Here is a 71,472-nt window from a genome sequence, read left to right as displayed (position 1 = left end):
AAAAAATATGTACAAGGGGCCTTTTACAGGAAATGTTTGCGAACCCCTGATCTACATAATACTTCATATATTAATATAATCTCAGTCTGTTTTATATATAATTACAAATAACTCCAAATATTATGGTATTGACAAGGTCTATAGGTAGATAGGCTAAAAATGAAATACCAGCATGTTAGATGCTTTTTCTGGTACTAGGTTGGGGATCTAAAGACAAGGGTCGTAGGCAGAACGGGGACATTATCGCGTGACTTTGGCTGAATCTTTCTACCTCCCTTAGCTTGATAGTGTCTCCGTCGTTTGGTTAGCTGCACGGCTAGTATTCAGCTGTCTGCACAGGTGAAGGCAAACCAGTTGTTAAAAACTGAAAGGCCAGTTGGTGAATAACTGAGACCCTAGGGGGTTCCCTGGCAGCCTGGCCCTTCTCCATAATCTTCTTCTCCCACTTCCCCCACCATCTCCCCAAAACTCAGCAACCAAAGGGTTAACATCTGGTGCTGCTGAGCTCTCCAAGATCCTGTGCCCTCACTGTGGGGGCCTGTGCCTTATTGATTATTAAGTATTTTAAATATCCTTTTCAGGTGCCCCATTCAGTAGTCCACAGTCAGATGTAGTCATTTTCTCCTAAAACACATTTTCAATCCTTCGGCTTAAAATGTGTCCTCTAAAATAGGCATCATCTTAAAGTTCTGATATTTTGCCAGACCTCAGTCCCCAGGTAAGCAATTAAAATGGAAAACAACAACAACAACAACAACTTCCCAAAGTGAGTTAGAAGGAAAGCAAGAGTGTGAATATTTATTGACTCTGGCCCATTGGATTTTGTGCCACGCTGGTCACCAAGGCTAAGAGGAAAGAGCTGACTAACCTGGTTGTCTGGTGAATAGGATTGACTCTGACAAAGCCTGCTCCCCAGATTCCTCTCAGCTCCTCCAGACAACTCCAGGCTAATGAATCTTCTAGAATGTGCTTGCCTCTACCGTAAAGATGCCTACAGAAACAGGAGTGAAAGGGAGGAAGGTGGTCTCACCAGCGCAGGGCATGGCCAGCTTCTGCTTGCCAGACCTGGGCACATCCCCAGTGAGAAGAACTGGTCACATCCCCACCTTGATCACCACCTTCCACTAAGGAGAACTGGCTATAACCAGCAGACTCTCCTGCAATTCAAACCTGCTCAGTGAAGGCGACCTCGACTTAGTTGCTTCTCCCAGGGACCCAATTCCCATTTGTTTGCATGCAAATAACCCCCTTTCCTCTGACAGAAGTCCTAGCAACTCCATGTTTTCAGGAACTGAGATGAACCACTCCCACTGCTATTGTAACTCTCCTGGATGGATGGGGCCACAGGAAGCCAGGACACCTGGGTTCAAATCCAGGTTCTGACACTCCAGCCATGTAATTCACCCATCTGTAGAACAGGGTTAATGTTTATCCTGCAACCACAAGGGTCTGTCTTAAGGCTTAAATGAGATAAAATGGATAAAAGATCCTGCAAACAACAGAGCCTTTGTGTTGTTGTCTTTCACATCCTCTCTTAGGTGGTTCATTTGGCTTCTTGGGAAGCAAGTGAGAGATGGTTAAACATTTCACTGGAAAAGACAGGGAAGGAAGGGGCTACCCATCTCCCACTCCCTTTTAAATGACGCAGACTCAGAGCTCTGGATTAAGGTCCAGCGGAAGACAGGGAGGAAACTAATAGCTCAGAGGAACCGCCGCTAATCTTGCCTAATATTTTAATCTTGTTTGTTTTTTTTTAATTTGGAAAAAGTTTAAAGATTAAAGTTTAACTTTAATCATATTCAAAGGAATACAACTTAAAACTATAGTAAAATACAATCTTCCTCCTTTGCGTATTCCTTCTGATGTCCTTCCTTTCTTTATGTAGATCCAAGTTTCTTATCTATATCAATTTCCTTCTCTGAAGAAATTCTTTTAACATTTCTTGCAATACAGGTCTAATGGCAACAAATTCCCTGTTTTTGTTGGTCCAAGAAAGTCTATTTCTCCCTCACTTTTGAAGGATAATTGCACAGAGTACAGAATTCTAGGTTGGTGGTTTATTTCTCTCAATACTTTATTGTCTTCTTACTGTGTGGTTTCTAAGGGAAAGTCAGTGGGATGTAATTCTTACCTTTGTTCTTCTGTAAGTAAGGTGTTTTATCCTGTGGCTTTTTTTAGGATTTTTATCTTTGATTTTCTGTAGTTTGAAAATGATATGCCAAGGTGTGGTTTTTGGGTCATTTGTCCTGCTGTGCATTCGCTGAGCTTCCTGTATTTGTGGTTTGGTATCTGACATTAATTTGGGGAAATTCTCAGTCATTATTGTTTCAAATATTGCTTCTGTTTCTTTCTTCTCCTTCTGGTATTCCCATTACGCATGTTACACCTTTTATAGTTGTCCCACAGACTCTGGCTATTCTGTCCTGCTTTTGTCAGTCTGTTTTCTCTTTGCTTTTTCGGTCTTGGAGGTTTCTATAGAGATATCCTCAAGCTTGGGGAGTCTTTCCTCAGCTGTGTCCAGTCTATTAATTAGCCCATCAAAGGAGCTAATTAATAGTCATTAATTTTCTGGCTATTAATAGTCATTAATTTCTTCCCGTCTTTATCATTTTCTGGGTCCCCACCTCTCACCTCAGCCCCTCCAAGCCATTGGGAACCTTGCTCTGATTATGTCACTAATTTGTGCAAAGAACTTCACTTCCCCATAGCTCTAGGAATATGATGGAATTCTTTACAGATAAACAAATGGGGACGTCAAAGACCCCCACAGTCTGGCCTCCGCCTGCATTTCCAAACTGATTTTCGTCAGCCTCCTCACCATGTCCCAGCCAGAAACTGCTGGCACTTCTTTTGCTGCCCCTGACACATTTCAAGGGCTTTGGGGCGGGGGGTATTAATCTGAGTTTAGTGCACTTATCTCATGGGTATAGTTGCTGCCAAACCCTGCCATCTACCCTCTCTCCTCCTCCATTGGGCATGAACTGTTGAGTATAAATCTGTTTGACAACTATTGTGAGGTAAACTAGGAGCCCCTAGTGCAGTGGGGTGCTTTTGGAGGCGGGGTATTTCAGTACAACAATTAGAGTCTGTCACCCTTTTGCCCTCACATCTCCTGCTCCTCCCTCTTATCTGCCAGATCCATCCTGAGGGGGGAATTAGGAAGTGACACTCCCAGGCTGTGTGTGTGTGTGTGTGTGTTATTTTCTGCCACCATTTTCCATGCAGCCTGCCCTGGCCCCTTTCTGTCTGGAAGCTGTCAGTACAGATAATGGAGAGAACCCTGGGTGAAAAGTGAGCAGTTTTGGCTGCTGGGAAGCAGAGGGGTGGTGATGGAGGCTGACTACCACCAACTAGCCCTCAGGACTGTGGGAACCCAGCTTCTGCAAACTCCTGTCTTAGGCTATTCCTGAGGCCTCCCGGAAAGATGTCTTCCTCATGCTGCTATTATTGGAGTCAAGCCAGACTGCAAGGGCTGCTTCTCCCTGCCCCACTGTCCCCGGGGCTTGTGTTCCAGGCTCCACAGCAGAAACTCTGGGGGACCCCCAGCTCCACCACAGTCCACACCTCAGCATCATTTTCGGTGCCTGAAAACAGCAGTCGAGGCATCCCCCCCAACCCCCACGCCTAGGGCCAGGCTCTGTGCAGACGGCCTAATCTGGCCTCACAGAGGTGGAAATGGAGCCACAGAGTTTAGTGATTTGGGTGCCAAGACCCAGAACATGTCTCACGTGGTGGTTTTGAAACAGGACCTTCTCTTTCTAGTAGATAAGTTTGACAAACCGAGTCCAGACTCATAAGAAGGAGAGTGTTCCTGTAAACACGGTCCCTCCCAGATGCCCAGTGAGGGGGGAAAAGTGTCCTAAGGTCAAATTTGGAAATCATTGAACACGAATGTAATTTATATTAAAGGCTCTGAGATGTTCTGAAGCCAAGAAAATGGTCTACCCCAGTGTTCTGTTGCGAGGGCAGTAGTAACAAAGTACGACAAACCCGGTGGCTTAAGCTACAGAAATGTATTTATTGCCTCACAGTTTTGGAGGCCGGAAGTCAGAGATCAAAACGTCAGCAATGTTGGCTCCTTCTGAGGGCTGTGAGGGAAGGATCTATTCCAGGCCTCTCTCCTAGCAATTGGTGTTTGCTGGCAATCTTTGACGTTCCTCGGTTTGTAGAAAAATCACTCCCATCTCTGCCTTCATCTTCACATCTTCCCCCTGTGTGTGTGAATTTCCCCTTTTTATAAGGACACCAGTCCTGTTGGATTAGGGGCCCACCCTACTCCAGTGTGACCTCCTCTTAAATAATTCCCTCTGCCACAACCCTGTAAGGTCACGCCCGGAGGTACTGAAGGTTAGGACTTCAACATAGGCATTTGGTTGTTGGGGTACAATTCAACCCATAACACCAGGTTTTCCCACATTCACGCTGGACTTGTTTGTTCTAGAAAGAAGTTGATGACATAGCTTGGGGAACCAGAACACATACTCCCAGGGAAAATCAGCCCCTACCTTTGAACCTCCCCCAAACTCAGTGTCTCTGGAGAATCTGCCACCACCCAACCCCTTGGATGCCACTCTAAGCATCTGGCGGCAACCCCTGATGGGAACAGACTGAGGGGCAGCTCAGATGAGAAGAGGCTCCCAGGGCTCAAGGAGGGGCAGCCCGAGCCCCAGCCAGAGGAGAAGCAGCATTAGTCAGCGCGGGCTTGTTCCTCACGCCAGTGCTGCAAGTGGCACCAAGGCACTACTACTTCAGGACCTGCCCTCCAGACTAAGGAAAGAAAGACCAGCTCTCTCTTGGTATTCAGCAGCCCCTGGACATTCACAGTTTCCGGTATTCAAGGAAACTGAAGCTCTGAGACATACGCGGAGGTGTCACTTACCCGGGGCAGGAATTGGACATGTCTGGTGGGGCTGATGTATCACCGAGCAGTGAGCAGGCCTGGCTGAGCCCAGGCCCCGCCTGAGCATCTCCGCGGGGCCTTCCCCCCTCTGCCCCACACACTCGGGGGAAGGGATCAAGGCTTTTTGGGGGAAGAATGGCCTTGTTGGAGCTCTCGATTCTGATTAGCCCAAGGAACAGAGGGTGCAGAAAGCTTTTTATTAAAATCATATGCCCAGCTGGCCCTCGACAAGTCACCACAGTTGACATGGGCATCTTACTGACGAGTGGATCACGCAAATGCCACAGTAGGCCTACTGTGCGGAGGTGTCACGGACACACAAAGTCACATGGAAGGGCAGCAGAGGAGGAGCCCAGAGAATCGGCTGGGCAGACCAGCAGGGAACTTCTGGTTCGGAAGATGAATGTCTAAAAGAGAATATGCTTGAAATTTAAGAGATCACAGACATCTCAGAGAAGGAGAACATTTTGGAATATTTGAACAAACAAGTATTTCCCTGAAACTTAGAAGAAACAGCTGTAGGACAATTAAAAGCCAGTACTACTTTTAGAGCAGGTGGTAAACAAAGAATTGATTAGCTCAAGATATAATACAGGCCAACGATAACAGTGTTATAAATAGGTTTGAAGAGTTTAAATCAATAGACTCAATCATGGCATATAAATTTAGCTAAGTGAGGGATAGCTGGGACTCAAGATGCCCAGGGAAAACGGCTCTAGAGTTGCACAAGCCGGCTTTGAGCCCAGAGCCCAGTATACATCTATAATATTTACACACGTGGTTCAAATTTTAAAATATCCTTCTATTGTCTTTTATCTTCTTTATCCTAGTAACCGCTATAGCATAATATATTGGGAAAAGGCTCACAGGCTTAAGAACCAGAGGGTCAGTTATTTTCTGGTTCTGCTTCTTACGGGTGTACATTTAGGTGAATTATTGGACTTCATTTTGTCCAAAAATAAAAATAGCATCAAGCTAGATTTTTATGAATCAGTGACATACTTCAGTGCTTGGCACATGGTGGATGCTCAATAAAATTAGGTCTTTTCCCCTACAGCCTCCTCAGGATTCTAGAGTAGAAAGTAGCTTTTCCTGAGGCAGGACCGACAAAGCACAGATGCTGGCTAGATGGAGTGATAGAGAAAGTTCATCTAAATTTACACCTCTGTCCCACTTTCTTGCTTCTCGATTCCCCGATCTCGCTCCCCGTATTAATGGGACTTCCTTAGGAGCTGGAAGCCAGGCCGGCCCTCCTTGCAATTCTCATCTCTCGAGAAGACCTAGACAATGACCAAATTCACAACTTTTAAGAGAAGAAACTTGTAAATAAGTAAAAAGTTTGAATATCTCCTTCTCCTCACTTGTCATTACACGCCAACCTGTTAAGAGCAGACTTCTTTTCTATTTGTAGATTCTTTGAACGCATATTTACATGCCCGTTTCCAGGAGACAGTGGGGCACAAGGAAGGCTCACAGCCCAGTGAGAAGGAATAAAAGTTAACATGTCCTATGCGAACAGCTGTCTTTCCTTTAAACATTTAGGAATTTCTTAGAGCAAATACAGTCAATAAGATCCTAAAATCTATGTACAGGGGAAGAGGGAAAAAAAAAAACTACATGCAATGACAGATGGTTACTAGACTTGTGGTGACCACTTTGTAAGGTATATAAATGTTGAATCACTACCTGGTACACCTGAAACTAATATAACATTGTATGTCAACTGTAATGGAAAAAACAATTTCTTTTTTTCTGAGGCAGCAGGCTTGGGCCAAGGGACCGGCCAAGACCTTCCTGTCCCCAACCACACTCAGTGATGGAGGGAGGCAGGAAGCGCAAAAAGAAAGAAATGACAGTGAGGTGAAGAGCCAGGGAGAAAAGACAGATTTATCAGTTGAAGAGGCGAGGACGGCTGAGAGAGGGGATGTGTGTGCGAGGGAAGAGGCCTCAGTCCCCGGTGTCCGGCTTGCTCAACCCCACTTCCATAAGCTAAACATCTGGCTGCAGACAAATCGTGTTCACGGTAGGAAAAGGGCAGGACAAATAGGGTCTCTGTGGGGTTCTGCTCAGCAGAACTGCCTGCTCCCACTTGTGTGTGCAGCCCGCAGAAGAAGCCATGTGGGGTCCAGTAATCTCCTGCCACCCTCCCCACACCTCCACCTGACCGTGGGGGCAAGGCCATTAGGTCTACTCGTTACCTTCACCTTCACCAGGAAACAGCTGTGCAAAGGTGCCATCCCTCCAAGGTGGCAATCTGAAGGAAAAGGGGATGGAGATAAAGAAAAGTAGTGTCCCAGAGCAGGCCCCCTGACTTACCCCTCTCTCCATCATCCCCACTGAAAGGGCTATCAGCCTTTGGGGGCCCTGTGGCATTGGGATCACATTTGCTATTTTAAATGCCCTAAGGAACCATGTTTCTTTATCCTAGGTGAGTGACCCTCCTTCGGCTGAGTCCCTTGGTCCCCCCAGTAAGATGAAAACTTGTCCAGTTTGCCAGGGACTGTTCTGTTTTTAGCACCAAAAGTCACACATTCCAGGAATCTCCTCAGTCCTGGATCACCCTAAAGTCTCCTCAGAGCTACTCCAGCTTTGGAGTGTTTCTGGGGACTCCCCTAAGCTCCATGGAACCCCCAACTGTCACTGCTGGACTCACCTCTTAGTACTTACACAATGCTTCCTCCCCATTGCAGAGAACTCCTGGGGTGGGAGGGGCGCTGAGGGGCTTCCTCCCAGCCAGCCAGCTCTCTGTCATCCTGGGGCAGGGTGGGGGGAGAGGAAGGGGAGTGGTGGGGTGTGGGGGGGGTTCACTGCGGGCTGTTACACACCAGACTCACATGATCTTCTGGACCAGCCTTCAAAGGTGAGTAAATGAGGTCAATGAGCAACAACATGCACGTGCTGAGTCTGGATGAAAACCCAGGTTTGGCAAACTCCAGAGCCCATTCTGAAAAATAAGAAATAAAAAAGGGGATGTGTGTTGGGTGGTGGTGACAAGTCATTAGACAGCTGGAGAGTAAGGCCTGAGAATCCTCCTCTCCCAGTCCCCGCCCCCGCCCACCCCCAGAGAATTAGAATGGGGGCAGCCAGGGCAGATACACTTTTAAAAAGCTCTCCAGGGGGTTCTGACAGGTCCCTACCCCCATCACCACACGAGGACCACTGGCTCTTCAAAACAAAAGGATGGGGAAAAGATCACCTTGAGCTTTTACAAATGCATTTAAACCTTGACATCTATAAATCTCTCAGGAACCTTGCTCCAGCTCCCTTAAGGTCACGACTCTTCATTTCATATCCCTTCTCCCTGCTAGGAGGAATTAGGCTGGGAAGGTGGCCTGTCTCAGAGACAGCTGGTTGTAGTTTTCAGAACTGGGATGCTGAGCTTTCCTCTGGGCGCAGCTGGAAGGGGTCACCCTTGAAACTAAACCAAGCCTAAGGCCCCTAAGAAATCCCTGTGAGCCTTTAAGAGTCAGGGTGAAAGCCTTAGAACCCCGAACTAAGTAATATTTTTCTCACTCTCCTTGTGGTGTATCAATGCTTGACTGATGTAGACATTTTTAGGGGAGGTAGGAACACACTGGCTACCAGCAAAGGCTTAGGCTGGATGGTTCAGGACCTCAGGCCAAAATTTCCCAAGAATACCTCTTAATCTCTTACAGCTGCAAAATGAACACATCTCTAGTCCTTTCTAGAAGGCCATGGGACTATTTCTTTAATGTTGTTTAATTTCTTTTAGCTGTAAAATGAAGACGTGTCTAGTCAGTTAGTTCCAAGAAAGTACTTCCTTAGGCTACTGGGAGGAGAAAGAGGAGGCAGTCTCTTGCTGGCTTGCTATTGTCCTTAGAACTTTCCACTATAAAACCTCACCAGCGATTAGTTCCCACTGGTCTCCTGGGTCAGCTTTGGCCTCCAGACCCCAGGCCTTTCCCTCAATAAATGAGCATGGCTCTCTGTACTGAGCACCTACCTGCCAGAGGTCTTTGCATGCAAGTGTGCCCCTTGAGGTCTGTTCTCTTACTTAATTTGATATTTGATTCCTCAGGCTGGTCAGAGTGCCTGTCATGTGGTCAGCACTCAATCATAGTGTCTCATCACTGTACTTAATATTGTTTCCCTTAATTTTCATCATAACCCTGAGATGGGCGTCTCTCCACTTAACAGGAAAGTTCAGGGACTCTCCCAGGGTCATGCCACCAGAAAGTGACATTGCAGGATCTCCTGGCTCTCAGCCTGTAGTCCTTCCCCCATGAGTCTTGTTTTCACAGGTGAGCAAATTTCCTCCCATAATAAGCATGCACTGGGTGCCCACTCCTAAGCGCCAGGGACACAAAGAAGTACAAGACACCAACAAAGTACAAAAGGGGCATCTGAAGGCACTGTCTAATCTCTGAGTGGCAGAGAGCGTGGAAGTGTGCTCTGCTGCTGGGAGGGGCAGCATACATGGGTCCTAAGGTGTGACAGGTCTCCAGGCAGCGGGGCGGGCGGGGAGGCAGCGGGGCTCTCCCAGTGAAGGTGGTTTGTTTTGCCAGGAGACTGGGAATTGTTAATGATGGAAAGGAAAGGTCCTTCTTGTCCTTCACCTGCCCCAATCACTTACCATCCCACGGGTATCGCTCCCTCCCCAGCTTTAGGAAAGGATTTTGCCAAAGTAGCTATGAGAGGCATGACTGCAAGGCGGGGGCACAGGGCCAGAGGCTCTGGGTGGAATTGGGAAGGACTGAGTTTTCTAGCTTTTCATCATGTCTGACTGAGCCCCAAGCAGAGTGGAAGTGCCAGACGTCCTAGGGCTCACCACCCACCCCTTAGAGAGCCCTCCCGCCTCTGGTCCTGGGTGAGGCTACAGGCAGTTGAGGTGTACCACTGGGACCCCAGCCCTGAACAGCACCCATCATTCATCTTCCCACAGTAACTGGGAGAAGTTTGAATGAACGACTGGCTGGAAGGAGGGGCAGTGTGAAGAGGCATAACTGTCTGTCTGTCTGTCTCTGGAAACCTCAGTCAAGTTCCAGGAGTCCAACTGCATCTGTTGGTACCACTCCCCCGACCCTCAGTCCCATTGAATTTGTTGTTGGCGTGAGAATGGCGCTGGCAGAAATGAAGAGGCAAAGAAATGCCATCCAGCTTACATACCGGAAGGCTGGGAAGGTTTGGCTGAGCATTCGGAGCTCTGCCACTGGGGGGTCAGACAAGGTCCCAAGAGTCCTGACCTGGAAGGGAAATTTCAGGGGTTTGAAGGTCACTGCTACCCCCACCTGCCACTCCTTAGAAAAGTACAAAGTGGGAAGCTCCACCTACACCTGCTGAGCAAGTACCCTGCTCTTTGTAGATAGCCGCTTCTGATCCACAATGTGCCTCCAATGCCACGTCCAAGGTTCAGAGCCTGAGGGTGGTACAGTTTGACACTTTCACCCCCGTCACTTGTTTTACCCCAGCCCCGACCTGCCTCAGTTCTGGCCATCCTGGCTCCCTGTGAGGAGTTACGCGCCTCTGTACTATAAACAACTGTATCACAGAGCAGTGATATACGAGTTTGTTTGACCAGCCTGCTTTCATGCACTAATATGTCATTCATGGTTCCTAAGCCTGCTGCACTGTGAATAAGCATGAATCAGATAGGAGAGGAGGTTTCCAGGGAGCCCTTCTTTATTCTCCTAAGTAAATGCACCACTGCTGCTGTCTTCTGAGGTCTGTCCTGTCAGGCTGAGATGGGAAACCTGGGCATGGATTGAAGTTTGCAATCCTACACCTGTTGGAGTCCGAAGAGCCCAGGGCCCCAGACCCCTGGGCACTGTATCCACTTTCTAAGTGACACGTGAACCTGTAAATTAAAAAAATAAAGAAAGAAGTATGAGTCATTGTACTTTGAGGGAGGGGAAGGTAGAGATCCTCTCCTCCTTCCTCCCACCCCTGGTTCTCAAGAGCTGGTTCTCTCTGCAAAGCAGGATTTTCTTGGTGGTGCCTGAACTCAGGTCCCCTTTTGGGTTGGTTCCGAGGACACTCAGCACACCAGATCTGCTGGCCCTGCTTCTGGTGGAGCTATGCCAAGAGGAATTTACTTGGCGGAGCTGGGATGTGACAAGTGGGCTGGGAGCCTCTTCAACCGGCAGATGTGCTATAGCTGAGGGCCTTGGTTCCCAAGGGCCAGCAAACTTCTGCCACCCTCTGTTTCAGAGCCACCTGCCTCCACCTCCCTTTCCAGGTAGCTCAGCTCTGCCCTGCCCATGGTGTGCGGCTGTGTGAACCCAGCTGCCCAGTGTTCTCACTTCTAGAGAACCACCTGCCCTTCCTGTCACCTGGGCGCTCAGCAAAGGCCCAGAGAGCACAAAGCCACTTTGAACTTGTACAGGATGTATTGATTTCAAGGCTGGGTTTCTCTTCCTACTGACCTGTGCTCTCTAGAGCTTTAGCCATTGTTTGATGAAGGAGTTAATCTCCCCAACTAGAGGCTACAACCACAGAAAAAGGACTCTGTGGAACGAGTCACAGAAGCTCGTGCGTGAAGGTCCTCTGTGCTCTCGCTATGCCTAGAAGGATACAGGAAGTGACCTGGGCCAAGTGATCTTCCCTGTGCAGTAGAGGAAAAGTGACGTCCATGCCTCATCCCACGTCACATAGTGGCTTCTTGGCTGGACCACCGCTGCCCCGCCTGCTGATTTTCAGTCAGCCTTCAAGGCACTGTCAGCTCATCTATCATATATTCTGTATGACAGTGACCAGTGCCTAAAATGCCTCCCATATTTCCACGATAAGCTCCTGTCTTCCTCCACCCACACATCCACCAGTGCATAAGCTCCTTGGGATTTTGTTTCTCTCGTTGCCACGACATCCCAATGCCTGAACAGTGACATGCAGTAGGACCTCAGGAAATAGTTGTGTGTTGACTGATGGGCTGGGAGTCCAGTGCCCTTTCCACGACTCTCATGTGCCCTTAGCAGCCCTGTGAACCAAGGCTTTAAGGACAAACCTCAAAGCAGAAACTCACGCAGGTGAATAAAACGGCGTCTCCTCACTAGACCCTTTACTGAAGTGGACTGGGCTAGTCGCAAACTGGACAAATAAGGAGAACAGCTCTGTGAATCACTCTCTTGGCTCCGGCTTTGGCACCAGCAAGGTGACCTCACCCACCACAAGGCAGGAAGAACTGCTGGGTGACTCACCTGCTGGAGAGCTCAGAACTGGCTGTAAGTTCTCCCTGAATGTGCAGGAGGCAGCGCTGAGAAAGCAGGCCCGGTGGGGGGAAAATCTGCGGAGCAGGACACCTGTGTGTGAGAGCCACCTGTTCAGTCTGTGAATGTGTGCAGAGAAAAGGGGCCTGAGAGATACGTGTATTCCAATGAGTGCTATTAACAGTGGGCGCCCCCAAGGAGAGGAGTGGCCTGGGGGGGGGGTTTCAGGGAGCGTGGCTCTGACTTCGTACTGTATATATTTGTATAGCATAAGTGTTTAAAATAAAAAACCTACTATGACTAATCAAAAATAAACATATTCTTCCTGAGAATTCAAAAGGGCTGTGGTGTCACCTCTTCCTTCTCTTGTCCTATTCTACCTGGGCTGTAGGCAAAACTAAAAAACCTGGCCAAACCATAGCGAAATAGTTGGCTTCAAAAAATACAGAAGAAAGCCTAGGCTTCAAATATTTAGACCCCTGAGGAATGAGGTCAAAGTTTTCATTGACCAACGGGTCAAATAGCTCGCTGGGTACCATGGACACAAATTGTCCCTCCAATCCCAAGCAACCACCTCCTTTTTTTCTATCTGCTTTCCCAGGTCTTTACTCCCTGGAGACACAGGCGGAGATGTGACTTACTTAATATCTAAATGACCAGGTCCTCTTCCAGTACAAACAGTGCACTAACAATACATAACGAGGCAGCACTTCCCAAACCTGGGGCTGCTCTGAATCCCCAGGGGGAACATTTGCTAGGCTTTGCACCCTGCTGACACTCCCTTGAGGTAGCTCTACCTACAGCCCAGGTAGGGAGGGAAGTGAGAGAGAAGGAGGAGGTGAGGAAAGGATTGGTATCAGCACAGCTGTCACAGGTTGAACTTCTTTCTTTAAAAAATCAGTTGAATTTATTATTATTATTTTATTAAAAAAAAAATAAGTTCCCTGGTGATTTTGACATCTCCTTATGAGGAGTTCCATAGCTATATGTCATTCTAACCAAGCTGGGCTGAAACAGGTCCTCAAGTCCTGCTTCCACTGAGATTGCAAAAGCTTGGAACTCCTTCAAGATGAGCATGAAGGTACTGGAGGGCGGCAGGATGGAAGTAAGTGTCACCGACGATGCTGAAATGATACTAGAGACCAACTTTTGGCACCATTTCTAAGCATAGGGAGCTCATTTCTGCCAGGAAGCTAGATATAGCCTGGGGGTTTCCTGGTCGGACAGGGCTGTGCTGACAATAGATTTCTCAGAGGCCCTTTGAGGGGGCCTGGCAGGGCATTGACTGCTGCTGCTGCTGCTGCTTCTGGAAGGGGGAGAGCCAAGGGGAAGTTGGACAGCAGAAGCTGCACCGGTGTTCAGCTTGGGCACTTGGCATGAGATCTGAGGTCAGGCGACAAAGAAGAAACTCAAAGAAAACAAACCAATCAACCGGCCTTGGGGGGTGGGGGCAGTGGGAGGAGGAGAATAAAGACCTGAAGGCAACGGTAACCCCCAAACACTTTCCCAGAGAGCAGCCCAGCCTGAAAGTCCAGTTCAGTAAATGGGTGGAGAGGAAACGAAAATTTCTCCTCAGCAAAGCCAATGTTGAAGTAAGTAAGCAGAAAGATAATTATTTCTCCCTCAGGTAATGAAGCTTCCTCAGTACGGCACTGGCACTGTCAAGACGGTTCTACTCCTCATTGAAAAGGATGCTTTTTAGGTTTCCATTTCAGGAGAGAGGAAAGAAAAGTTCCCCCGTCCTGGCCTGTGAGCACAGGTACAGAGAGGAGGTGCCCTGCCCAGGGCTGTGCCGTCAGAGGTGTCAGCCATGCCTCCTCCCTCCTGAGAATGGGGACAGCCAGAGAGCTGGAATGGCCTTTCCTAGGGTTTAGGTGTGGCAGGGACATGTCGTTCATCTCCCAGTCAAGGCTGACAGTTTGCCCAGGGGCCTTTCTCCCTTGATTCCGGATAACAGCTTGGCCGACTTCGAGGCTGGGGGCCCCTATTCCATAGGGGAGAGGGCTCGGGCTCAGAAGGGCTCTTGCTACATTTACCCCAGTGAGGCCCTACCCACTGGCTCCCCACAGGCTTTGCTTCTTCTCTGGATACCCAGGGCTATGGATTTACACACATTTACCCAAACGTGTAATCTTCTGTAGGGCAGATTTGTTCCTGCCACTGCTTACGATTCTTTGATAAGTTGTTGCCCCCCGTCCTTTGAGCTGCACCCAACTGGCACCACTTTGGTCTCCCCCGTGACCCCTCCCCGCTGCAGCCTCACCTCCCTGCTCCCCAGACATGTTACCCTCCTCCCAGCCTGGAACCTGACGCTCCAGCAACAGATACTCGCTGAGCACACTGTGTTGTTCTGACTCAGGCCTTTGCTCAGATACCCTGCACCCACTGCTTTCTTGACAAAATTCAATCCCAGTCGCCAGTTAACCACCCACTCTTGTCTGCCTCCAATGTCCTGGGTGACAACTTGTTCTTTTTTTTTAAATTCATCTCTATGCATGATAATAATTATTTTCTTGTCCCTGTCCCCTACTGGACAGTGACCTTGAGAGTTTCTCTAGGCCAGGTCCTAGCACAGGGTCAGGCACACAGTGACACTCAATAAAAGGGAAAGGAAGGGCAGAAAGAGGAGAGAGGAAAGTACCAGGTTAGTTTCTAAACTTGAGGTCCAAAGCTTTTCCATGGCAAACGTATCTGCGGTCAGAGCAGGGTCTAGGATAAGGCAAGAGAGACCCGTAATCTTAGGTTGTGTCGTGCAGGGCAGCACCCAACAGTGAGGTCTCCTTCAATTTTGTGCTCCGGGCACCTCTCCTCCCTCACCCTTGTCTTAGCCCTGCCCAGGCTTCATTTGTAGTCCTTGCAGCCCAAGTTCTCTCACTGATGTATAAATCCAAGGACTGTTTGCTGAGCTTCTACTGGATTCACTCTATCTGAGGTACGGGCATAATACAACTGGGCATGAGAAATGCACCGTGCCTGCCCTTGGATAATTTGCAGGATAGGAGAAGAGAAGATGATCGCAGAGCAAATCAAACCACATTTAATTACAAACCATTGTGCAGGCTGTAAAGGAAGGGGATACGTGGCTCTCAAAATCAGAGCTAATCAATGAAAGATGTGCCTTCCCCAGAGAAGAGAATCTAGAGTCTGCGCCAGACAACTCAGCCAGAAGACGCTCTTGTTCAGGAGGCCCCTCTCCAGGCCCTGCCTCCAGGCACTCAGCAGCTGTGTAGTAATCTGGCAGTACCTAGTGACAGTGACTGTACATAGGCTGGATGAGGCGGCAGTTCCTGAGCAACTCTCTCTGAGGTCTTAAGGGGACGTGTGTGGAAATGCTCACCATTGTGCGTGCGTGTGTGAGTAACCTAGGTGTCCATCAATAGAGGAATGGATAAGAACACTGTGGTAGCCACATACTAAGGAATCCTCTGTATCAGTAAGAATTAACAAGCCAGACGCACACACAGCGATGTGAAAGGATCATAAAACAGAGAGCAGAGTGAAGACACAGAATGGCATTCCTAGTATGCTATCGCTTATGTAAATTAAAAATACATTTCCAAAACAATGCTATATATTTCACAAGGATAGCACCTATAGAGACACACACACACACACATATCTAGAAAAGATACCAAATACATTATGGTGGGTGCCAACTGAGGAGAGGGGCAATGGGAGTGGAGATCAAAGATGAGAAATAAAATAATATCCAGCATGAAAGGGCTTTGCACAGACTGATGATAAGAACTGGGTCTGATCAGCTTTATTCTCTACTGTGGTCCAACACAGAGCAAGACAGTACAAAACCAACCAACCAACCAACCAGTGAAAACTCTGCCTCAGGACACTTCACAGGGGCATGGTGATTTCACTCCATTTTTTTCCCCAGGGGAATAGAAATTATTCCAACCTAATCCCCCACTTTAGGCTTAAGAAACCCAGGGCCCAGAGAGGGCATGTGAGTTGCCTCAGTCACACAGCATCTTGTTGGAAAGATGCAGTTTCTAGCCCCGAGCTAGCACTCTGTGTCCCACTCTCTGTCCGGTTCCATTTTCTGACCTCTGTGCCCAACCTCCCTGCAGTGTTTGTTCAAAGGGTTTGGCCACGTTTATGTTAGCACATGGGAGCCCAGTCTGCCGTAATGCACTAGCATTAACTGGCCCTTCCTGCATGGAGTTAAAGGTGAAAAACTCCACCTGAGCTGGGAAGTTCGGGTACTACTTTATATTTGTTTAGTGTTTTTTCCTCTTTCCAGGACAACGGCCTCAAAGCTCAGATGAGCTCATTGACTCACCTGGGCAGGTAAGTGCAGAACCTGGACAGGGCTTTAAGGGAGTGAGTCCTGTTTGGAGGAAATGATATCATCGTGGTGCTGAGGGCAGGAGGACCCAGCTTTCCCACCGCCCTGGCATTCACTCTGTCCCTGGCATGTCCAGAAGCCCTTGCATAGTGTGGGTACAATATGTTGATGTCAACAGTTTTGCTGGAACCCACAGACCCATAAAACTGCTGACAAAAGAACTGAACAGGGTATTAACGTGGGAGGTTGGTGGAGGTGTATGACAGTAACGTTCCTGAGACAGAGATGAGCAATAAGTGTGAGAGCCTCTTGTAGGAGCAGCCTTTGAGATGAGCTTATATCACGAATGCCCTCAAATCCTACATGGCCCAGCTTTTATCATTCAACCACAATGTACATACATAGGGAAAGTGCATATATCGCAAGGATTTCACTTACCCATATAATCAATGCCCTAAACAAATCACAGAGCATTCCCAGAACACAGAAGCCCTGCGTGTCCCTCTTAAGTCACTGACTGCCCTTCAAAGGGTCACCCCTACACTGACTTCTAACAGCATAGATAAACTATGTGTCCCCCATTTTAACCCCATCAGCAACAGGGTTCATAGGTATCAAAAGACAAGGAGAACTAAGTGACTTTCGAAGTCTTGGGCTTCCCCAGTGAATCAGCAGAGACCTAGCCTCTCGGCCAAGTCCCCGGGCTAGCCCCAGCTTGCCCTGCACCATGTGACATTGAGGGCCTCGTGCAGCAGGCTGCAGCTCTCTGCTGAGTCACCTGGGCCCTGTGGGGAGGGTACAGGTTGGAGACGTGATGTAAGTGGCTGGGACAAGCTCCTGGTACTTTCCTCTAAGAGGTCTCGATGGTGACAAACCTCAGAGCCTTAAAGATGTATTTGATTGTGGGACACGGCTAAACGTAGCCACAGTGAGAAGCAATGATCTAGTATGCTCATATTACTTTAGAATTTCTCTTTTAGAAATTCCTTTGGAGCCAGCTGATAAGCCATAGATTTTATCTTTTACCTTATCACATTGTGATGAAAGACAGGTGTAAGCCTGTTTGACCACCCACCATTTTTCTCACATGTGTACCCATGAGAAAACAGCTGCAGCCAATTGTCACTGAGCATACAGGAAATAGTCACGGAACAGACATCCCTAATAATTCCAATTACTATTTATTAAGCACATTCTATGCACCAGGATATCTTTCTCATTGAAATAAAAATCCCAAAAGGTAGGCATAATTTTCCCCATTTCACAGAGGAGAAACTGAGACTCAGATGGGAAGTGACTTCCCTGAGGTAACCCAGTTAGCAGAGTCGGGATTTGAACCAGGTCTGTCTGGCTGCAAAGTCCATGCTCTCCTCTGTCAATCCTCACAAGTCCTCAGAAAGGCCCAGAGGGGCAACCACAAAGACCAGTGATGGGCAAGCTTTTGAGCCCCTTCTGAGGAGGTGGCATAAGATGTGGGCAAACGAAGAAGAAGAGGGGGACCCCAGTGTCATGCAGGGTCTCCGGTCCCGCTCTCCGCACAGAACCCAGGACATGGTGAGGCCAAAAAGGAATGCCAACGGAGCCATGGATAGGGGATTCATACCACTATATTCTCGCTGGCGGCTGGGTTGGAGATACAGGAAGCAGGAGCCACACGATGCGCAATCCGTTGTCTGCTTCTCTGCCAACAAACCAACCAACCAACCAACCAACCAACCCCCTAGCCCAGCCATGGCAGTTATATTAGTGGTTAATGGCTAACAGGTAACAGCTGACGGCCACCCAGCCACAGCGGATAGCCATCTGATTACAGCTGATGACCATCTAACACCCGAGCCAGCATCTTTCCACGTGAGGCTGAGAGCCTGGAAACTGCTCTCTGGGACTCTGTCCCCACACCCAGCATCCCTACCTAACATTCTTGCCAAGAACCATTAGAATCAAAGAACAGCAGCCCTGATGGATCCTTGGAGGGCATGGAGCCCGACCTGGAGGAATGAGGAAACAGACATTTAGAAAGGATATGTCACTGGCCCAGGGTCACCCAAGGCAGGATGAGGAGGTCTGTGCTCTGTCCTCAGCATCTGGTGGCCTCCTTTTCCTGTCTTGCTTTCCTTGTAGCCAGGGTGGCAGGTTTGATGTGAGCAGAAGACCCCCCCCTCCAGGTGGCCCCACAGGGAAGTCAGGCTGTGGCGGCAGAGCCTCCCGCTCTGTGTGCTGCTGTGGGGTGTGCTGACCTTGAGGGAGACTCCGAGCACAGTGTGTTCCCTTGGCCTTTCCCTGAACCAACTGCTACCGTGTAGAGAGCACCTTCCCTTCGTGTAAATGTTGGGCAAACATTTTCCCAGAGGAGGGAAGTCACGAGTCCAGGCGAGAGGGAACCCCTGAAGACTTTGGCCTCGAGGATGAGAGCATGGGCCTTAGAAACAAATGCGTTTTATAGACCCAATAAATTAGGCACAACGTAGCTATGTGTTTTCAGGTGTCATGGAGCCCTGCCTTGCTTACTCTGCTGGAGGAAGATGCAGAAGTAGATACAAAGCTGGGTTCAGTGACCTGTCTAAGGTCACCCAGCTAGATAGGGCCAGAGTCCGGGTGAGGACCCCCTGCACTGCGTCAGCAGGCTGCCGTAGAGTCTGCTGGCCTCCTTGCGTGGCACACATTTGTCTCTAAAGCCTTCTTGGCCAGCCAGCACACATCACTCGACCTTCTGAGCAGCTGGCTATTCTAGGGCTCAGACTTAGAATAGCAACAATGGCAAACACTTACACTGTCTTAACATATTAGTCATTTAATTCTCAAAACTGCTCTGAAGTTACACAGGGCTATGATTCCCAAGCAGAGATGTGAAGCATTTTGCCCAAGGTCACACAGCTAATAAGTGGCAGAGCAGGCAGCAGCCTAGCTGCCGGTGGAGCGAGGGCACTCAGCCCGCCATCTCCTCAACACCCCCTGAAAAGTGTCGGGGCCTTTTGCAAATCAGGGATGAGGGAGTCATGTTTGAAAAGCCTACTGGCTGCTTCTCCCTACGCTCGGTGCTTGCGTACGCGGCTTAGGGTGCCCAGGGCAGATGAATGCAGCCCTACGATGGGGCTTTGGCTCCCCGAGAAGAAGCTGCTTCTCAGTGGGCCTGAGGGCTTGTGGGGTGGCCATGAGGTCCCCTTTTCTCTCAATGCAAAGTATAGGCCCCGTGCCTTCAGTTGGGAGACCTGGATGCCACCACCGTTACCTGCCTCGGCCAAGTAGGCAGACAGAGGCCAATCAGTGTGGATGGGGCCGTGGGCTGTGGTCCTCAATTATAGGTTCCCCTAAGACACAGGTCTCTGAATCTTCCCCTCACCCATTCAACTCCATCAGCCCACACGAGCTCAGTTCCTACTGAGTGGCAGCCCTTGCTGGGCCCTGGAGCGCTCCAGAGATGAAGAAGCACCCCCACCCTACCCCACACATGCACCCCAGGAGGTGCTTCACAGCCTAGCCCAAGAGTCAAACAAACACAGCCCACTGTTCTATGGGGCAGGTGGCGGCCAGCGTTTATAACCCCACGGGCGCTGAGAGTTCAGGGGAGGGAAAGTTCAATCGCCAAAGCAAAGGCCAGAGAAGAGTTGATGGAGGGCAGGAAGGCCAATCTGGACTTGGCGGGCGCATGGGCTTCCGAGGAGCCCCTGCACAACACAGATCTGGGCACCCCGTTTTAGAGTCCTTGCCAGAGCTTTCCGGAACGACGAACTTTGCTTTAACTCCCACTGAAAACCTGTCCTTAGGTGACTGTCCTGGTGCGCCAGTGCCCTGCCGATGGACAAATCCAAGAAGAATAAACAGATGCTGCCCAAAGCAACCATGGGCCCTACACCCAAAGGTGAGGATGAGTCTCCTAAAGCTTCTGCTCATGACTTTTCAAGGTGCAGCGTGGCCTCCCACGAGGTGACCCCGCCAAGGGAAAGTGGCCTCCAGGGTCTGTAGATCAGCTTCGCCAGAGTGTGGGCAGTCATTTCACAGGTTCAGAGTCTTCCAGCTGGAAGGGACGTGTTGGCCTCCCACCCAGGGAGGCAGGACAAGCGGCTTTGGCATGAATTTCTCCTGTCCCTGGTGATTTATCTCCATTTTTCTTTGGAACAAAACAGAATAAGATGAATCCCACCACCAAGTTTTTATTGCCCTGTTTCAGTTTAAACCATCTCAGCGGCCTCGTCCTGCTCATCTGTATGCACGGTGCCACACCTCCTCCGTCCCCGTCGTTCTCCTCCATCATGCTCTAGCTCATTGGGGTTCCTCCTCCAGCAAGGTGTCCCCGGGCTGAGCATGATGTCCAGATGGGGACTAACTAGCTGGACCTCACGCTGGGTGCTATCGCTCCATGAATGTGGCCAACATGGTGCTTTGGCTAGCTACGTGAGACCACTGGCTCACACACTTCCCTTTGACCTCTCCCAGAAGGAATCCCTCCACTGAAAAGTGGGAATGACAAGTTCTGGGTCACTGGGACAGTGGGTGTGTGCTGAGCAACTATCGGCAAAGCCGTGAGCTTTTTGGGAGAAAAGCACTAGCCAGAGTTCAACCTGTTAGGAGCTGGCTGAGAAAAGCAGGGGATCGGGAAAAGGCTGAGAGCATTTAGTACCTCGTCCAGGTGCTTATCTAGTGACTATTTCTATTGCACTGGAGTCAAACCTGAACTTGGGAGTAGGAGTCCCTGTGGGGGTGGGGAGACCGTTGTGCTGTCTGTCATCAGTGGCAAGAAGTCTGCCCGGCAGGCAGCCCACTTCTTTCCTCTCCTCCCTGGGGATGAGTCAGCAGTGGGAACCACTGGTGCCCTGGGAAAGAGGAACATACAGCTGACCAAGAAGGCTGATGTCTCCGTTCACCCACAGCTGAACGCAGGCACTGTTCTTTCTGCCAGGGCAACTTCCAAAGCTGAACCATCATTTGAATCCAAATATAGCTCAACCCCCTCTACTGCGCCTTCCCAGACTGGCAAAATAGTTGTCCCTGAAAGTAGCAAGATTTGTCCAGATTCTCCCAGCAAGTTTCTTGGTCCAATGGGGAGCCGTTTACAGCATGAAGTGGTGAAAGGTAAATTAATCTATGTTGACGGCTTTGGAAAGCACCAGGGCTCAGTCTTCCTTCCAGGGAGTACTTCCACACTTCAAAAGTGGCTGGGGGAGGAGGGTGGGGTGTGTTTGTGGGGGGTGGGTTGTCCAGCGTCCCTTCTGCCCGCATTTTGAGCATGCTCATTGCTCCCATCCTGCACTGAGTCAGCACCCTGGAGAGCTGCACCCCACCCCTTCCTAACTAGTGAGGTCAGCACACAGGCTGGCCTGCCTGGCCCCAGTACACAATCACTAGGCAAGGCTCCCAAGAACTGAGTTGAAGTCATGCTCATGAATGCTGCGGAAAACTCCAGAAGCCAAGAGGCCCAGAGAACAGGGCTCCAAAGATTAGCTATGCTGACAGAATCTCACCATGGGCACTGAGATGGGTGTGACATTGTTCAGTACTTATTAGCAAATTGCTTCATAGATGCTGCATTACAATCTTCCTAAAGGGCAGCCATTGCAAAGACTCATGAAGTGTCACTTCCTCTGGTCCCCTGATGCCATTGTTCTGGAAGCTCTGATGCTACATGACCAAGAGCTCCAGACTCAAAGGAGTGACCGAGCATCCGATTGGAGGTGCTCCTGTTTTAAGATCCAAGTGAGACCACTTTCTCAAGCTTCAGTTAGGCAGCTCCCCCTCTCACCGGGCGCTGAGGTGAGTTGATGTCTCTGCATCGCTTGCGCAGGAGGAAACAAACCTGATTGCCCGACAGACGCTCAGAGAGGGGCCCAGCCCTGACAACAGCTCATGAGCCACACAACAGAACCCCAGCCTCTGGCCTCTCTCCAGCCCACTGTTTCTCAACAGCAGGGTGAAACATGAACCCCTGGGAAATTGTTTAAAATGCAAATTTTGAGGCCCCACCAGAAAGATTCTGACTTGGCATCGGTCTGGGGTGGGGCTGGGAATCACCCACCAGCCCTGGGTGATTCTGCTACACACAGGCCCACGCCCCACTGTGAGAAAGTGGGGGCCACGATGTGCTCAATACTGTCCGAGGTCGGGGGGGCACCTTGGAGAGCTCACTACCTGCAGTGAATGTCCAGGTCCCACTGACGTGACCCACTGGCCCAGCTCCTAGCTGCCCTTGGTTCATGCGGCCATGGCCCTAGCTACACAGGGGCCTTGCCACAATCCTGCCATCTTCTCACTTGTTATCAGGAGGCGACGGGAGTGTGGCTGATCCAGACTTCCTCCTGGAAAGCTGAAAGCACAGGGCGTACCCCCTTCTGTTGGGCCAATCTGCTCTCTATTAGGGAGAACAGATAACAGGTAGTCTCTGATAAAGACAGAGCCTACATTCACTGGAGCTGGCCTAGGAGACGGGAGTCCCTGTGTCTGACCCAGAGTGGAGAGGCCTTTTCTCACCTAGCAGTGGCCAGTGAACGTTACTGGGGCCCTCAGGCTGCAATGGCACAGCCTCTACTTGAAGTCCTGAAACAGGGCAGGGATGTTCCTGACCCCCTGGTATTTTCCTCTAGAAAGCCTGCCATGAGTGAGGTTCTCTTCCGTGAACATGCTGGTGCCACAGTCCACCCGCGGATGGATTAAACAGGTTTCCAGTGGGCTGTCCTGGAAACCTACCTATAATGCATGACATCGTTGCTCTGGGAAAGTGCATTCCGAACTCCTCAAATCCAATTGTGGGCAAACTTGGGGACCGTCATCTGCCTGTGAGTGAGGGGCTGCTTGTATGACTCAGCCCTTGAATCTCTGAGGAGGCAGGGGAAAGCTCAGGCCATGATTCCCAAGGCCGGACCCGAACGTGCCCGTGGGACCTTCCAGCAGCATCCTCACAGAAAGGCTCCGCCGTCTTCGTTCCACAGGCTGCTGGCCAGGTTGTGCCAGGCTCTGGTGAGCTCTTGGTCAAGGGCCCATGAATGAGGGCTGCTTGGGGCCAAGACCTTTTTGCAGGAGGGGTCCAATTGTCCTACCCACCAACCAGGAAGCCAAGAGGCTCGTGCAGAGCTCTGGCCTGGGAGGCAGAAAAGCCATTATCTTCAACTACAAGAATGTGACTTCTGTCTTCACTGAGGTGATCCTGTGAGCCCTGGGGCTTTTTACTGGAAGATGTTTGCAGATGAAAACCGCCCCCAGGGAGAGGTCACTCTGGGGTATGTTTTCAACCTTGCCACAGATTCAGTCCAGCTGTGTGCTGATACCCCATCCATGCTGAGCAGGGTGACTTGGCAGACCCACTGGCCTCCATTTTGCTTATGCTCAGGGCCCAAATATTTTAAAAAGTACTTAGTGACCAGATGCAATGTCCCTTACTCAAATTTGATGCTTATATGTGGGGAAACAGCCAAAAAAAAAAAAAAATTGGAAGGAGGCAGGACTGTAGCATAAAGAGGGAGGACTGTAGCATAATTAAGAATTAAGAATAAAGTCTAAGTTTCAATAGAAAATTCTGTGCAAGTGCAAAATGTCATCATTGCCAGATGGGAGGAGTTGAAGAGATTCCATACCCTTAGAGGCAGAAATTAATTTGCACACCTTAGAAAGTTGAATTAAGAGTTCTACCAAACTATTCTGGAGCCTCTCACCATAAAACGTAAATATGCAGAATCTGGAATCAACAATTAGGAAACTGTGACCCTGAATCTCAGCAGGTATCTTCACGAGGCATTGTGGAACACAGGCTCCTTGTGAAACCCATAAATGACAGGGTAACAGGACTACTACTTGAGACCTTTTTTGGGGTGTAAGTCACTAACCCCTGATATAGCAGGGCTGAAAGTGTAGAGAGGAGTCCCGTGTCCCAAACTGCTCTTAACAGGCAAAACCAGGCTCCAAATGCCACACAGTGCAAGCAGCAACTCATGAGGCGTCACCTATCCTCCCATCCAGGTTCAGGGATATTCCTCTAACCTACTTACAGATGAAGTGGGAGAGTGGCCAGGACTACAACTTGATGTGAAATCCCAAGGCATGAGGTGCATTTTATGCACAACCCCCCTTTCCTGTCAAATAAGCACCAGCCCTGCATTTGAAATAAGACTCCACCTCCCTCCCTCCCTGCTCATTCCTGAGGCGGCACAAAGGTGAGCTGTGATTTCCCAATAGTGTCCTGAGCCCAAACACATGAGGACACACAGCAGCAGATCCAGACTTGCCGGCCCCACGGAGATTGCACAAAGCTTGGCCCCAGATGTGGAATAATGGAGCGTGTATGAAGTGCTGAACATTCCAGCGAAGGCTGTGTCAGATGTTTGCCTGCATTCCCAGAGGTCTGGCGCAAGGCCCACTGCCTAGGCCCTCAGCTGAATGCAGGTTCTCTGCTACCAAGAAGACACACACCAACAGCCTAATTCTGGTTCTTGACCCTTTTGAGAACAAGACTCCTGTATCCCAACCTTCCCATTCCCCCTGCATGCAGCCTTCCTCTCCACCTGGAAAACAACACACACACACACACACACACACACACACACACACACCCCAGAATAAGTTGAGGATAAAACACAATCTCATAAACAGGAACTTTATTAAACTACATGTTACGTAAAATAACATATAAATGGACCTTTAAATACATTGTTCATCTGAAACAATTTTATATAGAAACTTATTTACATTTCTCCATTATATACTTAAATTATTTTTTCCAAGCTTACTACCGATAAAAGGTAATAGAATGATCACCTGCTCACACAGATGCGAACGCAGAAGTTGTCCAGAGGGCTAAGTAACTAAAATACCACTTCTCAGGAAACTCAGCTTATTAGGTTTCAAAGCAACGACTCATTCTGGAGGTGCTTTCTTCTGAGCAGGCCCTTATGTGAGGTCTCTGCTGTAGAGATGCTGGGAGTGGGTTCTGAGGAGCTGGTCCCAGGGCCGAGATGGGTCCTTGGCTGTTTGTGATGATTCAGACTCTTGGAGTTAGAAGGACCCTTGGCGACCACCATCGAAGCCACGCCTCCACTTCTACAGACTGGGGAACAGAGGCTTAGGGACAGGGAGTGAGTGACTTGCCTGTTACATGGCATCAGCAGGGACTCTGGTTCCTAGGGTCCCGCCTAGGGGTCCCAACCCTGTCACTCCACAAATGCACAAGCTTTTGACCTCTTTCATCCATTTCCCACCTACCCATGGGACCTATGTTTTGAACGTTGTTGTCTGAAAGGTTAAACAGATGATTTCTTAGGCTTTTTGAAATGGTGAAAAACGGTTCAGGATTCCCATCAACCTGGTAATATCTACTCGGGGCTATTTTTACAAGAGGTTTTGTAGTCAGGTGCCTCACTTCTTCAGCCATCAAATTTACCCTTTCATAATAGCTGACTTGTGAAAATTGAATTTCCAGTTAATTTGGATGCAAGGCAACACTGTACAGGAGGAAGACTGTAATACATCCTATTTGCCAAATCCATCTACCACTGTTGGATCTGAAATGAGGTTTCACTAATAAGTGACCAAAAGTGAAAGAAAGGGGCATTTAAAAAAACAACAACAACAACAAAAGAGCTTCAAGAATCCCCCCATTTCCCCATTAGTCCAAGAGGAAAGTAGTAAAGGGAACACTGGGTAGAAAAAGTCCATGTTTCCCCCTTTCTTTTGAATGAAACCTTTTTTTTTTCTTTTATCAAATTTTTCTTGATGGCATAAATTTTTCTAAAAGTAATTTCATTTTTTTTGGTTGGTGTTTAAAAACTTGATTTAGTTTTTGTCAGGATTTCTCAGGATTTCAAAACCACTGTACCAAAGAACAGACGTCAACACTTGAAAGTATCACTGTTGATAGAGATAGAGATAGAGATAGAGATACTACAGGCTCCAGGTCACATTAGAAAAGGAGGAGGGGCTGGAAGCAGGCAAAGAGAGAAGAGGGGAAAGAAAGACTGGGAAACAGTAGGGTTTATTCTTCCCTGTAACCAGAGCGAACACAAGTCATAGCAGCTTCACTCAGTTTTACAACAAATATGCAAATGGGAAAACATGGCAGGGAAAGGTGTGTTCAGCTGAACAGTCCCAGATGCCTTTCCATCAGAATACGGCACTGCTACATTCTGGATGATCCGGCATTCTCTCAGGGGCTGCCACCTGTTTGCAGGGAGGCTCGCCCCACAGCCATGGCCCCTTCCCCGCCCCCCCAGGAGCGCATCCCTCTGCCCATGTACCTGCCCGGCACACACAGGAGCACCCACTTCTGTCCATCAGTTTCGCCTTCCCTCCTGCTCACATGCAAAACCTCACCCAAAGTCATGCAGGGAGAGGTGAGCAAGGCAGAAAGTCTTCAAGGACGCAGTGCCAACCACAGAACACCGAGGGCATGTAGAGCAGCCCAGTTGCCAGCAATGGATGGTGTGCGGACAGGTGGAACCCCGAGGCCAGGGAATGCAGGAAAATAAAAAGATCTTCAAATGAAGGGGTGTTTCTTCTGTCTTTTTTTTCGGAGGCATTCACTCTGCGAAAGGAACCAACTAAAACAACATGGAATTTTTATATTAAAAAAATAAGGCTTTGATGTACAAAAACCTGCCCAAATTCATTTTTTCACTCATTACATAAGAAGGGCACCTTACACGGCCGGGTCTTTATTTTGAAGGAGAGGGTTTGCTCGCACACACCTCCGGGGTGTATGTGGGGGGTGCCGGCCCAACATTGGGGTGAATGGGGACTTGACGGGAGTCAGCACAGCAGGTGGCAGTCCACAGGCCTCCCGGACTGTGCCTTCAGTGACAGGAGCTTGACGTGGAACAAACATTCGGCGCTGGCCTCATGACAGCCGCAGGAGATGAGAGAGCACAGGCACATCACTTCCACAAGGGATTAAGGATTTTCCCCAGCGTGGTCCGACTGGAGTCTTTCAGTCTGAGGGAGGCCCTTTCGGCAGTCCCTCTGCCTGTGTTGGCACTGGGACCCTCAGGAGACTCGGGACACCTTTTGGGGGTCCGGGCGCTCACAGCCCGCCGTAGGGTGCTGTCCTTGGGGGCATCGTCAGGGCCGCCCTTCACTCTCAGCTGCCGCTGGGACACTGTCCGGATGAGGCCGGGGGCTTTGGCCACAGGAGGGAAATCTGTTCTCATGCACCGCGATGAGGAGGCCACTGTGTTGCGAGCAAAGCTCGGGAGGTGGGGTGGGGCACGGGGGGCACTGGGGGTGGGCGGGGGCTTAGGCTCTTCTTCAGGGCTCTGGGGGCCCTGGGAGTTGGAGCGGCAGATCTTGTTTTCCTCGGATTTCTGTCTGGGGACGTTCCTGAGGGGCTTGGCGCTGGGCTTCTTGACGGATCCCTTGTGCTGCAGTGGGGTCTCCTTCCCCGGCCGTGCGCTGCCGGAGCCGACCCTCGCTCGCGGCCTCGGCTCCTCGGTCACCGCGGCTACCGCCCCAGCCCCCTTCGAGGACCTCTTGGGTGATGTGTCTGAGGTGCCCTTCATGGAGCCCTGGCGCGGGCGCGACCACGGTGCATCTGTGCTGCCGGGGGGCTCCCGAGGGGGCTGCTTAGAGCCCGTGGAGCCCCTGCTGGCCCTGGAGATAGGCACGACTTTGCGCATGCTCGCACTCTCCGAGGATGTCAAGGTCCGCACCGCCTTGGGCGCCGCTCCCTGGCTCCGGGGGACAGTCTCCATGTTGGGGGCCCCCTGGGATGCTTCTTTGAGGGAGTTTCTCTTTGGTGCTATCACATCCTTCTCTTTGGCGGGTCTGTCCTCGGAAAGGCCACCCTTGCAGCTGGGCCCACTTTTCTCGGAGGCGGGAGCAGAGGCCTCCCCAGGGGGACTGGATACAGGGTTAGAGGACACTTGGCTGCCACCGCTCTCCCCTGCCCCAGACACAGAGCCATCCCCGTCACCGCTCTCCCCTGGCTCCCCACCGCCAGGCCTGGAGTCAGTTCCCTCTGAGCAGTCCAAGGTCAGCGAGCAGTCAGTGGTGTCTGAGACATAGAACACAGGCCCAGGATCTTTGTTCTCAGGTTCGCTGCTGGGCTCATCAGGGGCAGCCCCTTCACCCTGCGGGGCGGGGCTGAGACTCCCCTGGGCACCTCTAACCACAGGGGTCAGGCTGTCATTGTCAGGGTCAGCGCCAAGGGGCTGCAGGATTCCATCTCCCGGAGACACGGGCTCTACTGGGAGGAAGTCGTTCAGGATCAGCTGGGGTGTCTCCTGTGGGCCCTTGGGACCCTGGAGGTCAAACTGAGCCAGCCCGGTCACCAACTCATGCTCCTTAACCCCCAGAGCCAATGGTGAGAGTGGAGGGGACCAGGTGGGCCCCAGGCTCACAGGCTCGCTGTTCCTCTTCTGGAGCCTGCTGAGCCCCCTGCGACCAGCTCGGAGCAAAACCGGGGCGGGTTCCTCGGGCTGGGGGACTACGAGCTGGCCTTGCCAAGCTGAGGGTGTGTCGGGGGTTTCCTCCTGGCCATCCGAGGCCTGAGATCTGTGTGTGCGGTTGGAGTCCTGGTCACTTGGCTCTCCAGGCTCCACCCAGGCCACTGCGGCCCGGGCCTGCTGCGGGCTGCTCCAGGGCAAGCTGTTGAACTTGTGTTCCTCCGGGTTGCCGGTGGAGCTCTCCAGGAAGGTCAGCAGCTCCCGGTCACTGGCGGCGCCCAAGGAGAGGCGGGAGCGGCGGGCGTTGGGGGGTCGGCAGGAAGGGCTGACAGGCCTGCGGCGCAGAAAAGGGGGCAGGTCCTCCGCACCCTTCTTGGTCAGCAACTCCACATCATTCTCACTGCTGCTCCGGCCAAATCCCACAAGCTCCCCAGCCGCCCAGGAGCGCCGCTTCTGCTCCAAATCCTTTAGCCTCTGCAGCCGCCTCAGCTCTTGCATCTCCCGGTCGTGGTTGTCCTGATGGAGGGATGGAGAGAAGCCCAAAGATGCATGAGACACGCGGTACCCGTGTGCAATTCCAGAGCCACCTACTCTAAGACCCCAATGAGAGAGACATACGTGTGTGGAGAAGAGACCTGGGCCATGAGTGTCACTGAGAGACGGTGTGAGTGTGGGAGGAGGGCTCGGTTCTTCCAAAGCTATGTGGGGGTGACCGGAAGAGCACACTGGGCCTGCCCCAGGAGTAAGAGTCTGTCTAAGGTTGTTATCGGATCCATGGGCCCAACTTGCAGCTTTCCAGTCACGGCATTGTCTCCGCAGTGTGAGCTGTGATTGCACACATGCACGGTTGTGACCACAGCTCTGAGGAAACCCAACTTGCTTCTCAGCAGGACAATACAAAAAGGACTTCCAGGAGAGTGCTATTTAGGCAACGGCAGAGAAAAAGACTATGGGTGTTAAAGAGGAAACCTGAAATTGTACCTCTGTGTTGCATGGAGACACACTCACTCACACACACGCTCCTGTGCAGCACATTCTACTTAACAAAGATTTAGACCAGGGGTGTCCACACTGCGGCCCGCGGGCCAAGTGCGGCCCATGACCCATTGTTAATTAGCCCGCAGCAAATTCCAAAAATATATTTAGTTTACTTAAATAAACCAGGTGAGGCAATACGTACTTCACCTCGAGTGAGTGGCCCGGCTGTTTGTGTATTTTACCGCATATGGCCCTGGGTGAAAAACGTTGAGAAAAGTTTGGACACCCCTGATTTAGACGCATAAATGTACACCCAAGATATTAAGAGAGGCCTTTCAAATCTGTTCTCTGACTGCTCCCTGGTTAAAAAAAAAGACACACACACCAGAAGTGCCAGGGCTGCACTGTCCCTTATGCCCCATGCCCTTCCCACAATCAGAGAAGAGGATTTGCCTTACAAATCCTTCTACCTTCCACCCTGCTCCATGTACCCAGCCCTTCTCCATCAAAATGGAACCAGAATAAATGCATACTCCAACCACACTTTGCTGTCTGGCTGTGTACTTTCAATATATTTGTGTCCTATAAATATGTGGATTTCACAACCCAAATCTGTTATCGGTAGCACTTTTTACTTAAAATCAGTTTCCTCAAATGGTAGATATTCCTATCCAAGTTTCTGTGAGGCTCTGGCTCTGGCTGGCTAGCTGCCAGAGCTGGGGGTGGGGCCAGCTCCTGGCTCTGAGAGCAGCTGGGCTGAGAGCATCACACAGGTGGCCTTGAGGGCCTAGAGAATTCTGATTGGGAATGAGGGCCTTAGAAGGAGTCCATTTGGCACCTATCATCCACCGCTGCCTTCCCTGCTGAGCTCACTGTTTGGACAAGGCAGAATAAACGTGGACACAGGCTGAGTCTCCTTCTCTAGGCTAGACAGGAAGGAGGAGCAAGCACTCAAGGAACTCTGACTACTCACTGAGGGCTGGGGTGACATTCCACCAGTCCCTCAAAGAAATTCAACTATGGACAAATCTGCTTTTAAAATATAGAGGAAGAGATGATGCACAAGTATTCGGTTTCTCATCACCACCCGAAATGAAGGGAGATGAGTTGTTTTGTTCTTAATTGAGATTATCTGCAAAACCTAGTGACCCAGAGACTTTTTCTGGCTTCGGCAATGAACTCAGAGATGAGTGGAATTGCTGGTTGAAGGGCCAGGTGTGCTCAGACAGCAGCAAACTCCCTGAATAGCTGAGAATTGCAAAGCCTGCTCTGGCCGAGGACAACAGGGTTCCCATGGCGCTACCTCCGTGGCGATGGCTACAGTGCTTGACACAGTGAGAGAGGCTTCCGGTCACCCCACTGCGACAAAGGTCTCCTGGAAGGGGATATGCTCTCCAGGGAAGGGGGATGAGAAAGATATTTGGGACCTTCCAAGAGACTCTGTAATATTGTGAGTGCCATCGTAAATAAACCTTACTAACCAAATGCTGTTAGGGCATGACAGCGAGTGTTTGGTATGAGGCAGCCAACTGCTAGAGTCCTGGTGGTACGGAAGTGCTTGGGGCTGGAATGACAGAGCCACTTCCCACTCATCCCCACCAAGAGCCTGGCAAGGCTGCCTGGGCCTGACTTTCCTGAATCCCCAGAAATGCTGAACCATCATTCTGTTATGGGCCGAGGGCTGGGTCAGGAAGAAGAGAAATAAAAACCCCAAACAACTCAGGGAACACAGAGATGTCACCAGCCATACCTTAACCGCTTTGTTGAATCTGACACAAAAGTCTCTAAATATCTGAAGGCATTCATCCAGTTTCATGGTTTCTTTGTCTTCGCAGAAAAAATCTATGAGGGTGTGGGCCTCCTCTTGGAGCTGTTGTTTCCAGTGCTCCAGTTCTGTCAGCTTTTTCACAGAAAACTGCGGGGACACAAACAAGCACGCGCAGAAGTGAACACGGAGCGGACCAGGCGCCCGGCATCTCGTCTGCTGCCCAGGGAAGACGTGCTCCTGGGTTAAGCTTTAGGTGTCGGAAAAGGGAAGGTTTATTGCAAGTCCAATGCGTTCAGAGCCAAAAGAAAATTCATTTCACCCAAACAGACCTGAGCGAAGCAAGGTGTGTGAGGTCTGGAAGCAATAAACGAGATTGAAGAGCCTTAACCCGTAGAATGCCACTAAAAATGTTCACCTTTAATGTCACTGAAGAAAATGACACAGGTATATAGTTGGGTTTATTAAGGAAGATCCATTCTGCATCTGTTCTAGTCTCTCTTAAAACTGAGTCTTATACTAGCTAAGACTTTACTTTAGGGACCCAGGTGTCACGTGTTCTATTGACGAGTTGTCCTGTTGACATGAAAGTTTAAACTTAACCCCAAAGGAGCTACGTCTGAGTCAGTGTCACCCCCACAGGACTGAAGCCCTCATGCGTAGACGCAGACCCCAGCCAGGGTTTCTTATCCAGGGGTGCTTATCTAATCAGCTTGGGATGCTCTGTCGAAAGCCCATGCAATTTAGTAGCTGTGGGTGGATCTAGCATTAATAGCTTATTAAATCCCCCAGGAAATTCTGGGGGGGGTACCCACGGTTAGGAATTACAGCCCTCTACAAATCCATCCTCTTGACTTCTTCATTTTCTCCTACTTCTTCTAGGACAAAGTCTCTAATGTCCCTATAGATCCAGGTGCTACCTCAATGAACAAGTGGGACTGAAAGAAGCTTACTCTCTGCCAATGAGCTCCAGGCCTTTTGGGATGGGATCCCCAAGGGCCAAAGGGCACAAACACACTTCCCCGACAGCTGTTCAATGACAGCTGGTATTGAGCTGGCCTGAGGAAGCAGTGTGGTCCGAGGAGCCACGGCCCGACAGAGAACTGGGATCATCACATTGAGGCCTCCTGTTGCTTCCTTTCGCACTGGGTAACAAGGCTTTTAGGAAGAAAGAATGTGTCTCGCTTTATGCACTCAGGTGTGTCATGTTTTTAAGGAGGCTTATTTTTGAGAAACTTCTTGAGTGGGGTGACAGGCCCAGGTCACAGGGAAGTGACAGGCTGCCCACCCTCCAGCAGTCGAATCGCTGCTTGAACATGCTTGGAGAGCTACAGAACCTAAAGAGAAATTCCGAGGAGGCGCATCACCTCCGACCCACTCCAACACACTCTCCTCCTTAAAAGCCCTTTTCTTACACCAAACACATTCAAGAGATAGTAGGAAACCAAAACTATTTAGCAAACCAAATACCAGAGAAAGTAACCATCTGAGTCAGTAGCCCAAGGCAGTGTGTGCATTCGTGTTGTATTCTTTATGGAGAGAAGGGTATTAATGAAAGGGTAAACTTTTACCTGCCATTCTTCCACAGATGGAAAGATGGATTCCAGCCAAGAATAGCTCAACTGCAGAAAAAAATGGGACTCTTGACAAGCATCTACATAGGAGCTTACTCCACCTTGTATGTCTCATCATTAGAGTCCGGGGGACTGAGGGAATACCGGGAAGGGATAACTTAATGCATTCAGTCACCCTTAGGACCTGGGAAAGTGAAATATTCTGAACACCGATCTGACGAGCCACAGTGCTTATTCTCTGAACCCTGCCCACATGACTAGAGCCACAAACAAAAAGGTTCAGACCTCACTGGCAAAGCGTGAAAGACAACAGATTAGCAGTTGTGGTAGCAAATTCAACTTTCCATCTCTAACTTGTCTGCTATGGACCAAAATTCTAAGCCGATTTACTCAGTATTTCTCGCCCAAAGGGGCAAAATACTGAAACAGATCTGTACAACTGTGCTCCTGCCATTTTTCTGCCCAAAAATCTTCAGTGGCTCCCTACAGCTTAGAGTACAAAGTTCAAAGTTTTCAGACTAACATTCAGAGCTCTTCCTGGCCTAACCCTAACCCACCTTAAAAAATTTTATCTCCCCCATTTAAAGAAATTGAATTTTAAAAGGAAAAATAAATAGCTGGGTGGAACAATTTATTTACAGAGATAAAAATGACTACCAGATATTGTATGTCAACTATAAGTAAATATATATGCATATATATATATATATATATATAGTCAGGGGAGGTGGAGTACAGCATAAGGAAGATGGTCAGTGGAATTGTAACAGTTATATAAAATGTCAGGGGGGTAGTAGTTTGGGAAAGAGGAGTTATCACTTTGTGAGGGGTGTAAATGTCTAACTTTGTACACCTGAAACTAATAAAAATAATAACCAAAAAAAAATGACTACCAGAAAGAAGTGTTTAGAATCAAAACAACGTTGCCTTTTAAGACCAGTCTAGGGGTGCAGCTAAGACAGAGCTGCTTTCCATCGTAAACCTTCCTGTACTGCTATTTAGCATAGGATATTAATATTTAATGTAAGAACTGGGAAATGAGTCATCCAGAATTCTCATCTTGACGTGCGATGGGCCTTCTCCTTGGCTTTCTGGATTTGCTTCATTTGTCTGAATGTGCTCAATGCTGAGTGTTTTCCTACCTACTGTGAAGTGTGTCTGTGCTGGTGTTTGCTTTGTTCTTTCATTTGGAGAAAAATCTGTGTGCTCGCCGGGGAAAAGCAGAGTTTGGCTATATTTAAAAGGAAACATGGAACACGTGTTTATAAAAATAAACTCCCAGCAGAGCCAAACAAAATCAAATGTTTGCTGATGGAGGCTGAAGCTCATGATATGGGAGGTAGCTTCATTACGAGGAAGCGGGAAGAGGCTTTGGATGTTACAGCTTTTGGAGCACAGCGCTACTCCCCAGGGCTGAGGGCAGCCCAGCCACACATATCCCACCTCACGTGTCTCAAAGCACTGACATTTAAGGTAGCACACCATTTCCCTGAAGACTGAGAGCATGAAAAGGGGCCCCCCACCCCCGCTTTTTTTTTTCAAATAAGGAAGATTAAAAGAAGTATGTCAGACTATGTGATTAGTGAGTCACAATGAGCTGTCACAAACATGTCCACTCTGCTGTTTTCTGTTGATGTTGTTTGGAGCAGCTCCTGACACACCCTGTGGGCTGATGTATTTCGGGTAGTGATAGGCACAGCTCTCAGGTTCTCCTGCTCTCATTATACATCATGCCAAAACGCGGCTCGTTTCTTTAATGAAAACAAGGGAAGGAACAACAGTCCAAGTTCTCAAGTGGCTTCATGTTTCCATGGAACTTCATTCTGTTGCCTCAAAGTTTGACTGGGAGACAGGAACTCCTAAACCATGATTTAGAACCGCAATTTGAGTTGCCAGGCACAAGTTGCCAAAGGTAAGTGCCACAAACTTGATACCAATTCACTACAGTGCGGTATAATCATGCCCATCGAGGAGTGATAAGCAGAGGTCCACTCTCTAACGAATACTTTAGTAAGTTTAGACCATATTCAATATCTTGTGCGCAAAAACCAATCCAGCAAAGAATGGGCATTGAAATACGGAGATCCTTTTACTGACTGGGGGAAAAGTATGAATGGGAACCTGCCACTTCCCCAAACACACCCATGCAAAAATTAAACCAGCCTCTGCAGTGCTGCTGGAAGATGACATTAGAGGGACAGACTTGAATCACCCACAGACCTGAAGGAAATCTTCCATCTGCTGACAAAGTTCACCATCCCCCTGGATGTTTTCCTTTAGAGATCTTGTCCTGACAAACAGCGAGTGCAGTTCTGCCTCCATGTTATCCAGAGATAATCTAGAAGAAGAAAGGGGAGAGTGGGCAGTTGGCACAGGGAAGCTATGTGTCGTGTGCATACATCAAACAAGATCAGCCGTTGGTCAACCCTAGAGGCAGAAGGGGAGAGAGCCACTGCGATTCCATTGACCTACCCCTGTATTTAGAGTTTCTTCCTATGTTTTGTTTAAGAGGAGATTCCTCCCTTAAAGACATGGGAGTTGTCTTAATACCTTTATGCAATAAGCATTAAAAACGAAAAGCCAGCAGGACTCAGACTTACACTTTCCTCTGGCTACTCAACACAAATACAAAAGCTGTAAGTCATGAAAACAAGGCCACGTATGTTGATAAACCTGATATTAAGGGTAACACAGAGATACTAAGCAGACATCATGTCGCTTGCCACGGACAGAGTATTTTAGAGACAACTAACACACAGCTAACAATTCTCAAAAAAAAAAAGGTAGGGTTGATTGCAAGTCTCTTGGTATATGTGTCCAATGAAGCTCAGTAGAGTATGAATGTTTTTGCCACCTGGTAAAATGAACATATGAAACAGAAAATCCAGGCGGAATTCAATTAGCAAATTCATAAATTAGCATGCTTTCACGCTTCCATTGTGAATTCTAACTTTTCTTTATGCAATAAAGTCTTCCACCTTCATTGGTCATTGGTACCCACTTTTGATTTGTTTGTACTTCACAGGCGTACTTCACCTGCCATTTCAAAGAAACAAACCTTACTGAATAGGTTGTTCCTAAGACAATAGCTAGCTCCCCCATCCAACTCTGACCAGAAACATCAGTTCAAATGTAATGGTTACTTCTTTATATATCTCTCTTAGTAACATTTCTATACTAGTCAGAGGAAAAAATATTCCCACACAAATTTATGTTAGTAATTCAAAACCAAAACAGTTTGTATCTTATAAGAAAGACGCTCATTCTTTGGAGGGAGTAATGTGGTGATCTGTAAACACAAACTCTGAACGGTTCACACCTTTGGACTGATAATCTTACTTTAGGAAAGACATGTAATCTGTGGTTAGATGTTCATAATCCATAACATTGAGACACTGGCCAATGACAGGGCTTGGTTTGAAAAGGTGGTTCATGTAAGTTGATGCACGTGGTTTATGGCTGTCCTAACTGGAAATAGTCACTCAGATAATAAATATATGCAATTAAGCCTACTGCAAATAAATCCATGAACTGGGCGGATCCATGAAGTGGTGTGCTGGAGCCAGCTCATGAGACGCTACCTTGGGTACAGACATCTCTTCCCAACTCTGCGTTTAGCAATGCCACGCTGGTGGCTTGAAATCAGCCATGGCAGCAGTATTTAGGCCACGGAAATCAGCAAATACTACAGATCAGAACCTTCCCTCCCCCTACCCCCAACCCCCCCGCCAAAAGCTAGTTATTTGAACATTTATCACTTGGATGCATGGCTGAGCATTGTAAATTTTAAAACATGGAACTCAAGATAGCACATATACACAGATTATAGCTACATTAAAATATACATCTACATTAGCACCAGAAGCAAATTAACGTGTTGTAAATAGAGCTTTATGCTTGGTAGATACTTTCTCTGTAAAGCCGAGTGACTAATTTAAAATAAAATCCTTTCCCAGCCCTTGGTATGGTTCCAACTTCTTCTAATGCAATAGAAAATAAATGTACCATGTTAGATTCTACAAGGAAGCAGTGTGATGTATGACCCTGGAAGTTTGACTGACAATACACCAACTCCCAAGGTAATAGGCTATGTCGTTGGAGCTCTATCTTTGGGGTGTGGAGTGATTTGAAGTTCTTAATCCGTATTTTCTTTACACTGATGATATTCATTAGAATAGACTGCAATAGGGTTTTTTTAGATTAAAAATAAGGATTAATTTTTCAAAACCCACAAATTCCAAAGGTTCACCCACATACCTTTGTAAGCAAATGAAAAGAAGGTCTGAAAGTCCAATAAGACAAAACTTTATAAAGTTCAAACTTGAATCCAAAAGTTATAAAATATTCATCAGTTTTCATAAAAAGTAGTTAACAAAAAACAAAAAACCCCCTTGAATCCTCACAATTCACTTGCTTACCTAGCAGCCTCCTGAACATAATGCAATTTTTCAGAAAAGCTTAGAAGAGTGGCATCTTTCTTTTGGGCTTCCTAGAACAAAAGCAGAATTTTCTCTCACTATATAGATAAAACTGAAAGGAAATCATTTTCTTGGGGCTGAAAGGAATCTTAAAATCACTGTTCCTGTTTTTTATGCTGGATGCATTCAAAGCAACTCACTCATATATGAACTCTGATATTAGGAAGATTTACCAGAATGCCCCTACTCTCAAGACACATTTAACTTCCCAGAGCAACTGATCCTACACGAAATACAATTTATGGGCATGAAAACTCAATGGAAGGAGGGGGTTGCTTAGCAGGGCCCATGGTTTCTCAGAGAATCCAACGTATCCTGCTTATATACCAGCCATACCTATGAGTGTACCTTTAAATGACCGAGATACCTTCAGTTGTTAAACCAGTTTGCAAACGGAGTTTAATGAGAAGGTGCACAAGCCACAGAGATTCTGGATTCTTCACCTCGTCACAGGGTACAAGGAAGGCAGGTATGAAGGGAGCAATTACCAACTCTGGAAACTTCCCCACCTGGGCAGGGGCAAGTTACACAGAGCACCTGCATACACAGATCTAAAAGGGCTGCCAGGAAACTTCCTGCAAGACACCTGGGTTGCAGGGACACATTTTCTGGTTTTAAGGTCCTGAAAAGTAACTTTAAAATTAGTCCTGCGCTCAACATGTCCTCCGTCTTCTAAAGAATATAGTAATAATAGTGTTAATTATTATTTATGGAGTGTTTACCATTTGCCGAACACCGAACTAAACACTTCATGGAATTCTCTGTCAGCCCTCTTGGTTACCTGGTTTTGAGGCATCACTACCCCCAGCAGTAGATGAAGTGATTGAGGGTTTTAGGTTTAAGTAACTTGTCTGAGGAAGTACAGCTAATAAAGGACAAGTCAAAATCTCCTCCTTCTGTCCTATTCTAATGCTCACACTTAAAACAAGCACGTGACACAGCCTACTCCCCAGGTTAAAGCTGTGTCTCTGTGACTGCTGTCAAAACAACAAGGCAATCCAACGAAGGAAAAACAAACCAGTACAATTCGTTACTGGAGATAATTTAACAACAAAGAGATAATTGTCCTTCGCTGGTATTTCATTTTGTAACTAGTCCCTTTGGCATCACACAGACCTAGTCGAAAACGTTAAGTGATGGACAGGGTTCAGACTCCAAACCGTGGGCTCACAGCAAGGCCCTCCAACCCACAGTTCACAAAGGAAAAAGTGGAAATGACCTTTTTAAGTGCTCTGCCTCCCTTACTCTTTACATATAACTGGTCAAAAACCTCGTCAATTCAACGTCGGAAATGTTTCAATACCCAGGCCCTTCTACTATCCAATCCTGCGGTCATTACTCTGCTTCTCGACTATCACCAATTAGAGCCAACAGACACCAAGAGGTACCCCTAGTTCTAGTTCTCGCTCCACTCCAATCCACCCTGCACATTGCCTTATTTTCCTAAAATCAAAAACAAAACACCTGGTCATGCCATTTGCTGTGCACACGCTTCTGTTGGCTCTCCATTGCTAAAGCATGAAATCCAAAAGCCTCAGCTTTAGCATCTGAATCCTTTATAATCTGACTTCACCAATGTCTCTGCCTCACTCCCCCGATCCCACCACTCCCCTCCAGTCCTATAACACTAGGTGCAGCTCCACCCAGGAATTTGCAAATAGTGCTTCTGCACAGAGAACCTTCTTGGCTCCTGCCATGCCCTTTCCTAACTCTGATGACCCCTTATCCCTGGGAAAAACTTCACAGCCTCCATGGGGATTCACACACATTCTCTCTCTTGGTATAAGTCCCTTCCATACCTGTGCAACAAAGTGCAGAAGGTTCATCCCAGGTTTGTTTGCTTTTGTGTCTGCCAATTTGAGCAAAGAAGACAGTTTAAATCCTACTGCATTGCCAGCATACCTTCCCTGAAGAAGACAAATCAAAAGGAAAAATATACAAAAAACTTTAGACAGATCCATAAAGTTGGAAACGTATTTTTAATTTTTTTTAAATTTTACTTACTGCATTCATGATATTTCCCGCCTGTAGCACCAAGTGTAATATTGAATGTAGCTCCTCACACGACATCAGCTCTGTCAAAAAGAAAATACCGCAATACCTTAGAGAAGCCTTTAGCTTAAATGCAGAAAAGACTGCTGCCACATCCAAGTTCAAGGGTATCGGAAGCAAACTCTGACCCTAAACTGTATATAAAGACTGAAAAGAGCAAATAAAGCACCACGTTCTATGGTTATATCTAATGCACCATTTGCTACTGGCTATCCACATGCTAGTGTTTCACTGGAAATCAAATATGTATGACACTTAAATATACGAAATACTTCCATAATGAAGATTTTTCACATAGTAGAAAATGTAAAAGCCTTATGAAAAGCAGCAAACTGTGCAATAGGAATAAATTTTCTCTTAGCAGTTATTGATTTTTTCCTTTACATCCACTGGCCTTTGAGACTATACTTATGGAATATGAAAACTAATAGCAAGCACCATTTTGCTTAGTCGATGAGCTATGAGGAGATAAAATATAAACAGGCTGGAATGACATGTAAATAAGTTGCAAAGTACCAACCCTTAGGGGCCAGGCACCCAGAGAATCTTTCCATTTTATTCAAAACTATACATTTCATTTGGATTGGCTTAAAGATTTAAAAAGGAACTTATTGTAATATATTGCTAAACGAGGTCTTTAACCACAGAATCTTTTGTACACATACCTATTCAAATAAACAACATTAAAAATTGTTATCATATTTGGAAAACTAAAAAAGTTTGATCATTAAAATGACAGTATAGATAATAAAACGTCACCTATAATATTTTTAAGTTAATATTCTCCATTAAGTCTAGCGTTACTTTCCAAAAATTACATCTGGATCACTGCCTATAATGTGTTATCTATGGAGGCCAGTTTTTGAAGGCTAACCAGATAAGCAATGTCTCCACCGTGCCCACAAATTTGCACTGCTCAACATGAAAACATATTCTTCCATCTCTACTGAGCAGGAGGCACAGCCCTTCCAAAGTTGCTGCAATAACCTTGGTATAGGAAAAACATTTTTAAAGGTCTCGATATAGAAAGAAGAAAAATTCTTCTTAATTCTTAGTCTCCTCTCTAAAATGAAGAAAATAGGATAGGATGAAGAGAAAAACTTGATCTCAACACAGGCCAGAGGAACTAAACAGGAAAACCAAGTAAGAATAAGCAATTGTACACAATAACTAGGAATCCAGAAAAAGACTGAGAGGAAATCATGCGGGGGTTGACGAATGTTGGAAAATGTGAGGGTCAGGGAGGGCCAGAGCCTGCCTCAGGTAAGAGGAGGAGGCAGGCATCCTCAGTGCCCTCAAAGCCAGAAAGCAAAGCTCCTACCCCTGTGGGTTGAGACAGTAGAGCAACTCTGAGGAGTCTATCCAAGCGGAGTAAGCAAACATTTAGCAAATTGTTCAAAGAAATGGCCAACTCGGCGTCGAATGTAACCAGCACACCCGAAGTAAGAGTCTGGGGGGGAGGCGGGTGCGCAGAAGAGTCCACTGGAGATGTCTGGGAGGAGCGAGGAGGAAAAAGAGGCAGGCCTCCCTCCCCCCACCCCACACACCAAAAGAGGCCAGAGGTAGAAGAAGAGATGCAGCTGGCCCAAGGGCCCACAGTTGGAGCGAGCGCACACACACACAGAGAAAGCTAACCTACCAGGAGAAGAACAAGTGTGAGCTACACCCAGCAAAGTTTACTTTGAAGCTTGAGACCATAGAAACCTTCTCTTAAGGGAGAATATGCTAATTAATGGATTGATTAGTTAATGAATTAATTAACTAGTGGGAAAGTAAATGGAAACAAACCTTAGATGCATCATTCCCGGTAACAGCTCATTTACCTTTTTAAGATGCATCAGAAAAGGGACTTTGCACGTCTAATTTCCATTGAATAGTTTTAAAAAAAGTAAACTGCTACCAAAATTAATAAAAACAAATTACACGAAGCATATGTATTTACTTACCTTTTGTTGCTGTTCTTAGAATTGTTATGTCTGTGTACAGAGAAGAACAAGAAGGTAAAAACTCCTTCTTTAGCACCATGGCTTCAATCCGAAGCGAATAGCTGAAAAATAAAAAGTAAAACTGGAATCTGACGTCATTAATTTAAAAACCTTACTCGGCTTTTAAAGAACAATGATCGTTGATCCTTACTTTGGCACCTGAATTAAGTAGTGCAGAAAGGATTCCGCCAGAGACAGCTTGCACACATCTCCACTAAATGTTTTTAATCTCTTTATCTAAAAGACAAATGGAAAAGGGGGTAAAGAAAAAAATAACTTATGATTAAAATGTAACATGATTTTCAATTTCATCTTAGAATTCCTGTAAGAAAATAGGATTTCACTGCCCAATTCAAACTAGTAAAAATGGAGACCTAAGAAAAGACAGAAGAAGAAATCATCACATCTACCACTTTATTAAAAGGAGAAATACCAAACAAACCACTTAGAGAGAAGAGCCATGTCACTTCTGTGGGTATAACAATCCCATACAAACCAGAGAGCTGAGCCACTGGAATCCTCAGGCAGGTTACTATCAGGAGACTGAAAAAGGGTCATTCTACGGATGAAAATTTTCTGTAAATTATAATCTGGAAGGGGACATTGTTTGGGAGAAGAAAGAAGAGACTGAGGAGTCACTATAATACGATCCTTTAAGTCATCAGTGAAAAAATATTATTATTATTATTATTATTATTATATTATCTTATTATTTTTGAGTATTTTAAGTATAAAATACTTAGAATGGGTAAGGTCTAAGGCAGATCTTCTTCCTGTATCAAGTCCCCTTCACACACAATAGCTTTCTAGGAAGCGACCATTGTACATTGAGGTGGGTATACTTTGGCTCTCCAGCCGGAAGATAAAAAGGAAAGTGGTTTAAACAACCCAAAGATCAATGTCAAGACATCCCCCTATGAAAAAAATCAGGTAATGAAACAGTATGTACAGTAGGATACCATTTCTATGATTTTTCTTTTTGTTTAAAGTGTCAACTACCACCCCCCCACGCCATTCTCCATGCACAGACTATCTAGACTCAGGAAAAAGGATGAAAGACCTCACCAACATCAGGTGGCAGGATTACAGTCATTATTATTTTCTTCTGCTGCTCATTTTTATTTTCTAAAATGTCTACAATAAACATGTAATACACTTATAAAACATTAAACTAAAAGTTATTAAACATGCAACTATCCCCTCAACTCTAGCAAGGAAAAAAATAAAGATCTGACATTAGGAATATAGCCAAACAGCTGGCAGGTAGGGATGGAGGTGAAGAGAAAGTGCTCAAACTGCATCAGAAGGCAAATCATGCCTTTAACCACACAGAAAACTGGACCAACCCAATGGCAGAAACATTTCTCCGTCTGCTGCAAGAGTCTTCCAATAAAAATACACCACGGTAAGTAGCACCTTAAGGCCACCAGGCAAGCAGACAGCCTATCTCTATAGCTAACTGTCGCCTAGGAGCACTTACCATCTTTTATTATTCTTTTAAAGCTTTCTTTTTCCATCCCCTGGATTATATTGGCTGCCCAGAAAAATAACATGATGTTTAAGCCTCTTGAAAAATAGGAAATGGCAGTTCAGAAACACAGAGGAAGAAGTATTTGCAAAGATACACTAACTGAAATATCTACATTACCTGAAAAGACAAAAATGCAACAGTGCAGATACGCACCAGTATTAAGTCTGGTCCTTAAGACTAGTTTTTCTTCCATTAGAGAATTGCATTCTTTCCCCTACCTGGAGGGCCTCAAAGTGAATTTACCATTTTCAGCCTTACTAAATGGCACCTGTGGTTTAGCAAAAGGCCAAATCAGTGCCTAGTTTCTGAACTGAGAAAGCTGTGGGATGAATTCTGATCCCTTCTAAACTAGAGCCTCACAATTCACTATATATGGGCAGGGGCAGAGTGAGGTTGTACCTTTTATAAGCCCATATATGTAGCATGTGCAAAACTGCTGAAAATAGCACCGTTTTCTGTCTAAAGCAGAAGAACAGGTCATGCTAAGTAAACTTGGTAGATACATCTAGTAAACATGTGCTAAACTGTAACTGAACAAGGATTAATCTCCTTCACTTATGTAAAGAGCTAAAAATGTTTAGATTTCAAGAGAATGGTGATGAAAAGATAGTATTTAATTTAAATACCATGTATACAGTTCTTAATTCCATTTCAAAATGGGATTTACGTTCATTAAGAGGGATTACTGTACCGTCACAGTGGTAGGGAGGTAAAAATGAGAGGGGAGCCAACCCTATAATTATTATGCATTCTCATCATCATCAAAAAGCATTTATCAAACATGGTTAGGCGTAATTTTGTTGGCTGAGCCAAGTGACTCTCATTATGACCCGGCTGTGCCCGGTTCTGTCCTAATAGCAAACAGCATGCTCCTTAAGACTCACACATTCCAAAGGGCAGGCTTCCTTCATCCCATCTAATTCCACTCACATGGCCTTGAAAGAGCAGGATTTCCCACCCACAAACCCACCTAACAGAAGACCCTCACTGTCACTCCCCTCCCAGGGGCAGAGTAAACAAAAAAGGTAGGAACAAAGTGATCAAATGTCAGAGGCAGCAATTTAACTTGCCTCCAGATAGAACTGGACATTTCCACCACCTTCCAGCCCTGTATGCCTGACGCTGAGAGGTGATAGGGTACCAGCCCATTAGAGGGAAGGGCTGGCAGGCTGAGTGTGGGTCCCTTCCAGTGCCCACCTGGCTCCTACTCCAGTCTCCTCTCAGCGCACAGCAATACTTTGCTGGACAGAGAGCCTCCTCCAGTTCTTTTATTTCTGGGCCTACCTTCTTCCCCTGAAAGTTTTAACCACGAGTTTGAGGCAAGATGAACAAACATGCCAGATAAAAGATTTATGGTGAAAGGCAGAGAAATCCTAAAAAACAAATTAACCTTGGGTTGGCTTGTCAGCTGAGACCACAGGAGAGAGAAAAGGGCTCTTTCCGTTCATATTTTTCCGCATGCTGATAAGATCACAGTATCATTCGGGTGACACTTTCTCACACCAGTATTCTGATAGCAGAGGTGATGAAAAGGCTGGGAGGCCCCCTGAGAACCTTTTCAGAGTTTTGAGAACCTCTGACCTTCCTTCCTTCCTCCAAGGGAGGTGGTGGAATGCAGCAGAAGGAACTGCTCTGGAGTCAGACAAATCAGGGTTCAAATCCACCTTCCTCTACGTACGGCCTGTGAATCATGTGACACTAGACCAGTTCTATCTAACCCGTGTAAGCCTATTTCTCACTTGTAAAATGAGAAATATCATGTCGCTGTGAGTATTACATGAAAAAGACACACAAAATACTTATAGCAACGATTTATTAACTTTCTCGGTACCTGGCACTGAGCTAAGCACTTGAAATACGTGATCAAGCTGGCTGAATTTTGCCCTGTCCAGTGCCTGGTACATGGGGACACTCAATAAAGGTTTAGAGCCTTCTTTGCTAAAAATGAGCACAGAACATTGAACCTCAGGCTTAGCAACATGCAGCTATGTATCCACTTATGTATTTATTAGCATATTTCTGTCACATTCCTAAACCTTTCTCCCTCGGCCCTGCCTCTTCCTTGGATTCATCTCCAACCTCCAACAAAAACTCTGGGGGCGACCCTGGGTCTGGGTGGCGCCAGAGGCCACACAGCTCTCACAACAAAGCCAATTTGTCCTTGCAGAGGTCATGGGTCACTGAGGTGGCTTTGGCTGTCACCGGCCTCCCTCTGTCAGCATAGATCCCCCAGAACGGTTTAGGGAGGGGTGCCAAGTGGCGCTGGGGACGGTCAGGGTGTTCCTGCTGAAGGAAGCTCCCAGCTGAGTTTGGAGGGTGTGGTGAGCTGAAGCCACGGGTCAGTAACATAAACACGGAGAAGTGTGACCAATCTCCTCAGCTATTCAGACTGAGGAGGACCCTGCAGCAGCTGGGCCTGGTTCAGCAGCTCTGAAGGCGTTTTAGGGTCCCAAGGCTGTTTCCTGTCAGCAGGATACTGCCTCTGGGGTTAGCTAATTGTCTGGGCCTGAGAGAACGCCTTGGCGCTGGGTGGGTTTTATTCACCTTGCCCCTAACTTTCTCCCCTTTCAATTTTATCCCCCACACAACTCAAAAAAACAGACTTTTTCAGAACATGAACGGTTTGATGGCTAAACTGTTTCTTTGAAATCCCTTAGTCTTCCACGACCTTTGCATTTTCTAATCACACCTTTGAATTGTCAATTCGAAATTTAAAGAACCATATTTAACCTCCCACCTCCTCATGGTAAGAAGCTGGCAGCCTCCCTTGTGCCTAACTTCCATTTAGAAATGTAGAGCTTTTCAGAGCACTTTCACATCTGCTATCAAATTTGAGTCTCACCTAAAAAGAACGGCAAGGTCGGTTAGGAGTGGGTACTAGAGCAAGTCTAAAGAGAAGCCACGAAAAAAGCCCAAGCACGAATAAGATTTTGAGAACTACATCTTTTTTTTAAAAAAAACAAAACTTCACATTAATTCAATCATATTCATCCTAATTTAAAGATTTTGGAACTCGCATTCTTATATAAAACAAAAATTAAAGAGTGTTTAGTATAGAAGATCTGGGTAAATTATGATTTAAATGTTCCTTTCCCTCAACACTTTGAGACCTTTTTACTAACATTAATGAATGCTGTTAATTAATCTTGGCTAAGCTAAATTACACTTAATTTGCAAACAGAAAACCCAAGGTAGACAGAGCCTCAGGTTATTAGATGTACCCAGAATATCGAGTAAACCCACGAAGATCCTCAATTTGGCATTATGAGTTTATCACTGATGTAAAAGAAAAAGTGCAAATATATTTCTCCTATTATCATTAATGGCACCAAAGTCAAGTTCCATAAATCACACGTGAGAAGGGGAGTGGATGAGGAAGTCAGGAACCAAAACTGTGTAAAAGGGGAACTTACACTTTTTATTTTATAAGACTATATTATTCAAATGTTTAGAAGCATGGATATTAATGTAATTTCTTATCACATTTTTTCAAGGGTCAGTTCTTCAGAAATAAAAAACAATATCCCCATTTTGTAAGGTTTTATGGGGTTGTTTTTGTTTTTTCCTATCAAGCTCCTACCCACTAAAAATTTCATTTCTCTCAGTCCAGGGGAAAAAAAAAATCAGCATCTTTATATTGTGGCACTATAATGCTATCACAGCAACCTCTACATTTTAGTCAGTTATATAGACAACATTTATTAACAATTGACCTACCTCTCCAAATTTTTAGAGCATCTTTATCCAAAAGTGGTTGTTTTATCTTTTTGTAAAGTATATGTATTATAACCCAGGTACATCCTAGACAAAGGTCATCATTAGATGACAGAAAATGCACCTAAAATTTATTGAGCTCCCATGTGCCAAGCACCACATCTCACTTTATAGGTGAGAAAACTAAAGGTCACAGGAGTTAAGAAACCTGCCCAAGTCTCTCATTTAAAAAAGTTTTCTCAATTAAGGGTAGAGCTCTAATGTAAACCCAGATTCTCTAACTCCAAGAACCCATACTCTTTCTACTAGGTCACTTCTTTTACATGAGAAGACTCGGGCTCTGGGTAGGAGAGTGCCCTTCCATGTGGGTTTTGACATTCCTAATCACTCCTAACATCTAAAACTCATGCGCCAAATTCCTTACCTCCTCTGACTCGGGCAAAAGCTTAAGAAATTCTCGCAATGTCTCTGATCCATAATGCTCAGTCTTTCCTTGATGAATATCTTCTACAATGGACTGAGGAGACCTTGAAAAGACAATCAGATTCCATTTCACCTTTGCTGGAGTGCCAAAGAAACACAAGCCAGTGGAAATTAAAACAAACCGCCTCCACCCTCTTTTCCATCCCACCTTCTTCCTAGTCTAACAGGCGGTTTTGTGTCCATGATCGCCGCATCTCTACTACCATGGAAAGTAGGGATTCTGATACACCACTCAGAGGCCCCTTCACTTAGAAAACCACCCCCAATGCATCCCAGGAAGGTCAGCATGGTAACGACCACTGGGTCTTCTTTGGGAGAAGAAAAACAATCCCCTTTGGTCTCGGGGAACTCCTGCAGAGCCCTTTCTACTTCAGAACACTTGAACTTAATTACTGTTCACCTCGCCCGTCCAACCTCCACTCAAGGAGCAACACTACAGATGAATTTATAAATTCCCTGACGTGACAGGCTTGAACAGACACCCCGGGGCAATTCTCCCTATACTTCAAATCACTAGATTAGGTTTTCAAGAAGGAAAACAGTAGAAAGTGACACATGCTTGTGGACTCATCAAAGCCACGTGTCTAAGAGGATTTGAAGGTATGAGGAATGGCTTTCACTCATATTAGAATCTGAATTTCAGCTCACACCCACAGACTCTGATGCTGACAGCATGGATATGACTAAAGTTTCAATTGTGGGCAAAAATCTTACTTCTTAAATTGCTTAAGAAATATCCCAATGTTCATGCTCCGTTTTGCATCCAAGACAGTAATCTGGAAAAAAAAAATAGAGACACACAAGATAATTAAAGTACAAATAAGAAGAGCTGGAGAAAAGAATTAAAACCTATCAAAATAGAATACTAATTTATAAGAGAATAATTCCCAACATACCTAATATTGATATAGGCTTACAAGCACTAAAATATTATCATCTCTCCAAACGTTCTGCAATGATGTATTTCCTTAAATGTAATAATTATACATATCTATTTTAATATTCTATAATTTTAAGTAAATTATACATATACTTAACTTTTTTTTAAATTTAGCAGTTTTCTGTTAGAATAATACAGTCCACATCTAAAAGCCCCAGTGTGGAGACATGTCTCAGCATAGTAAGAATCATATGACCTTTGAACTGAGAGAGTAAAAAATAACTCTGCAGTGATTTTAGAGTGAGTCCCAATCCTGATTTAGGGATATAAAAGGACCAATACTGTTATTTTCAGGAACATAATACGAATTCTTATATTTTTTCTAAAAGAAAAATTTCTTTTCATTGAAAAAGAATATAGCTGTCCAACAGATCTTTTAGGAAGAGGTAAGACAGTACCCTATATTTTATTTACTCAGAATTTAAAAAGGAAAACTCTTGTGCTACATTTCACAAAGTCTAAGACGCATAATTTTTTGCATTTTAACATCTCTGGAATCAGAATGTGTCTTACAATGTATGGCATCTTTGATTTAATGAAATATGGTGGCTACTCCGATGTACCATCAAAATCCAGATTTGGGCTCCAAAAAATTTTAGCTGTTCAAATTAATAATTTAGAAGAGTTTTATCAGACTAGAAATTTTTTTTTGGCAGGGGAAAAGGGTGGCGGGGGATGAAACACAGAAGCCATTTCTTTCTTTGGAAGTAAATATCCAGGATGTGAGGACGAAAGATAATCTGAAAAGTGCTGCAATTTTTTCCATTTGTTTTTTGGTAAAGGCAGGCTAGCTAAAATAGGAATGTTGTTATAATGCTCTTCCTTTCCAAATGTATGTGATTCGTTGTGAACAAAAGAGAATCAGGTTTCAGATTAAATTCCTGATCTCTGGGCTTGCTTCTAAATTTATATGAAATCTCAAGACTGTTAACCAAAGTTAATGGCACTTCCTGGCTATAAGGTTAAATTTTTACAAGACTATGGTTGCCTTCATTTGAAGGCTAATCTTAAACAATCACATTATTTACTATCCTAGGGGTTTATTTCATGTTAACACCATCACCTGCCAACCATAAAATAAACTCCAAGTTAAAAGAGCAGGCTCCTTATTGGAGTCCTACCCTGGGGTTGCAGTTCAAGTTCAATGGGAAGAGAGAGGACAGGAACAGGGGGGAAGAAAGGGTGAGAAAAAATACCTGTCAAACTTGTCACCCTTTAAGGAGGAAAGCTCATACCAAAAAGAGGAATCTAAACTTATTAAGACAGACAACTATGTGTTTATTACAATTCATAAATTAAAAAACAAGTAAGGACATGCATATTGATACAGATGTATATGTAGCTAAAGAACTTTCTCTGCACTCATTTCTGCCCAGAATGGGGGAAATATCTTCTTTTATGTTTCTTTCATTAAATTACCACCTCCTGCTATCTTTAACCCTTGAGGGTAGCACCCTCCCCTGACCCCAAAACCCCAAACGTCACCCTCATCATCTCCACCCTTCAACCTTCGGGGACTCTATACACTTGGCCTAGATCCAAAACTATTGTTGGAAAAGTGGTGGAGACATTTCTCCTATTATTCCTATTTGCCAGATAAGGAAACTGAGCCTCACAGATGTCATTTTATAACTTCCCCAAAGCAATACTAGAAATGAAATGCTAGCCTGGGTCTCTCTGGTTCCTTTTAGTCCCTGGGAGTTTTAATATCACTGAGGATACAGGAATATAGAAGTTGCAAATATCCTCCCTCCCCCCGCCCCGGCCCCCCAGCCTGGTATTAACACTGGGATGTTTCTCTCGGAATGGGGTCAGATCTGTAGAAAGCCATCTGCTGGGCCTGGCCACGTCCCCTGCTGACCCCACAGCTGTATGTGTGGGGTGATGGACAGAAATCATGTTCTCACCAGCTAAGACAGCCTCCAGGAGTGAAAGGCCTGGGCCTCCAGGAGCAGCCCCTCACGCTCAACATAGGGGCAGCACAGCCTGGGGCACCAGCCGTCTCCACAGCTTGAAACAAGGCTTTAGAGCCCCGTCACTAAGAGAATTCAGCGATATTCCTAAGGAAAAACCTGGGCTGGCCATGACTGAGCACCTAACACGGAAAACAGCCCAGTGCCTCATCCAAACAACAGGAAAAGGAGACAACTGATAACATTCCAGGGACCGTCCCACTCTCTCCTGGCAGCTTCGGATTTGCCTAGTGAGTGAGCAGTCTCTTTCTCATAGGTTATCGCACTGGATCCTTCTTAAGCAGTGTTATAAAAGTGTTTGTTAAAGTCCTTCAAAGAGGGTTATCACTCTACATGTAAATCAGCTTATCTTACTTCCCAAATGCTTGCCAGCTCAAAGCTGGGCAATTCAGAAACACGTGTGTGGGGGACGGTGGTGTTTTGGAAGCAGTCAGCGCAGTGGACTGCACATGGGCTCCTTTTGAGACTCCCAGGCTCCACAGGCTGAAACCAATCGCCAAGAAAGGGGATGAACCAACCTGGCCCCTCCATCTCCACCAGTTCCGATCAATCCGTATCTACTTTCCTGGACGCCGCAGGACCCCACTGAAGTCAGGGCCTGTCACAGCAGGTCCAGCCAGCATACTACAGAGCTCACTGAAGAGTTAAACGATTCCTGGCCAACAGGAGAGCTAAAATTAAGGTGGTAATGCGCTCCACTCATTTCAGCCAGAGGATATCCCACCAGGATGAGGGGGACCTGCTATAATAACAGCTCCCCTCGGATGGCCAGGGTGGCCAAGGGTTGTTCTGACACCCTCAGAAGCACCGAGACCGTACTACCGGAATGTCCTCAATAAGCAGGTGTGAGTGGGTCCACAACCCCTCTTGTTAGGACCTCTAAGTCAGCTCTCCTAGTTTCTTCTACTACAATTCTTGTATTTTCACCTAGTATCAGTCCATTACAAAATCTGCCTCCCTTCTTCGCTAAGAGAAGAAACTTTTGTTTCCTAGTTGTAGTAAGATGCACATAACAATGTTTACCATCTTAACCATTCGGTGTATAGTTCTGTAGCCTTAAGTATATTCACACTGTTGTGCAACCATCACCATCCATCCATACAACTCGTCCCCTTGCAAAACTGAAACCCTGTACCCATGAAACCATAACTCCCCATTTCCCCTCCCCCAACCCCTAGGAACCATCATTCGACTTTCTTCTGTCCCTATGAATTTGACTACTCTGGGTATTTCATATAAGTGGAATCATATACTACTTGTCCTTTTGTGACTGGTTTATTTCACTTATTATAACGCCCTCAGGTAGAAAAAGAAAATTTTAAACCACTTTTGTTTCAGTTTGTCAAAGGGGCCTTCCTTCCTTCCTTAGCTCTAAGGAGTGGTTATTTCAATCCTATGTCAAATTTTGGAAGGCAAAAGTTAAAAAAATCTTCCTGTATCCTTCAACATAGACTTAACTTTTGGTTTTTTATGGTTTTTCATTTTCTTTACTTTTGCTTATTGGTTGTTTGGGAAATGTTCCTCCCCCAACTTTGGGGGGCGGGAATGAAAACCCAGTTGAAGCTTTTTTTCTCTTTGAACTATATCTATTTTCAAGTACTACTACCTGGTTCTATAGTTTTGGATTGAGCATGTCCCAGAATTCTAGAATATACTGGGATCATAACAAAAGTCGAGAAAGAATGACTAATACCTAAAATTACAGTGAGAGAATAAAATATTACTTCTCATAAATTATAAATTTAGAAGAACCAATTTTCCTTCCATCTTTCCTTCCTTCCTTTTTTTTTTTTGAGGGTGCATATCACAGTGGCCCACCCGGGGATCGAACCAACAACCTTGGTGTTATCAGCACCACACTCTAACCAACTGAGCTAACCAGCCACACTCCCTTCCTCTTTTTCTAATAAATGACTTTAGCTATTTCTTCCATGGTATAATGAATTAATATTAATTGTAATATTACTATAAAGATAATGAATGCCCTCTAGTGTTTCAACATTTGTGTCTTCTTTTCTTTTATTTCAGTTTTGTTAAGGTATAATAAATAAAATTGTAAAGATATTTAAAGTGTATATCGTGGTGATTTGATATACGTATACATTGTGAAAAGATTCCCCCCATCTAGTTAACAAACACATCTATCCATCACCTCACATACTTATCTTTATTATTATTTTTTGGTGAGAACATTTAAGTTCTACTCTCAGCAAATTTCAATTATTCAATACAGTGTTATCAACTGTAGTCACCATGTTTTACATCAGATCCTCAGACCTGACCTTAGTCATCTTACTGTGTTTTCTTTGTGAATCCCAATTTTGATCTATCACTTCAATACCTTGTAAGATAGTCCCCTTTCTTCCTTGGTTCAGTTCTGTCAGGCTCAGTTACTTTTAATTTCTTTGGAGGAAACCAAATCCTTAACATTGGCCCTTACCTTAAGAGCATTTTCGATCTAGAGAGAAACAAGTAGAGACCCAACTACCCAGTGTGAGGCTGAAGGACTGAGCAATGCCAATAACAGTTGGATGGGGAACTTCTCAGGGGTGAGAATAGCAAACTTGGGGGGAAGAAGGTGGAGCTTGAGCTGAATCTTTTTATTATTATCACCAGTAATATAAATTTGTTATATCTAATTACTTTATTACAACTTAATTATTATTGTAACATCTGTAGCCTCTTCAAGTTAATTTTTAGGTAATGAAGATATAAGGATAGCAATATTTCATAAATTTTTTCTCCCTTATTAAATGTTCTAATTTACTATTTTCAATTAGTTATTCTTCCTAAATTCAGCGATTCCCAAACCCAGCTTTTCCCTATCTTCCAGCAACTTCTTCCTTTGGAGTATAATGGACTTTACTTGTAATGCTTTATAAGCCATTTAAAGTAGGAGCCAACGACATAACGGCAGGCCGTTTCTGTACGAGATTATTATATTTCAAGGGGACATAATCTGGTCCTCAGCACGTTTGAACCTCCAGAATTATGGCCTGTGTGGTAACGGTTGGGATGCCATGTTTCCAGGCTCAGGATGGATCCGTCTGCTGAACATGCTGTCAAGGGTATTCTCCAGTCCACACAGACAGGTGGTGAGCAGACTACTACTTTCAGCCCTGAACTCCACTTACTACAGAGTGAACTGAAAGATGTAGCACTGGTCCTTGTTAGACCATCCCTCTTTAAGTTGTGATTTCTTTAGAAGAAAATCTAATCGGGAAGAAAATAGCATGAACTGTATCCTGTTACTAAAAAAAGTATATACAATACTTCAAGCCACGTTGGAGATAGCATGGAAAATTGAAAATAATTTTAGATAACCCTCTGTTATGTGACAATATTACCTAATCTACACTTAAATCCATCTATCTACACTACTTTTCCTACGTGTGTACTGAAGAGTTGAAGTTAGACTGAATACACAGTGATGGTGATTTAATTTTTCTTTCTAGTATGCTGTCTCTCAGATTAGGACCTGCAAGTGTTAAAAATAAAGATATTTGGGGCGGCCGGTTGCTCGTGGTTGGAGCACAGTGCTCATAACAGCAAAGTCGCCGGTTCAATTCCCACATGGGCCAGTGAGAAACAACGGCTTGAGCTTGGAGCTGAACCTCTGGTGGGTAGCCGGTTGGCTCAATGAGCGTAGTGCTCATAATACGCAGGTGCCGGTTCGATTCCAACGTGGGTCAGTGAGCTATGCCCTCCACAACTAAACTGAAAACAATGACTTGACATGGAGCTGATGGGTCCTGGAAAAACACACTGTTCCCCAATATTCCCCAATAAAAAAAATTTAAAAAAAAAGTAAAGCTATTTGCAAACCCATGTTCATAACAGCATTATTCTCAATAGCCGGATAATAGCCAAAAGATGGAAACAACCCAGAGAGATGGAAGCAACCCAGGAAACAACCCAGAAAGATGGAAGCAACCCAGGAAACAACCCAGAAAGTTGGAAGGAACCCAGGTGTCCATCAACAGGTAACTAGATCAACAAAACGTAGTATATACATACAATGGAATATTATTCAGCCTTAAAATCCTGACACATGCTACAACAGGGATGAACTTTGAGGACATTATGCAACAACGTAAGTGTTTCAGTGCCACTAAACTTTACACTTAAAACATTGCTATGTGTATTTTAACACAATTAAAAAATTGATTATTCAGTTTTAGAATTTTTTTTTTTTTTTTTTTTTTTTTACTTAAGGATTCAAAAAAAGGCTGCACCTAGGTATAGGGGTGGAGGGAGATAAGGAGAAAGACTTTTATCCCCCCTGAATTTTACATCTGGCCTAGAAATGGACATTTCTGCTTCTACTACAGCTGGCAAAAGAATGCCACAGTCCCTGCCACTTCCCTCCCTCTCTGTGGTCCTTAACCTCTCTTGAATTCACAAACATAAAGTAGCAAGTTCCTTGTAGTCCCATGACTATCATTTGGCAAACGAAACATATCCAATTTACAAAGGCCAGCTGCCTCCCCAGCGGCATGATGAGCCAGACCCCCTTCTGTGTGTTCCAGGTGCTTTTCTGAGACATGCACGCTTTTCCCACATGTGCCCATCCACTCTTTCCTTCAAAATTCTTAAAATTCAGCAAGTAGAGCTCGGAAACAATGGTGAGACATGACCTACCGTACAATAAGAAACCTCTGCTGGAAGCTGGGGCAAAGGCCAGGGTACTAAGGAAATGACTTCTTGCTCCTTCCAATATTGAAAGGATCCATTAAGAAATAAAAGGACTTTGCAGAAAGGAAAGAGCAGGGAAAGCTTGTGTTCAGATCCAGGATTGTCCTGAAGGCTTCCTCTCAAATTTATGTCACAGTTTACAGTGAATTCTAATCCCAGCATTCTCTGTATTTTATAATAAATAGACTCTTGGCTATTTCAATGGGGGACCATACCACCAGCTTCAAGGGCCCTGGAGTGAATTCATGGATCAGAAGTTAACCTGTTCCTGAGCCAGACAGAGAAAAGAGGTCAATATTGTCAGCTCAAGAATTCAATAATGCAGGGAGCTGCTATGCTACTTCATTCCAGAGCCCTGCCTACTCTCTTATCTCGTCAGTTCCATCTCTGACCTATTTTCTCTGCTCCTTTACAACAGATTAAAAAAAATTATGCATTTCTGTTGCCTTTTGGGAGGGAGGGCAGGCAGCGTTCTTCCCTTTTAATCCCTGTTTTCCTAATTTCTTCTAGCAAATAGAAGTTTCTTAATTTACTCTCATGTTTCTACACAGAGAGTACTTACAAATGCAATTTTGGATTCTGTTTCTATAATATATAGTGATTTGTAGCTCTGAGACCATGTTTTCAGTTAAGTTCTTAAAACTTGCTAGCTTTACTTTTTTTCCTCAAAGTAACACACTGAGTATTAACTGGAAATGTGCCTCCTAGAAAGTCTACCTGAAAATATAGCTCCAGGCATGGCTCTCTGGAAATCTCTGTTCCACATTGGCTGTAATTTAATTCAGAGATCTGAGGAAGGAAGGCCATCTCCAAACACTTGTACAGGGAAAAATAAGGGTAAAATCCGAGATGTCTGTTAGTTAATGATGTTTTTTAACAAAAGGTGTTTTGTCTCAGAAAGCTGCAGTTCATCGCGGATAACCGAGTTTAGGAACTTAGTTTTTGTTTGTTTCAGTGGAGATGGATAATCCTGGACTCCAGCTGAAGTGCTCCACCAGGGGAAACGGCAGGCCATGTGCAGAGCCAGGGCAGAGCTGAGAAGCCGAGGAGGATGGCCCCAGACAGCATGTTCTCTGCATGAGGTCATACTCCGCCGAGATGTCTGGGAGGGTCCGGCATGCATGCTTCCTACACGTTGTTATTACTCAGCTCGAGTTTATCATGTAAGGCCCTTCCTAGCATTCCCACAGCACATTCCCTTGCATTACCTTATTTCTTAGTGATTCCAGCAAGGTGTGAAACGTACGTATACCCCCAAACTCAAAACAATGCAGTGTGGAGGATGTCCCTCAGAGGCCTCGTCTTACCTCCTCTCTCGCTTCCCGGAAGGATGAATTTAAAGTTCCTCCTCTCCTGGAAAGCGAAGGCTTGGTGGTATCTTCTTGCTGCCCAAAGAGCTCCTCAATGGTCTTTGTGTCGATCTGATAGCGATGCTGCTGCCTGGCTGCCAAGGTCCAGATGTTGGTTTTGCCGCGAACTTGCTCCTCTGGAATGGTTTTCCAAAAAAAGCTTCTCATTCGCTTTTTCTGACCAACGTGGTTGTAGCCGTTCACGTGAGAAGTTGAGGGCAGTCCTGGAGGGGGAGGTGGGACCGCGGGCCCCTCGGGCAGGGGAGGTGGGGGGGGAGGAGGAGAGGGAGGAAACCCTTCCCCTGCATAAGGACAAGGAGGAGGTGGAGGGGGTGGAGGAGGAGGCGGGGGTGGCGTTTGCCCAATCATGAATCCAGCTGCCGCGGCCAGAGTCCCATTTTCTTTATCACTGACAGAGGAGACACAATTCATAACATGCATAGTACTTTTGCCGGCTAAGAAGATAATTTCTTGACCTTGGGGAAGCAGACACAAACCTCACAGTTGCGTCATACTTTTTCCACCCGCAAGTCTGTCGCCAGAGAAAAAGGCGTGTTGCGTGTCATCTTCCAAACCTACAAAAATAAAAGAGCTTTAAAATCAGTGCAGGAAAACATTCTAACACTAGCTCCTCCTTTCTGAGGCCAGAGCCAGTCCTCCTAGAGTAGTTGGATGTTAAAATTCAATAAGGGACAACACCTTCAAGAGAGCATTAAAAGGGACTAATACTTTTCTGAATGTGAACCAAAATTTACTACCTGGAAATGCTACCAAACAGCAGCAAAAAGTCCGACTTGGAAATGTTCCGTTAATCGATAAAACACATATTTACTTAGAACCCGCTAACGCTTGAGCAAGTATTGCTTATTTTATGAATAAACTACTTATTCATCACCTGGCTCACTTTCTTCAGGAAATGGATACTCAACCCCTGGGGAAATTACCCAAATGGCTTAAGCGTTAGGTGTTAGCGACCCTGCCTTTCTCCAGTATGGACATGTCCTGTACCAATCAGTTGGCATCACCCACCTTGCACGTAACAGGCAGGGCATTTTGAGATGATAAAATAACGGCCAAACGCATCCCCCCCCCCCCCGGAGTCAGGGCCACCATGTTCCTGGTTCCACTTGGTGACATGGCTTCCCCGCAAATAGAGAAAAGAACACTAGACACGAAGATGAAAGGTTCCAGTTCTAACTCAAGCTTTACCGCTTCCAATTTTAGACACATCACTTCGCTTCTCTAGGCTTCAGTTTTCTCATTTGTAAAATTAGGAGGTTGGGATACATTACATGACTTCTGTCATCGCTTCTGATGCTATCGCTTTGGATTCTAGGTAAGCCACTGTTTGTAAACCATCAGAACTTCTCAGCTGCTTCTTCTGCTTCTCCTGTGACACTACTAGCCAAGAAGACACACACACACACACAAGGATATGCTGTCTGCCTCACACCTGCCACATGCCGATCCCTTATCGACACAGTTACTGACTTATCTGGGAGTCGGTGCATTTTTGCCGACTTTTACGTGTTTGTTTTTGGTGTGGGGTTGTTACAGACCTGATGTGAAAACAGGGGTCAAAACAACTACATTGCCTCATATATCAGGACAGGTAAGTGGAGATATGGAGGAAGGACCCCAGGCAGGCTACGGAGTAAGCATCCCCACTATATGAGTGTATGAAAAAGGGACTGTTTCCTCCCGGTCATAAAGAGCCAAAAGTCTAGGGGCTTTCTAGATTGGACTCCTGAGTGTAATTGTCTTTTTACAGCATCGCTGCCCAAGCTCACACTGAGACACACACCTTGGTCAAACAATACTGGGTTACACAGGAGTCAACTGTTTGGTATCACTGATTCAAATATTATGAAATGTTTTACACAAAACTGCATGTAAAAGGCAGGGTAACCTAAGAGTAGAGATTCCAGAAACAGACTGCTTTTCCTCGGATCCTAGTTCTGTTCTTAGATGTGCAACCTGAGGTGACACAGGTTATTAACCTTACGTTTCAATATCCTCATCTATAATATAAGGATATACCATTTCATTTGCTTGTATAAGAATATATGAATACATTTACAGTCCTTACCCAGTTGCCTGTATATAGCTATTAATAACAAGAACTGGTGCCATAAGTACATATGATTTCTCTTTATTTTCAAAGGCATTACATTTGCTTTAAAATATGTATTGGGTTTATAGATAAATGCTAAGGCTGCTAAAAACCTTTAATATTTCCATTCTCTGCTTTCTAAGTTACTAGGTTTGTGAGATTTGTCTTTCTTTTAATACTCAGTGATTGTATATTGAATTATCTCTACATTGCAGGAATGGATGTTTTTATAAAATGTTGGACTATCTAAGTTCTGAAGATTATATATAAGTAGAAAATTGCATTTCCATTTATTAACTGGGTAATTTTCTTTTTTTGACCCTTTTAACCATTTTTAAGTGTGCATCAGTGACATTAAGTACATTCACAGTGTTGTGTAGCCATCACTACTGGGTCATTTTTTAGAAAGTAAAACTGAAAATATTTATCCAAGCCATCTTACAGCTCACTAGAGATGCAACTGGCTTTTAAAAGGAGTTTTCATAATTATCATTAGGGGCATAACTAGGTTGTTTTCATAGTTGGCACCCCTAAAGCAAATGACTCATTGTCAATTACAGTTTATAGTTATATTTGAACTCTTCTTTTTTCAAGACGGCACAGGTAATCTTGGCAGTTTACCCTTACATATTTTAAAATACTTCTGTACATGAAATATCTCATGCTAATCCTCCAATTCACTAATCATGTAAAGAAGAGTTGCTAATCCTTCAATTCCAGATATGCTGACTTGTTTATAGATTATCCCTGCTAAGAATGGTGATAAAAGCTGAAAATGTCTCCATCCTAGAAAGCAATAACTCATTCAGTGCTGGGTAAATATATGCACAGATGTGGCATTAAATCTCACATAGCAAAGGTAAAGAGAGATACTAATAAAGAGTGAGAAAGACGATATACTTGGAGGTTGTGCAACAATGCTATCTTCTAATACCAAAGCTCCAAAGGATGCATGTCTTTTTGAGTATTATGTGTTCCACAGGGGAAGTGCCAGACAAAAGCTGGTGGAAGTAATAAGTAACTTGTGTTAGCTATGCATTGGCATGATTCTAACCACTGCCCGCTCATGAGAAAGAATGTTATTTTAAGAAGTTAAAGGAACAAAAGAAAATTTACAACATTGTTCCTGGTATGTTGTCTGGCTAATTATTTTCCCAGGGTAACATACAAGAATCCTAGGCCCCCAACAGCTTCTAATGAATAAGTTCTCCAGCAATGATTAGCTAAGATGCTAATGCTTTTACTATTGGCATCAATAGAGCTTCAGTAGGGCTTCCCCCTTGGCCAGGGTTTCTGTCAGAGAGACGGTAGGAAAGAGAGTGCAGACAGACATTCTAAGCCTTTCCACAGTCTCAGGAGATATTCAAACAGAGGATACACAAAGAACATTTGATTTACTATGGTACTGTCCACAGTAAAGATGCAAACGCACACTCTCCAAGTACGCGAGGAGAACACAGGTGATGTGGCAGACCTAAAGATACTGTTTCTCACAGCTGGTAATTGCCAGTATGGACGATGGAATTAGCCTTGGCTCTGTCTAGAAAATGTCAGGTGTCCATTAATCTCCCCCCAGAGCAGACAGAGAGAGACAAACTTGCATTTAACATGTCACCTACAGGTTTGGGACCTCAGCAGCAGGGAGGATAGCTGTTCAGGCTGACAAATGCCCAGCTCTGACTCAAATGGACAGCTGTCACGGTTAGGCTCTGAAGATGAGAATGTGTCTTCAAGTCCCCTGAGTGCTACTCATGACCCATCAAACGTGTGTCTGAGTGATGGACCTTTTTGGGGATGCTCTGGCTCAGCTGAGCATCTTTTAACTATGTCAATTTTTAATAAGAGGACGCTGTGACCATGTACTTAGCTTTTACCTACTCAGCAAGCATAAGTGTCAGAATGTAAGTGTTCACGGGGTCTTCAGAGAAACCCTCAGGCCCCTTCTTCAACTCCCCTCCCTAAACAGCTGGCATAACTTTGCTCTTGGTGTCGGAAATGCAGCTGAAGCTCTGTTCTCTTGAAAGGAATGGGTGGGAGGGAAGAAAAAGAGTAAGTGTGCTTCATTTCAGTGTATTTAAGGAAAAAAACATTTTCCTGAAAGTCAGTTCAGAGCTCAGAGCTTCCCTGCAAGAGGGTTAGTGGGGACTTGTTCCTCAGCTGGTCACTCACCCCCTAGGTTAACAATCATCACAGACAAACGTTAGGAAAACCGACACCAGAAAACCCTTCCCCTTGGTTGCTGACACTTGTCATAGATGAGGTGGGGGCAGGAAAGGCTGGCCCACACCTTTCTGCTGACAAAAGAGGGCAGAGCACACCAGATTTGGAGAGAAGAGGCAGAACTTACAGCCCTATTTTATTTGAGAAGAAGAAAAGGTGGAGAGAGTACAGGCAATTCTAAAATATGGAATTTTTGCTCTCCACTAACTCACTGGGTAAAGGCTGTTGCCCTCACCCTAATCTTTCAAAACCTTTCTTGATTATTAAACACTGAATGTCAACTACACAGTCGAACCAGATCTGGCAACACCCAACTCTTCACCTTGGCAGTCTAACCAGCAGTGAAAGAACCCAAGACTGTTTCCAGTCAGCATGTTTAATCTACAGCACAACATAAACACTTCACAGATGCCTCAGAACCCAACACCCTGCCAGGAGAGAAAGAACGCCTGTTTTTGAATGTGCATTTTCAGTTTCTCTCAATGTCCTAAAAGCAAGGGGAAAAAAAGCAAACGAGCGCCAAGGGAAACTCTAGAGAGAAGGAAGGAAGCGCTAGCTACTCATTCCAGGCGGACAACTGTGGGTCGGTCGAGGGGGTCACAGACGGCCGAACCCTAGGGGCCGTTTCTGTGCAAACACATGTTTGAGAGCAGGTACTGAAGAACTACGGGGCGGAGGAGACTGGGGGAACGATTTCTTTCAAAAAGTCAGGACACACGGTAGTTGTCCAGGTCTTTGCATCGGCGAGCGGTCCACCGCGTCCTCCTGCGCCCAACACCGAGTATCCCTTCCCGTCCCCGTCACTCACCCAAACGCGAACGGCTCCGCCGCACAAAAGGCTCGGAGGGCGCCGAAGCCCCTGGCCGGCGGCGGCCACACAGCGGCGTCCCTGTTCAGCGTGCGGCGACAGCAGGAGGGACGCAAGTGGGAGGGCCCCGCGGGCAGCACGCGAACCCCCAGCCGTGTCCTTATCTGGACTGCGGCGGCGAGCGGGTGGGGAGGAAGGCGAAGCCGGTGCGCGGTGGAGATAGACGCCCACACGCGCCGCGCAGGCTCTGCGGCGCTCGCCGCGGCGGAGCGAGAGCGCGCCGGAGAGACGCCGCTGCCTGCCGCGCGGGGACAAGCGGGGCCGACGGCCTGGAAGGGCCGGACCTTCTGCCTCCTGGGAGCGCACGCCCGATCTCGGGAAGGAGCGAGTGGAGCAGCCACCGCACTGCCTCTCCCCTCCCGGCGGCTCTACCGTACGCGGGTCGGGGTGGGCCAGGGGGTCGCCGGACCCCGCCTCCTCGCGCCGACACCTCCGGCTTTAGCGCCCTTTCGCCCCTGCCATCCTATCCCCGTGTCCGCCCCCTCCGCAGAGGCAGCCGCACAAAGCTCCCAGAAGCGGGAGCTAACTAGGAAAGGTGTCTCTGTATTTGAAGCGAGAGGGGGGTGGGGTCTCCTGGTTCGTGAACAAGGGCTCCGTCCCTTCCTCGCAACTTGGCGGCGACACTTCCCCACGTCCGGGGTCTGGGTCCGGAGCGCGGGGGGAGAAAGCCCCACGGCCGCACTGCGGATCAGCCAAAGGCAGCAGGGAAGAGCCGGCGAGAAAAGCAGCGAGGGGAGACTCCTGGTGTTTGATCCAAGGATTAAACTGAGAACCTACAGTCCCCAGACAGGGGGCACCGCAGCGGCGGGGGGTGACTGGCCAGCCCACCCGCTTCCTCCCCAGACTTCTACAAATGCTGGGTGCAACTTCTAACCTGAACTTCGCACCGACAGAGTGCAAGATCGAGAGCCGCCTGTCCTCAGTCTGCAATACTCGGACGCGGTCCTTGCCAACCCCGCACCCACTGACAAGAGGGGCAAGCCGTGGGTCCCGCTGGCCGGGGACCTGGCCCGGCGCCCCCAATGCACGCTTTGGACGGGCGGGAATCAGGTGGGGGCTCACTTTATCCTAAAGTCTTAACAGCGAAAGCTACATCAGCCGACCCAGGTCCAACCCACAGGCATCCTGCGACCTAGCTCGTTCTCCGGACGCGGGTCCAGATCCGCGCGTCTTCGTCTCAAGGGACCGATCGCTGCCCTCTGCGGCCCAGGGAGTACAGCCTCCAAAGTCACCCGGTTGGGTGTGGAGGGAGCTCAAACCTCCTCAGCCTTCCCAGTGAGACTCGAAAGCAGCCGAGACTCGGCGCCCCAGCCCTGGGTCCTGGCTGATTTCCGCCCCTAGCCCTCCGGAGCCGGGGAGTCGCCGGCTCCGGGTGCCCCCGGGCAACGATCGTGTCTGCTTCGGCCGCGCGAATCACACTCACCCGCGGCCCCTGCTCCCTGCGCTTGCTCCCAGCGCCGTCGCCTGTTCCCAGGTCACTGCAGCCCCGGCAGCCCCGAACCGCGAGGGGGCAGGGCGGCGCGGGGCGGGGCGCTGCCGCTGCCTCAGGTAACAATGCTAAGAGGCTGATCCCAGCTCCCGCCGCAAGGCCAGCACGCCCCTTTCTGCTCGGCCCCTTCCTCCCTCCTACAGCTCCCCCGCTGGCGCTGCGGCCCTCACCTACACCTGCCCGGGCCTGCGGCGGGGGTTGGAGGTTTGGGAGCCGCCACCCGACACGCTGCTCCGAGCATCCAAAGGCTGGTGCGGGACCAGACGGTTGGCCACCGGGGGAAATTGGGGCGGCGGGGACAGAGATGTACGGACTGTGCACAAGAGCCAGGTGTCCTCGTGGAAGCGGAAAAGGGGAGGTGCCAAGCTGGCTTTTGAACCGGCAAGAGCCTTCCACAAAGGAGCCTCTGCGGCAGCCTCCCCTGCTGACACGCGCGCTCCCTCCTGCACGCACACCCTCCGCGCACACACCCAAACGCGCGCCAGCTCGCCCTCTGCCCCACGCTTGTTCCTCCCCGGAGCACTTAGGCAGGACTTGGGTGAACTGTCCCAGCCCGCGCAGCCGAATCCTAGCCGGGCAGGAGCTTCACAAAGGTCAGCTCCTCTCCGGGGCCTGCCAACATGTAAGTTTACTTTTTTTTTTTTTTAAATCCTCAATGGTGATGGTAACAGGAAGCTTTTAGCTACAGTTACGCGGGGGGTGGGGGGGGGGAAGTTCACTCCAGGCCTGATCTCATGAACAGACGCTGTCTTGGAAGGGCTCCTCACAGGAGGTAACAAGGAAGAGTTTAATCACACCTTTTTTTCCAAAGTGACTTGTGACGCCAGGCAGTGAGAAAGGAGTAGTCTAAGAAAACCTATCCCGGGCGAACTGGCTGATCAGAAATCAGCTGCGGGGGTGGGGAGGCGCCCTCCTCAAGGATGAAGTCATCCCTACCTTTGACCCTGTGAGCCAGATCCTAGACCAGTGCTTTTCCAGCCTTGGTGCTTGATGACTACAGCTTCTCCACCTTGGTCCTCAGACCCTGAACGCCCAGGACAGAATTCTTGACCTCCATGTGGATAGAAAAAGAGAAGCTATTAGAGTAAAAACCAAAACAAGCAGAAACCAAAAACCAAAATCTGCCCCAGCCAATAGCCCATTTCTTAGCAGTTGACCAGGCTTACACTACCCATGAAGAAACATAGACCCATCTAAGACCACAGAAAATGTCCAGGAGAGGGAAGTGTAATAAAAGATAAAGACAGCCCGATGCTCAGGGAGTTAATACTAATGCCAAAGGAAATTTGGCTATACAGGCAAAAGTTAAATGACAGAATATCAAAAGTGAGGAGCAGAATGGCATCTCTCCTATGTCACCCTCCTTAGATGAGTCTACACCGCACCGCTCACCCCCTCCCCCACTGTACTGTGCGCTCTAAAATCAGTCACTTTTTTGAGAGGTCAAGTCCAGTGACCCGTTCTCAGCCCCCCTTCCCTTTGATCTCCCTGCAGCATCCTGGCCTACAGGCCTCCCCTCTGCCTCTCTGGCCTCCTCTGCTGACCCATCTTGTCCTTTGAGGACAGTAACTGGATTCTTCCAACACTTTCTCTCCAATTATCCCCTGAGTACTGCCTTCTGACTTCAATCTGGATGAGTCCTGATTTTGTAGGGCCTGAAGCCTGTGTAAGTAACTCTTGAGGGAGCTAGTTAAAGAAAAACAATAAAAACGTAAAAACTCGATACTAGATCTGTGTCTGGGGAAAGTGAGGGGCATGAAAACTTGAGCTCCAGGCAAATCCACTTCTGATTTCACCTCTGTGTCAGGGACTCTTGAACCCTTACTGTCCCTGTAATATCTCAAGTCCAAATTCAATGTCCAAAGTTCACTTATCTTTCTCTCAAAACTAGAACTCTTCCCGCCCTCACCCCTTAAGACCTGATTTTTTAAATCTGAAACCCCAGCTTTCCTCTGGTGCTTTTTCTCTTTTAAGTTCCTTATATCCAAGTATTTGCCAAATGTGTTGCTTTTCCCCAAGTAATCTCCCTTATATCTGTACTCTATATTCATTGTCACCACACGAGCCCCAATTAGAGGAAGGGGAAACTGATATTTATTTGCTGTTGACCAAATGTCAGGCATCACACTTGGTTCTCGAGAAGTTAAACTGGACTCCTGTGTCCATTCTCTCCGTGTTCCTTCTCTATCCTCTCTTCTCCCTGACTCTGCGTCAGGTCAGTGCTTTTAAAAGTCTGATTTCATCATATTACCTACCTGTTCAATCCATTCTGTAGGTTCACATATATATATACCTACAGGCATTCTTCAGTCTGACACTCTTGCAGCATCCTACCTTTAACTCCCTCAGTTTGAAGCATCCCATTTCACCAGAGCAGCATGTATGCTGCTCCTGAATGTGTCATGATTATTTTGACTCTTATTTTCTATGTTGTGACTCTTAGGTGGCCAAAAAAGTACACGAAAAGAGCAGAGCACAACTGTCAAATAGAGCTAAGTTTTCGATGGATTGATCTAAGGCTGCAAATCTAGAGAAAAATTTATTCAGCTATTAATATGCTGATTGTTAACCACACCCACGTCTCACCTGAGTTTGTGCTTGGGCGTTAAGATCTGCTGCTCATCTGTTTCCCAGAAATGTGCCAGTCACTGAGGAAGGCTGGAAAGACTCCTGAGGCCAACTACGCCCAGTCTGCCCAGCCCCTCAAAGTGGTGGCCTGGAGGTGGCTGCTGCTGCTGCTGCAGGGGCTCTGGAGCAGTGGGCAGTGTGGCCCGCTTGCACTTTTCCAAGCCAGCCAAACCTCTCAGGGAGTGTGTTAGTAGCTTATTGTGGCCCAGGCAACGGGCCTCACAGGTGCCAGCTCCAAGCCCTGCCGAACAATTCTATTTGCAGCTTGCTCTTCCCTTTGCCAGGCCAGATTGCTCCATTTCCTTTGCCCAATTCATTTTCTTTCTTCTAGCTTCACCTCCTTAGCCCTGAGCAGCTTTCTGTTTCTCCTACATCAAGTATTTTGTACTCGAATCTGTCATTAGGAGCCACTAAACAAAGCCTCCAACAAAAAAATGAATCAAATTTTAGTCTTGTGTGTTCTCAAGAATAACAGGCTTACAGTTCTAAAATAGGTTTATTTGCTTAAGGAGTAAATCTAATTCATGAGCTGACTTCATTGGCCCTCTAGAGAACCACAGTGGACTCACATCAGTGTGAGGCATCAAACTGATTTTTAAATACCGCCCCCTCTCATACAGACTGAGATTTACTTAATCTTTATTCTTCTTAAAACATATCTGATGAGATCGGTTGTTCAGTATTTAGATTACAGGCTGTGTCTTGGCTCTTACAACTGGAAACTGCAAAAGAAACAAACTCTACCAACACTAGTGGAACAGACTTGCAAAGACTCATCAACCCTTCTAGTAACAGTTGTTTCTAAGAGGAATTCCTAGACCCTGTTTCCCTCAAAGGGTAGAAAGTATAAAATAAATAAAATCAGCAGAATCATTACTGTCACTATAAATGCAAATTTGCATCAAATACCTTATGGGCAAACTGCAGACATGGTATTATTATAATTTTCCAAACAACTTAGAACTGACAAAATGTTTTATTTCTGTAGGCTAAGAAACTGAAATAGTAAATTGGCTTTAAATGTAGTACACAATGACTAAGCTCTGATCATTAAGAAGGAGAAACTTTTTTTCTAGATGCTAAGTAGTGATTTCTGCAAGTTTTAAATAGAAAATGCTTTCACATGTGATGCCATGGCAGCATCAACAGCATTTCCTTTACCAGAAGTAAATACAGGTATTTTGTCAGTAATGGTGCCTGATTTGTTTGAGGATAGGAGGGATGACAAACAACCCTTACCCAACATACAGGAATAAGGTAAGTGGACACCCAATGACCCTTGTTCCCACCTGTATATGTTTCTGTAGAGCAAACTGCCCATTTTCTCCCTTTTAAGGAGAAAATGTGGGGTGTGTGTGTGTGTGTGTGTGTGTGTGTGTGTGTGTGTGTGTTGGAGGAAGGGATAGAAGTGGAAACTAAGGAAAGAGAAATACAGTTGACCTTTGAACATGGCATGGGTTAGGGGCGCTGACCCCAACAGTTGAAAATCACATATAAATTCTGACTCCCCCAAAACTTAACTATTAATAGCCTACTGCTGAGTGGAAGCCCTACCGATAACATAAACAGTAAGTTAACACATTATTTTGTATATGTATTATATACTGATTTTGAAAATCACAAGGAAGAGAAAATATATTTCCAGTACTTACTGAAAAAAATCTGAGTATAAGTCAAACTGTGCAGTTCAAACACACTTTGTATATATCACTGAGTTTTTACCAAGGAAACCTTTAGCTAGGCCTTTTTTGAGTTTACAATTGATATAGTGCTTGGAAAACTGGTTGGTGTTGATTATAAATATAGGGTCTGGTTACTACTCAAATTTTGAGGAGAAAAACAGCTTTAAAATGTAACATGAAAGTGTTATCATTTCTTTCCACTACGTGCCATCAAAAATAAGTGTGTGAGTCTCAATAAAAGGAATTAAGGAGTAGGTCAGGTGACAGTTTCCTTTGCTACTGGTTTTAACTGTTTCCAAATTATTTACCCTTCTAAGAAGTTAGAAGAGCAAACAGTAATTTGAAATCATAACACACACAGTATAGGCAGTCTCCAAACAAACCCAATGAAGCAACAATATTGGTATGTGGTGGTGGTGGTGGTGGTGGGTGTATGGGTGTGTGTGTGTGTGTGTGTGTGTGTGTGTGTGTGCGCGCCTCCCTGGGGAAATACTATGTGCACATTTCGTGCAAAACCTGTGGCGCACATAAAGGTATGTGAAAGGACATGTTGGTGACTTAGCAATTTGTAAAGCCCTTTTTACTCCCCTTGGAGATGGAATTTGTACTTAAGTTTGGTGGACTAGATATGAGAGCAAATAAGAAAACGAGCCCATAACAATTAGCATCTTAATATTTCTCAAGCCAAATTTATGGAAATAATTACAATGGACCATTTTTGGGGAAAGTAAAGACAGTAAGCCTTTTGATGGAAAGACCAGTTTTCAAATTTTGACCGGTCTTGGCCACAAAGAGGATCCTTATCAGAACAGCTCACAATTAGCTTACAGCTCCATCCCTTTGTGGGCTTGTCCAGGCTAAAGTGGAAAGAGGGGTGGGTGCACTGGGGTTAAACCCAGGACTTCTCTTTTCATTTTTACTCCTAATTTGCTGGCCCCTCCTGAAAAAAGGGGCTCCTGTATTTTATCAATTCAGAGAGGTGGTATGAAACATTCAGCCATTTGTAGTTTAAAATGGATGAAAAACTTTCCCTTGACATTTCTAAGTTCCTTTTACTTAGTGTTTTTGTGCATATGGTCAGCTTTTTGTGTTGAATTGTATATCAGGTCATAAAAGAGAGTAAAATTTATCTGTACAAAGTATTTTTCTATTGGTGACTTCTCAGGACTAGGCTGGAGAAAAGAGAAAATCGGTTTACTTTTAATTTTTCCTGAAATGTTGCTGATTTTCTAAGTAAAACCCTGGGCTCCCTCCCCACAGCACACCTTTGTTGAAGGCACAGGTAAACACATTTCTGAATTTCTGAGTTTTAAATTGTGTTGTGGTGCTTCCTCTGAGGTGACTGACATGCAGCGACACTCAGAGTGTCTGTTTTACACAGGGAGGGAGGGAGTGCAAGGTAAACACACAATTAAACACAGGACTTTACACTGTACAATGGAATTATTTTTATGCTGGAAATGGCTTCACCAAACCCCTTTCCCCCCTCCAAAGAGATATATATATATATTTATATGAAAGAGAGAGAGAGAGAGGGAGAGAAAGAGAAGTAATTTCTCTTCCTAGAGAAATTGAACACCCTCTCCCTATGGATTCTTATTTAACCCAAGCTTGGGGCCACAAAGTCACATCACATTTGTAATTTAAGAGGAGTATAAATAAGGGAAAGCAGAGAAAATGCTAGATGTTCACACATCTTCATTCTCCCCTTCCACACCCCCCATTATCAAATATTTGAACATATTTTTTAGCTTTGCGTTCTTTCCTTTCCAAGCATGCCCTCTTTACAGTTTATCTCAATAAGGAGACTAATTTCCAAGGGCGCTTTCTTGCCTGCTGGGCATAATCAGGTTAAACCTTGTCTACTTGAAGGAGGGCAGAGGAAGGAATTCTACCCCAGCAGCTCCACTGCACAAGAGCCTCATAAAAAGAGGGGCCCTTTGTGATCCCCGTGCTCATGGTACAGAGTCTACAGAAGTCACTGGATGGTTTAAAGACCTTTGTCCCGTGTGTCAGGCTGGCTAGAGGCATCATAAAGAAATCAGAGGGGCTAATTCTCAAGGCTGGAGCAGGAACAGGGGCATGGAGGAGAAGGGGAGCCATGGAGTTATGACTCACCCCCATATTTTATTAACCCCTAGATTTTTAAGTCACATGCTATTCTACTTTAGCCACATTTCTTGAGATAACCAACAAAGACATTTTTTTTTGTATGTATGTGTCTTTCCTGTCAAAAGAAGCTGATTTCTTCTTCATCAGACTACAATACTAGAAACTGCAATAAAGGACTTGACCAGAATTGTTTTCAAATTCCAGAAGGCCATATTTGCAGGTCCTAAGGTTTCCCTGGGTGACCTTAAAACACTCATGCATCCCAGTCCTTGCATGCCTAGTTATAAGCCACCCATTCAAGTAGCTAGGTAGTCATTAATTTGTTTTTCTTCTCAAAAATGGGAGCACTCAGGGGACCTCCAGGTGGAAACTAAGGTCATGTATTAAACTACTAAATCTTCTAACAATTCTCCCCTGGTTACCTACAACCTATAGACAAATTCTGCCTGTTTGTCCAAATACACGCTAGTGCTACTAGGTAAAAAGGATTGAAGCATTCTGTTGGACTGCTGGCAAGGAAAAAAGAAAAAGCTAAGATTCAAAGCCTACAAAGAAATAATATTGTACGGTACTTAAGATTTGGTTTATGTTTGACAACATGAATAGGCCCATTCCCACAGACAAGCTGCCAAGGCAGGAGAGTAAAATGTAGCCTTCTGCATCACACACACGCAGGCATGACACATTGCACTTTGTAGCCTAAGGCTGGCTGCTTCCCCACTCAGCCACTAAGAGCATGTCACACATACTGGTCCCTCTCCTCCCCTGAACCATTCATTCCCAGTGTGTGCATAGACTTTCCCCCCATTAAACCAAAAAGGTCGAGGGCAGGGCTGTCTTCATTCACCTTCGTATCTCAGTAAGATCTATTCCCAGGGCTCTGACAATGGTTGGTTACTCACTGTGTCTGCCCACTACACTTGGTCCTCATCACCAGCGAATGACAGCAGTGGCCTCTAGTCCTTCAGCACTATTAGCTCCAGCAACGATAATCGTCATTACTGACGTAACTGAAAGCCTCTGAGCAAGGTACAGGGAGAGCTACAGAAATGTTCAAAACAGTTCTGCTCTCAAGAGGCTTCTGTGATCCAGAAGGAAATCCACCAGACGAGAATCAAGCTGCTTGAAGCAGACTCAGAGCACGTGAAACGAACAGCCAGGTAACATAACATTTGACGGTGAACTGACGACATGTAGGCATGCACGGGCCGGTCAAGTGAGATATTTCAGGAGACATGCTGATGCTCGACCCAAAGTAATGGAGCCCCGTGCTGGACTGAAAAACACCTCCAGCTTTGACACCGTTTGGGGAGAAGAATGACTGGGATTGAGTTCTCTCTTCTGAAATTCGATACTGAGGATTGAGAATCGAAGCTTGTAGCGTGGATCCTCTACTTCTCTGAGGGCTACAGAAAAAGGATGGGGACTCCTGTCAAAGACTACGCATGCCCTTGGTCAGAGAGTCTGGCTCTGTCACAGCTTGGGTAAAATGCTTACAAGCTAAGAGGACAAGATGCCACAGAGGTTCATACGGAAAAGAGATACTACAATAATGAAAAGCCAGCACACTACAAATTAAATGTATCATGAATGAAGGATTTCTTAATGAGGTGGTCTCAGTTCACCATTCCTGAACAGTAATTCACATAAAAATGAGCTAAAAGGACTACACAGGCAGAGTTCTTCCTAGAATAAGTCAAGGTCAGTGTTGGGGTCGCTGGCAGGGAAGTCTGGAGTGGATTGGACTGAAGCTACTTGTGTCTTGGGGAAAAAAAGACTTGTTTTCATTGCTCTAGTCATGAGCACAAATAGTGACTCCAAAAGCTTGAAAACCCGAAGACAGCACAATGGTCTCTTATGTCACTGCTTTTTTTTTTTTGTTAAAGGACAAAGAGGCAAGTTGGGACCATAGTCTGCTATGAAGCATAAAGCTTTAATACTTCACTTTCCCTTTCCTTGTGAGTTTGGGAAAGTCTCCTTTTTTTTTCTTTTTCTTTTTTTTAAATATATCATTAGACTTATAGCTGCTCATTTGAAATTTCTAACTAATTTCTCTTATTTTATGGCTGGTTTAATTGGAGAAAAATGCTAACTAAACTTCAGAGAAAATATTGTGAGCCTTTT

The 71,472-nt window shown here is 46.2% G+C and overlaps 1 protein-coding gene and 1 long non-coding RNA gene across 6 annotated transcripts; one reads left to right on the top strand and one right to left on the bottom strand.

Annotated features, from left to right (window-relative positions):
• Positions 1-13,571: 13,571 nt before the first annotated feature.
• On the top strand, positions 13,572-20,479 carry LOC117037470 (uncharacterized). Its single transcript, XR_004425525.1, has 3 exons — positions 13,572-13,655; positions 16,319-16,365; positions 20,128-20,479. It is a non-coding gene; the product is annotated as an uncharacterized LOC117037470 (long non-coding RNA).
• A 4,506-nt stretch (positions 20,480-24,985) lies between these two features.
• Positions 24,986-66,066, bottom strand: FHDC1 (FH2 domain containing 1). Of its 5 annotated transcripts, XM_033133548.1 has the most exons (13): positions 65,513-66,066; positions 63,863-63,977; positions 56,195-56,811; positions 47,994-48,055; positions 47,221-47,323; positions 41,703-41,788; positions 41,513-41,613; positions 39,519-39,589; positions 39,314-39,421; positions 37,455-37,525; positions 35,257-35,374; positions 31,448-31,612; positions 24,986-29,235 (listed from the first exon to the last, which is right to left on the bottom strand). In XM_033133548.1, exons 3-13 carry the CDS (start codon positions 56,675-56,677, stop codon positions 27,214-27,216), a joined length of 3,390 nt encoding a protein of 1,129 aa, XP_032989439.1. In that variant the 5' UTR covers positions 56,678-56,811; positions 63,863-63,977; positions 65,513-66,066; the 3' UTR covers positions 24,986-27,213. The 5 variants fall into 5 exon arrangements, with proteins under 5 accessions (XP_032989439.1, XP_032989437.1, XP_032989438.1 ...); XM_033133546.1 differs by lacking the exon at positions 65,513-66,066 and having other exon boundaries at positions 63,863-64,265; XM_033133547.1 differs by lacking the exons at positions 63,863-63,977; positions 65,513-66,066 and adding an exon at positions 63,097-63,228.
• Positions 66,067-71,472: the final 5,406 nt, after the last annotated feature.

The sequence above is a fragment of the Rhinolophus ferrumequinum genome, chromosome 18, assembly GCF_004115265.2.
Source record: "Rhinolophus ferrumequinum isolate MPI-CBG mRhiFer1 chromosome 18, mRhiFer1_v1.p, whole genome shotgun sequence".
NCBI lineage: Eukaryota > Metazoa > Chordata > Mammalia > Chiroptera > Rhinolophidae > Rhinolophus > Rhinolophus ferrumequinum.
This window is presented reverse-complemented; position numbering and strand designations above follow the sequence as displayed.

Coding starts and splice junctions, on each gene's coding strand:
- FHDC1 (XM_033133548.1), bottom strand. CDS start 56,677: ATGCATGTTATGAATTGTGTCTCCTCTGTCAGTGATAAAGAAAATGGG. Junction 41,614..41,702: donor TACTTAATTCAGGTGCCAAA/GTAAGGATCAAC, acceptor TTTATTTTTCAG/CTATTCGCTTCGGATTGAAG. Junction 37,526..39,313: donor TTCTGCACTTTGTTGCACAG/GTATGGAAGGGA, acceptor CTTTTGTTCTAG/GAAGCCCAAAAGAAAGATGC.